Raw genomic sequence first — 60,948 nt, 5'->3', positions numbered from 1 at the left:
AGATGACCCCTTCCTTGGACGGCACGGGATTTTGTGCAACTTTATTTTGTGTGTTGAGAGGAGAGAGTAAAGTAAGAGAGAGAGAATAAAGTAGAGATAAAAGTGTTTCCATTTTAAGTAATGGGTCATCTTGGTTGAAACAAACTAAAAAGGAAAGTGGATCATCTTCAATGGGACGGAGGGAGTATATTATCCCAAGCCTAATGAATTAAAGCCCATATAAGAATGATTACTTAAGTGTATTATGTTACAGCCCAACTCACTCTAAGCCCATCAACTATAACCCAAAAAATACTAACCTTTTAAAGGAGAACACATAAAAAATTCATCTCCAATCCAATCGGCGTCAACACACCGCCGCCACATCTATCTTACTCCGTCTCCGATTCAACTTGTCTTGCTAGTACTCTCAATTCGGCCATCTCCAGTCTCGCCGACGATCCTCTGCCTCCCGACGCCACACTGTCAACGGTCCCATCACACCGTCCCGACTAAGATCTCGGCAGCACTCCGGCTTGCCGTCGTGTATATGGATTCGTGCCCGCTTCGAAAATTTTTCTTACTCAGGTTCGGTTCGGAATTATTACCTTTTGCATACTTGGCTTGTTCAATTCTATTTTGACTAAGAGTAATGCCAATATGTTACTTGTTCAATTTCTAAATCCAGTTTCATGTTGTAATCTTCAATTATTTGTAAATGGCAATGTCTGATACAATTTCCAGTTGAGCTTGAATTTGGGCTTTCATAAATTCAGTCTATACAACAAATTTCGTCCAAGACGAAGAATTTATTAAAGAAAATAAGATTATTTACCTCTTCACTTTATTCTCCATTTTTAGTTGTATTCAAAGTTGAATTTATGCTGGGTGAAACTGTATCTTTTTCTCTTCTACTCTTTCTACAAAAGATTTTTCATACTATATTCTTTTCAGCTTTTCGACATCAAGAATGAATTCTTCTCCTCCCTTGATGTCTGAAACGATTTTAACTTTACTCCTTTATGCTTTTTCACTGCAGTTCTTCAACTGGCTGAGAAGATGATGTAGCAAAGCCAAGTATATGCTGTAGCAAAGCCAAGTATATGCACACTGTTTTCTTTGAAAATTAGAAAAATACTAATGCCATTCTCCTTTTTTGCAGTCTAACAGATCTTAGGATTCATGAAGAATGAGTTTATCCAGTGAAGAAAAATGGATACGACACAAATAATTGTATTAAAAAATTAAATAATAAAGACAACACACAGACCAAAAAACAACTGAAAAAAATAGCCAAAATGACAAAATCAGATACAAACGCACGGGAGAAGAAGAAGTATGTAATTTTGGAGAAGAGAGTGAAATGGACATGGAAAACTAATTGATGATGATAGGTATTTATAGAAAAACTTAGTGCCTTTGGCTCTGTTTATACATTTTAATGAAATAATCACAGTTTTCTAAAATCGTAGCTTGTATGGCAGTATTATGTAATCTTTCACATTTTCCCAACATCTGCACACAAAAGCTCCCAAAATAAAAAGCTTTCACGATAACCCATGCCATACTCTGTCTTCTGGCGTGCAGAGTAAATATATACCGGTTATTGTTTTTAATTTGAATTTATACGACATTTTTTAGATACAACCCATATTTAAATATATACCGGTTATTGTTTTTAATTTGAATTTATACGACATTTTCTGTTGATTTTCACGAAACTGTGATAAGTGCAGAATACTCATGTGTCATGAATGTATTATACTTGCATGATAGATTATTAAAGCAGATTTCAAAGTATCAGTCTTGAAGTCTTGAACCACTAGCTCATTGTTTAAATTTGTTGTAATAAATGAGGCGGAACTTTCAAATTTCCGAGCTCACTCATTCAAACCGAGTTCGAAATTGGTTGTACATCCATAAGGGAGAACCACCGGCCAGAGTTCAATTTTGTGCCACAACAACTTTCTGCCAAAAAAGGAAAACTCCAACGTCCAAAACATTGCTACCTCACAAAATCTGTCCCCTTTTATTTTCATAAACCAAACCTATATTGGGACCCTTTTCCCACTGCTATTCAAGAAGGTGTTGACGTAAATTTCGAAGATCCTCTGCCTACAATTGGATCCTCTGAAGTGTCGACGTAAATTTCAAAGATCCTCCTAGTTTCATCAGGGAGTAGGTGACGCTAGTGTCTGTCATTGGAGAGTTGGATTTCATCCAACGACGGCGTGGGAAACATCCGACGTGTTGAACATATAACGAATGAGTACATTTTTGATGTGTGCTAGGTGGGAAGTCGCAAATCTTTGGGAAGTCGCATCATCACAGGAGACGTAGGGACAGTGGCGGACCTATCAAGAGCTTTGGGGGTCCCATGGAACCCCCAACTATTTCACAATTTATACTATATATATTCGTAGTATATTCATATTCACTCATCAATTCAAGTGGCTAGTCTCTGCACTTATCAATTTCCCGGTCCAAGTTCAACTCCCTTCAAGCTCCTTTGGCTTTTACATTTCAATTTGTCTTTTAACTATTTTTTTTATGTTTTTTGCTATTATGCACTATAAATTATTGAGAGCTATACTAATTTTTCTTAAGCTATTATGGAAAAAAAAAATTTATGTTTTGTACTCCTACTTCATGACTAACTTATTTAAAAAATTATTCATAATTAATAATGTTAAATGCATAAATATCTCTAAACTCTAGTTTCCATATTACTAGTATTAATTATTTTTATCTCACTACTCATCTCTTTCGCATCTTTAATTCTTTATGATGTCACAACTTTTGGCAACACCGACATTTTAAAAACATCCTAGAATTGGATCCCTAACATTAAAATCATGTATCCGCCACTGCGTGGGAACATCCGACATATTGGCATATCAATTTGGATATTGATCGTCGGCGTCTAATCTAGTGAGTGCAAAATGTCGAGAGGGTAGAGAGCTATTTTGAGTGTTGAAAAATATAAGTTGAATGGTGTATTGTAACTCCCCAACTTTTTCTACTTTTTTTAGTTGTTCTTGAAAGGACGACATTTGTGTACCTGGAAATTTTTCGCCTTTGTTTCTGTTGTCGAGAGAAGGATTTTACAAATTTGGACTTTAACTATTATTCTTTTACTAGCTTATTTGAAGCCATTTATTAAGAGCCCAAAACATATTTTTATTCTTTATTTTGAAGCCTAATTATTCCATGAGAATTTATTAACCAACGCCCAAATTTCTGTAGCACAAAATATGGGGATGAACTGCAGTTCTCCACAACTGAAAAAGAGGAAAATCGTTCCAAGTAATCTCAACAACAATCCGAGAATTTTCCTACATATACATATCCCCCATGATCCCACGTTCGACAGCTTTCATTCAAAATCACAAGCCACACTCAATTTCTCAACTTTTCCACAAATTTTCTCACCCTTTTCAATCCAAAATTTTGAAGATAACCGATGACAGTTGACAGCAGCCGCGTCGGCAGTGGCGGCGAGGGAGAAACTGACGAGAAGCAGGGGCTGACCGCGACGACGACGGCGGCTTCAGTCTGGCATCATGATTGACAACACATAAATCGCAAGGGGGAAGACGGAGAACAGTAGATCTACGAAAGAGAAGAAGATTTCGGCAGTTTGCGGTGGTGGCGTTTTGATCAGCAGCGGCTGACCGACCGATACATCGGCAACGACGGTGCGCAGAGCGATTAACGGCGGTGGCTAATGATGCAGAGGAGCAGTGAGAGACAAATTAGGATTTTCGATTTGTACGCGAAATCTGGTGGAGCGATGTGAGACCAGACTGGAGATGATAGTGCGGCGGCGGCTTGCACACGGACGAGTTGTGGAGGAACATGCAATGGCGGTGCTGGAGTTTCACGGCGATGACGATGGCAACAAGCCTGTTGGTCGAGAATAAGAAAGGAAGAAGATTGGCGGAGGTGGAGGTGAGCCGTCGAGCTCGCCGACGGAGTTCGGATTGGGGACAGTAGCCGGTGACAGAGAGATGAGATTATGCTCTGCTTTGGGGATCTTTCATTTTCGAGGAAGTAGATAGATGACAGATAGGATGAGAAATGGAAATTTAGAATAGAGGGAGAAGAGGGAGAACACAAGAGCAATGCGATGGTGGGCTTATGGCTCTGTTTAGGTTAGGGTTGGGAAAAAATACCGAAATACCGCCCTTATCGTACCGAAAAATACAGAAAATACCGAATTTTCGGTATACCGTGACTTTCGGTACGGTATGATATCTTACCGAAAGATTCCGGTAAGGTAACGATATTAATTTTCAAATACCGCGGTATACCGCTGCATACCGAAATTCGGTATATACCGCAAACTAAGGTATATACCACAAAAATATAAACACAATTATATATAAAATATATTTTATATATTTTTAAATTATAAAGTCTATTGTGAAATATAAATATAATTATGAATAAATTATATTTTTTTTAAATTATAAAATATAAATAATATTCTAAATACTCTAATTTTCTATTTTAATTGATGTTGAAAATCAGGTATACCACAAAAGTAAGGTATACCGAACTTCGGTACGGTATACCGAAAATGAGGTACGATATCGGTATGGAAATTCGTCATACTGAAAATAAGGTATACCGAAGTTAGGTATGCCGAAAACTTTGGTAAGGTAAAGGTATGACTTTTTCGCATACCGTATTTACGGTAAGGTATACGGTATGGCGGTTTCGGTAAGGTATACCGTACCTACCCACCCCTAGTTTAGGTAGCTGGAAGTTGCCAGTTGGATTATTAAGTGGGAAAGTTAAGGACGTTGGCCTCATGAGAAAAATTAGATGGGAATAGAACAATTAAAGTTGGGTTATGCTAATTGATTTCTTGGAAAAGATACAATGATGAGAAAAACGAAAGAGACCAGAGGAGTAACATTTTGGGAGCTCGAATGGCTGGCCAACGTCGCTGCGACGTCACTGGTGACCTCAAAATAAATGAAAGAGAAGGATGAATACGATGTGTTAGAGTCACATAAAATTTTATAATTTCCTAAGAGAGATTGAAGGGTAAGATTTATACATGCATGCTTTGTTTAAATTAAATTTATTTATCTTAAAGTCTAATTTTTAGCATATTATGTTCTTTCAAAAAGGGGATGATTTTGCATGCTATTTGAGAAAGGAATCGAATGACGAGTTGAGGATTTAAGCGAATGAGGCGGACTTTCTTTTTAAATAAGGGCTATGTCCTAAGCATGTTATTTTTGAAATGATGGGAGATATGTCTGTCATGCCATATTTTCTTTTTGAGATGCTGTGGGACCTATCTGAAGTGGCTTTTGTCATGTATGGTTAACGAATTCGGATCTGACTAGGGAGTGAGTCCCTACTCAGGCTGGTGTACACCCAGTAGATCGTGCGCTATCTCTTTGAGTTGGCCGGTCTAGTGACTTGGAATGTGGCCACATTCCTTGTCATGTAGTTCAGATATGGTATGGTGATGTTGATGATGTTGAGGTTGATGGTGATGATGATGTTGGTGAAATGTTTTAGTGACTCGGGACCTTTCAAAGTTAAAACCCCGACGTCACTCGTTAATGGCATGATATATAATTTTTATAAAAATGTTTTTGGCATGAGTCCACTGAGTGCATCAAGTACTCAGCCCTGCATTTGTTTTAAAAAAAATGTGCAGGTAGAGCTGTGACGAGCGTGGTGGGTGTTGAGCATAAAAGTGAAGAAGATGTTTGTCAAATATTCGGAATATGTTGTGTCTTCATACATGACATCATTCTACTCTTGAATGCTTCCGCTGAATGTTGTTTCTTTTGAGTTCTTGTATTGTGGATATAATATTCTTTTGAGTTGTTGATTATTGAGATACTCTGATTTTTATTCGAGTTTTTTTCTATTATATCGAGCTTTGGCCGAGTTTTGTTGTTTCCCCCTTTCTTCTCCGCTTCTTTAACCCTCCACTGGTGGCGATTCACCGTGTTTTCTATCATTAGAAAATGCGGGCGTGACAAAGTTATTGATAAGAATAGAAAGTATTGAAGTGTAAAATTTGGAAAAAAAAGAGTGAATTACATATTTAGGACCTATACTTATCACGACGAACGTTTGCGGTCCCTATATTTGCAAAATATCACTTGTGGTCCATATACTTGTACTTATGCACGTTTTAAGGTTCTTTTCACTTTTTGATCTTTTTTGGACGAAAATACCCCCAAAGGGCTAAAGGGAAAATTTGTACACTATTTTCTCTCTTTCCTCCTCCTTTCTTTTTCCTTTGTCTATAATAAAATTAGAACTAAAATTATGGGGTTTTTAATCTTATTTCCTTGTGTTCTGTTAAATTTTTGGAGAAATTTAATCATATGTTGATAAATTTTACATTTTCACATCATTTTCCTTCACCACACTAGAGTATTTGTGATTATGCTTCAAATGTGGAGTATTATAATTAATGTTCCCGTGAATAAAAGATTAAAAATTTGAATGACGAATTTCAACAAGTGAATATCTGAATCTAATCATTCGTAAAGTGAGAAATAATAAGTGGTAATGGCATGGATGGAAATTATGGTAATTTTGGTTGTGTATTTAGCAAGTGGTTGGCGCCCGCGACTTATATGGGTTCTCACATCATAAATTTCTCTTCGCAATTCTAACAAAATAATGTAAGATAAACTTCTTAGCTGAACATTTGATTTGTCTTATTTCCTTCTTCAAATATGTCTCATCTCAAATTTTCTTGTAATTATACAAGTCATTTACAGAAAAAAGAAAGAGAAAAAAATGAAGAAGATAGAAAAAGGAGAGAAAATAGTACTCCCTCCGTTCCATAGTAATGGAGGCAAAATTTTTCGGCACGGAGATTAAGAAAAATTGTGTTAGGTGAGTTAAGTAAAGAGAGAATAAAGTGAAAAATGAAAAAGGTAGAGAGATGAAGATAGAAAAAAGTAAGAGAGAGTAAAGTATGTGTGGAAAAATGTGTTGACTTTTACTAAAAAGGGAAATGACTCTATTACTATGGAACGGACGGAAATGGAAAAACGCCCCTATTACTATGGAACGGAGGGAGTACTTTTTTTTTTAGAACACCTTAGTGGTGGAGGGTTCGTGGGTCCCTCACCCCTTTATATCATCAACTGCAATTTTACATTCTGCCCAAAAGTGGCTTACAAAACAAGAACATGGAATACACAAACAACAAGGCTAGAGTAAGGAGGTGGCATGATCTAGATAGAAATTCTCGGCACCCCTATACTCTTGCCCGACCAAGTCAAGTTGGGTCTTCATTTTTCTCTGCTGACCGTCTGATATTTGGGATGTTGAGTCTATCCATACGGGCCATGGCCTTCACAAAAGGCGGGGTCGTTTCATGCTCGAACTCAAACCGTTGTTCTTGCCTTCCCCCTTGTTTAGCGAGATAATCCGCGATCCAGTTACCCTCCCTATGAATATGCGTGATTTTGTATTGGAAATCCCTAAGCCTATTCCTTATCTTCGTCAACACATGTCGATGGTCCGCAACCCCTCGTCTCCCTGTTTCGATCAGGCTGACCACTTCTTGTGCGTCAACCTCTATCCAAATATTTCCCCCAAAACCTCTAACCAGCTCAAGTCCTCGAAGCACACCTTTAAGTTCAGCTTCAACACCGGATTTCGCAAAGAAGTGATCTATAAATCCCTTTAGAATCATTCCTTGATCATTTCGAATGACTCCTCCTCCACCCGCCATAAAGGTCACTCCTGCGAAGGCCCCATCGGTGTTAATCTTTACGTAGCCCGATTGCGGAAGTTGCCACCAAACCACTCGTGATTGAGGCGCCCTATTCACCTTTTGCTGTGGGAGATTAAAGGTAACGTTAGGGGCCGATCCCTTCCATTGTGCCCCTTGTATCTTCCTTGCTAGGATCGCCCATTGTAGATGATTTTGAACTCGTTCAATTACATTGCCGCTGCTGAAAATAACACCTCAATGAATGACGTTATTTCTCTCGGTCCATATGAACCAGAGAATCAAACAAGGGATGAGGATATTGACATGCTCTTTTGTTGTTTGCATCGCATTTGATTTCCACCACCGGATTCTTAGTTCTATATTCGTCATATCCCTCGGGAATTCTGGAGCATCCGGGAACCAATTAGCAAAGTACCTCCATATTTTTGCCATTGTGGCTCCTTGAATAAACAGATGCTCTCTTGTCTCTTCACTTGAGTTCTTACAGCACTTGCATTTCGACGCAAGGTGAATGCTTCTCCACTGTAATTTTGCATCCATCGGGACCCTATTAGCCAAGAGTCTCCAAATGAAGATTGATATAGACGGCGATAAGGCAGGGCTCCATATAAGCCGAAAGATCTCCATCTTTTCCTGTTGATGTCTAATAATCTCCGATGCCGACTGATGCACTTTTTATTTGCACTATAAATACCTGCAAGTATACAGAGTAGGTATAGTATAGCAAAAGGTTAGTACCGGGTATCGAACACGGAGAAGATGTACACAAAGTGTCTATCTTCTACTAGAACTCAATTACTATCTGGAGAAACAAGAATTTTTGGAAACTTTTGAAAACAGTAAATATTAAAAACAGTAAACAACTAAATGCAAGCAAATCACGGAGAGAAAAGTATAGAGATAAGGGGAATTCCAGGGATGTGCTTTCACTTTTATGGTTATACAAATTCCAAACTACAATACCCTAGCACAGTTAATACTTTGAAAGGACGAGTCACCTAGCTTATGCTCATGCGATACAAACGTTGATTACTAACATTAGGGTTGTCAATCCTAACACGTAACTCCAAAAAGCTCCTAAGACCCTTGAAAAGTCCTCACTCTCAATTAACAGTGCCGTTTTAAAGGAAGCTAACTGTAGTGTCTACTAAGTGGATCTAACTCGCTAGAACTCTGTCACAGTTATGAAGCAAGTTGTATTGAATCATACATAATTGTGTCACTCAATTATGAAGCATCATGATTAACTTAGGGAAGAAACAAAGTAAAAACAAAACGGATATTAAATAGAAAACGGAATTGTATAACCAAAGTTGCTACTAACACATCCCTAGAATCCTATGAGTTTAGTTACACATGACTGAATAAACTAAAAACATAGATTGAAGGGAAAACAATTTGAACATAAAACTAAAGCAAATAAAACCCGTAGGTTGAATCCTTGTCGTTCTTGATGTTCTTGAAATCCTTCTCCAACTCCTTGCACAATTGAAGTACTCTAGCTTTTGATCTCTATGAATGTTGCAAGTAGTCACTCTCTTTCTCTATGAATGTGTCCTTGTTGTGTGAAACTCCCTTTTTGATGAAGCTTGAGGTCCTATTTATAGGGGAAGATTATTCCTCATCATAGAAGGAAAAGATCTTCAAAGTTTGGTAAATCTTGGAGCAAATCTAGGGCTGGTCGGATTCGCCGCCTTTCTCCGGCGGGCCGCCGCACCTTGGCCGGCGGTCGCCGCGTTGGAGTCCAGAGACTCTGACCCTTCGGTGGCGGACCGCCACATGTCCTCCGGCGGTCGCCGGGCGAGACTCTTCTCCTAGCGTAATTTTCCGAGGCGGGCCGCCACATAGCTCTGACCGCCGGGCGCCGGCGGTCGCCGTACAACTTCGCGGCGGTCGCTGGTCGCCGTCTGACTCCAGATTTCCAGACTATGCGTTTTTACTCCCCTTTTCGGCTCAAATATGCACATTTCTCACAAAACACGTCAAAATACCAAAATGTATAGAATATGCAAATAATGGACATGTAGAGTGATTTTGATAACAAAAACGGACCAAATAATGGCCTTAAAACAGTGCAAAATCCGGGCGTATCAACTCCCCCAAACTTACATTTTTGTTTGTCCTCGAACAAAACACTAAAGACACAAGAATAGACGCACGGAATGCACAAGGACTAGACGTCATAATTGCCTCAAAAGATGAAAGAATAGATTAAGCATGGATTAACACAATCAAATCAAGCAAGGTTTAATAGTGCACTTTCATTACTAACTCGTGGAACACCTTGAATTCAAGCACTCACATGTGGCAAACTTCCAAAGATGGGAAGTGTTCTTTCTCTCACTCTCAAAGTGTATAAAGGTAAAGTGTAAATCACTCAAATCATGCATCATGCAAAGTTTACCATAGGCTTGCTCAAAGTCTAATCCCTTCTCTACTCAATGTGATTAAGCATCAAAAGTCCGAAAGGTCTTTCTTTTCGGTTGTAACGTAGGCTCTTTGGTAGGTGAGGAATATTTGGCTAAAAAGTGACTCAAATATAAAAATATCCCAAGTAGAGTTAAGATGACTCCACTTTTTTAAAACTTAAGGCACTTCTAACGCTTTATTTTTCTCCTTCAATTTACTTTCAATCCTTTGATTTTATTTTCTTTTCACAACCTTTCACACATTTTTTTTTCTTTTTTCTTTTTTTTTTCTTCTTTTTTTACACAGCCTTTCCTTTTTTTTTCCTAAGATCAAGCACATATTTGGAATTTTTCTTAATTTCACAACTTGTACTTTCTTAATATTAAGCACACTACTTTTTATACTTTCCTCCTTATCTCTCCAATTCCTTTACAAAAGAAGATAACAAAAACTATACTAACCCAAGGAATTGTCCCCCCATTTATTTTGGCTTCCAAAGAAAAGGCTTAAAGGCTCAAAATTGGCTCCAAAGGAAAAATTTGAGAGGGTCGAAAATTTTGGATATAAAAGTAGCTAAGAAAAGACGGCCTAACATCCTCCTAAATCAACTTAAACACTATGTAAACTTAGGCAGACTAGAAGCAAGTTCTAGAAACATATACATGCATACAAATAAATCACACAAGAAAGAATTTAAGGCTCAAATCTCACAAGGTAAAAGCACGATTCAAGGCGAACAAGCAATTCACTAATTATGCACCTTTTCACCCAACCATCATATCAAAACGTTAAGCCACACTTAAACATAGATGGAATATAATATCATTGGCAACTCGGTCTAATGTGTCCCTAAGCATGCGTGTTTCTAAGTTCTTCATGTTATGTTCATGACATGGATTCAAGAAAACATTTTTAGAACACAAAAATCTCCTACGGGTTTTTGGAAAATTAAAGCAAAAACAAACTAACAACAAAAAGAAAACCCTAAACTCACGGTCCACCACTTCATCCCCCCAAACTTATTTACAACAAAGTGTAAAATAAGTTTGTAGAGTCGGTAGGGACGTGAGTATACTACTGAAAAAAAACGTACCCTGAAAAATTTCGCGTAGAGGTTGAGCGGGGCGAAAATTCGAAGAATTTCGAAAAATCGCGCTGAAAAATTGTGCCCAGGTGGCGGTCCGCCGCAGCTGTTCGGTGGTCGCCGCACGTCAAAGATGCTTTCCAGCGTTCAGGTGGCGGACCGCCGCAGAGCTTGCGGCGGTCGCCACGGAGAGGTCAGAACCTGCGAAAATTTTTGCAAAGCACAAAATTAAACCAAAACCAAAAATACTTAAAATTAAAGCAAAAATTGTTAAAACAAGGAAATAAATCGTCTCAAAAATATCCAAAAACATGGTACAAATGCTCATTTAAAGTCATCGAGCTTGACTTCTTCAATCTTGAGGAGGTGGAGGGAAATGGGCGCTAAGATCCTCGAAAGCTCCAACGAGGTACGTGATATCACTCCTCATTGTCTCTCGTTCCTCTCTAGCTTCGGCGGCCATCCTTCGGAGCTCTTCATATTGTTGCCGCCGATGAACGTCTCCCAAACGTTGTTGCTCCCAAAGTTCTTGCTCCGCCGTGCGCCAATCGCCTTGAGCCGTCCACCCTTGGCGGTTGTAGGCATTCTCCGCTTGTTGCTCCGCCCATCGATTGTCCCAAGCGTTGGACATGTTTTGCATATAGGAGAAAATTTCTCCTAATTGGGCGGAGGTGTTGACTTGAAACTCCTCTTCCGGATTTGGCCTCCCGCGGCGGCGGTTCGCTCTTGTCCGGCGGCGATGTCCTTCCACTTCCTCTTCTTCTTCTTCCTCTTCTCGTCGTGGTTGGGATTGCGGTGGTGGCGGTGCTTCACTCCTTTGAGCTTGTGAATGCTCCGCGCCTTCTTCATGGTTATCAATGGCATCAAATGCGGAATCCTCATCGGGCTCAAATTGAGGAATGCGAGAGGGAATGTTCCTCTTTCTAAATTCCCCATTGACGGGGTTAGCCTCGATAGCTCTCCGGTGGGCGGGTGTGTCGAGCTTCCAATTGGCTTGGTTTGCCCAAACATCGACTTTGGTCAATTGCGGGAGTGGAACGGGAAAGTGATCCCCCGCTACTTGCATAAAATACCCTTGACCCCAATGACCGGTCTTCAAAAGCCCCACCGAAAATAGCACCTCATAAGTGATAAACTTTTCTCCACCATCCTCCGTCATACCGGCAAAAGAGACCCCCAAATGTTCGCCAATTGCCGTAATCAATCCCCCACAACAAATGACGCCCCCGTCTTTCTTCGTGATCCTATCCACATAGTAAGTAAAGAGGGTCCCATAATCGATTCCCTTCTTGTTGAGTAGGCACCACATCACGTTGAGCTCCGTTTGGGAGACACTTCCCCCATCGATACGAGCAAACATAAGCTGAGTCATAGCACGATGGAGGTACCTCAAGACGGGGTTGCGAATTGATGAAGACTTGGCATAGCCCGCTACATGCTCTTGCTCATTTGTCATCGCCCCCCAAACCCCGGAAAATTCATATTCATTGTCCTCTTCGGGGTTGGGGTCGAAGCAATGGAAGATCCCACTAAGCTCTTCCATGGTGAGCGAGTGCCAACGGTTCCCTAGGCGGAAATCGATGCTAAGTGGAAAATTTTGGCGGCGATCCTTAGTAACCTTTAGCGAGCTGAGGAACTCGAGAGTATACTTTCGAAACGATGGCCACTTCCTTTGGAACATGTAGACGAGACCATTCCCATCACCCACGTCGCACAACTTCCAAAAATCCTCCATGATCCCCAAAGTTTGGAGAGGGAAATCGTGGGGATATCTAGAAGGTGCCGTTTCTCGGGCCGACACTTTCTTCCACATAGCCTTTTGCTCTTCCGTGGCAAGGCTAATGCCAAAGTTCTTTGCATTCTCCGGTTTCCCTTTTGATCCCATTATCATACAAAAGAAATTACACTCTTAAAAGAGCATCAACAAGTAGGAGATCAAAAGTTCCCCCAAACTTGCATTCAACCAAGTAAAAATCAAGAGATAAGAACTTATATGCAAGCTTGGGTAAAATAGCATCCCAATTTTTAGCATAATATCATTTTAAGCAAAAACAACCAAATTAGGACACAAAAAATCATCCTCCAACGTGAATTCATCCCCCATGCAGAGACGTATCAACCAAATATCCATAAAAACCAACAATCTCTACAAAATCACAAATATTGCAATTCATGGAAGTAATAATAGCCTCACAATGCTATGAACATGATTGCTACTTTTAAACTCTAAAAACCAAGAGAGAATCATCATTCACAACTTAATAATCACCAACCAAGCAAATTTTAAACCATAGAATTCAAAAATTCATACGCATAATCATCCCCCATCATGAATTAAGAGATTCTACCGAACAATTCACCCAAAATAAAGCACAATCCATGGAAGAAATAAAGAAAAACCCAGAAATTGAGTTAGGATTCATACCTTTTTGTGGAGAAAATTTATAGAAGAAGAGCTCTAGACTTTGAGAGAATTGAGAGAATGATAGTGTGGGTGTGTGAATTTGGTGATTTATATAGGTGGGGGTTATGTGGAAGGAAGGAATTTGAGACGGAATGTGAAAAGGAATGGAAAACATACCTTTTATGGTGGAAATCCCGTCTCTGGACTGCGTGTGGCGACCGCCGCGTCTCTCGTGGCGGGCCGCCACACGGGCCTTCGTAAACAGCAATCCTGGCGGGCTGCCGCGGCCCGTGCAGCGGTTACTCTGGCCCGCCCTAAGCCTGCCCTAGGCCCGATCCTTCCTGCACATGTTAACACACGTGTGGCGACCGCCGTGCTTTAAGTGCGGCGACCGCCACCAATTTTTTTTTTTTTTTTTTTTTTTTTTTTTTTTTAAAATTTTTTTAACAGAACATAAAAAAAACGAGAAAATAAAAAAAGTAAAAGAAAATTGGGTTGCCTCCCAATAAGCGCTTTTGTTAAAGTCGTTAGCTCGACTTGAAGTGGCCCACTAGTTGGGCGGATCAATAACTCGAGTGTTGAAAATTGGCATAGGGAGCAATTTGGTCCCTAGCTTCTTCCACCACTTGTACTTCCCCTCTTTCGTTTTGATGACGTATATCTCGGGGTCCTCTTTGGGTGTTTTCTTTCTCTTCTGTTTCTTCTTCTGTGGAGCAGATGTAGAAGAATTAGCATCACCCTTTTTAGAAGAGTGTCTTACCTCTTTGACAATGTAGATAGTGGAGGTAGAAGGATCCTCCGCTTCAAAGGGATCTTTGGACTTGGTCAAGTCGGTAGCCATGACTGCTCTGCACTGTTGTTCCATTTTTGCCCGCTTTGCCTCCTCAAACTTTAGCATCTCGCTCTCAATCTTATAGGTGGATTGACCATGATTATCACTGATTGTGATCTCGCCACGACCTACATCAATCAAAGCTTTGCAAGTGGCAAGAAAATCTCTCCCTAAGATTAGAGGGACGTTCTTGTCTACTTTCATGTCAAGCACAATAAAGTCGGCAGGAAAAATAAAATCATCAACTTTAACTAAGACATCCTCAATCATACCTACAGTCTTGATGGACGAGTTATCGGCCAACCTGAGTGTTACATCTGAAGATTTGAGTGGCCCGATGTTGAGCTTTTCGTAGTACTTCAGTGGCATGAGATTGATGGACGATCCTAAGTCGCACAGTGCTTTGTCAACCTTCCCTTCTCCAATTCGGCACCTAATGATGAACTGGCCCGGATCTCTTTGCTTCACTGCCCTTTCCTTTTGGATGATCTCGCTGCAATGATGCGGTAGCTTAAGGTCGGCTTTAGTCGGCTTTTTTTTCCTCATTACCGCCTCCCTTAGTAGCTTCGCATACTTTGGTATCTCCTGCAACGATTCAACAAGTGGAATGTTAGTATGGACTTTGCAAAACATGTTAAGAAATTGCTTGAACTGCTCTTTAAGCTTGAACTTCCTCTTTGGCTGAAAAGGGAGTACAATCCCGTTGTGCCGCACAAGCTCCTGCTTAGTGGACGATTCTGCCTTCTCAGTGGCGGGCCGCTGCGGGGTGTGCGGCGGTCCGCCGGCGACTGGGCAGTCCTGCGTGGTTGACTCTGCCGTCTCAGTGGCGGGCCGCTGCGGGGTGTTCGGCGGTCCGCCGGCGACTGGGCAGTCCCCAGATTTCTGCTTTGCCACCCACTTCTTGTTAATATCATCCACTCTTGCTGCTGCCTTTGCTCTATCCTCATCTAACTTCTTCTGAATTTACTCCATTTGAGTGGTAATATTGGCTACAGCTGCCGAGATTGTGTTCATTCCTTGCTCGAGGTTGTTTATCCTTGCTTCGACCACTCCGATCTTGGTGTCATTAATCTTCCTATCTTGCGTAATTACCTCCAAAATCTTCGTGATTCCTTGTTCATACTTGTCTTCCTTCTTCATCGGCTCAACCACTCCTCCTTTGCTAACATTAAATCCTGCAGGGGGTTGCAAGTAATTATTGTTAGAATAAGAAAGATTTGGGTGCGGACGGTTCCCATTATAATTATTGAAATTACCGCCCCCCTGATTAGGGCGATAATTGTTATTGTAGTTTCTGGGACCGCCTCCTTGCACGTAGTTGATTTCTTCCACAGTTGATATGGCAGTTTCGGGTGCCTTGACCGCCACTATGGAAGTTGCCGGAATTGGATCTTCCTTCCTCGAGATGTGCAGTTGATCAATCCTGACTCTAAGTTCTGCTAACTCCTTAGCAAAAGAATTTTCTTCGGCCTCTTCTATGGCTGCTACTCTTCTCGTGGCATGCCTTTCCTTCGACCACCCCCGACTGTTGGTGGCGAACTCCTCGATCACCGCCATGGCATCCTCTCCTGTCTTTCTTAGAAATCCTCCATTTGCCCCTGAATCAAGCATAGCACATATTTTCTCATTAAATCCATTATAGAGGATTCCTACCTGATGGTCTATGGAAAAACCATGGTTTGGGCACTTTCGAAGAAGAGCTTTGAAACGAGCAAATGCCTCATAGAGGGGCTCGTCATGGCCTTGTGTGAACTAAAAGATCTCACTTTTGAGCTTCAAAATAGTGCCTGGCGGGTAGTATTTGTCGAGGAAGGTAGCTACGATGTCCTTCCATGTGGAGACCTTTTCTGGTGGCATACACTCAAACCACTCCTTAGCAGAATCAATCAATGAGAATGGAAAAATTCTTACCCGTATGGCATCGTCGTCGACACCATTTAATTTCAGAGTGTTTGCGATTTCCACGAATTTGGAGAGATGGCGGTTAGCATCTTCAGTCGCCCTACCTGCAAAAGGAGTTTGCTCGACCCTTTGGATAAGGGGCATGCGTAACTCAAAATTGTTAGCATCAATACGAGGGCCGTTAGGAAAAGTGATCATATTCCCATGATTGAACATGTTCATCACAGGTAATGTTTCTCTGTTCTTCTTTTCCATGGCTTCTCGGGCTGCTCTCTCCGCATCTCTCTCATCCATCAGCAACTTCACCATCTCCTGCAGCTTCTCAATATCTGTTCGGTCACCCATTGTTCTTGATCCTTTTTCACTTCTTATTATTCTACGAGTTCTTTCAAGTTCTAAATCAAGCGGCTCTAAGATGTACTTCCCAGAACGCGTTCGCATACAAAACCTGCAAGACTCGAAAACAAAAAAAAAATTAAAACAAAAAGCAATAAAAATCCAAAGTAGTAAAATTATCGTTTGAAGATATCACTCCAAAGTGAATTGTCTTCCCCGGCAACGGCGCCAAAAACTTGATGCACTTTTTATTTGCACTATAAATACCTGCAAGTATACAGAGTAGGTATAGTATAGCAAAAGGTTAGTACCGGGTATCGAACACGGGGAAGATGTACACAAAGTGTCTATCTTCTACTAGAACTCAATTACTATCTGGAGAAACAAGAATTTTTGGAAACTTTTGAAAACAGTAAATATTAAAAACAGTAAACAACTAAAAGCAAGCAAATCACGGAGAGAAAAGTATAGAGATAAGGGGAATTCCAGGGATGTGCTTTCACTTTTATGGTTATACAAATTCCAAACTACAATACCCTAGCACAGTTAATACTTTGAAAGGACGAGTCACCTAGCTTATGCTCATGCGATACAAACGTTGATTACTAACATTAGGGTTGTCAATCCTAACACGTAACTCCAAAAAGCTCCTAAGACCCTTGAAAAGTCCTCACTCTCAATTAACAGTGCCGTTTTAAAGGAAGCTAACTGTAGTGTCTACTAAGTGGATCTAACTCGCTAGAACTCTGTCACAGTTATGAAGCAAGTTGTATTGAATCATACATAATTGTGTCACTCAATTATGAAGCATCATGATTAACTTAGGGAAGAAACAAAGTAAAAACAAAACGGATATTAAATAGAAAACGGAATTGTATAACCAAAGTTGCTACTAACACATCCCTAGAATCCTATGAGTTTAGTTACACATGACTGAATAAACTAAAAACATAGATTGAAGGGAAAACAATTTGAACATAAAACTAAAGCAAATAAAACCCGTAGGTTGAATCCTTGTCGTTCTTGATGTTCTTGAAATCCTTCTCCAACTCCTTGCACAATTGAAGTACTCTAGCTTTTGATCTCTATGAATGTTGCAAGTAGTCACTCTCTTTCTCTATGAATGTGTCCTTGTTGTGTGAAACTCCCTTTTTGATGAAGCTTGAGGTCCTATTTATAGGGGAAGATTATTCCTCATCATAGAAGGAAAAGATCTTCAAAGTTTGGTAAATCTTGGAGCAAATTTAGGGCTGGTCGGATTCGCCGCCTTTCTCCGGCGGGCCGCCGCACCTTGGCCGGCGGTCGCCGCGTTGGAGTCCAGAGACTCTGACCCTTCGGTGGCGGACCGCCACATGTCCTCCGGCGGTCGCCGGGCGAGACTCTTCTCCTAGCGTAATTTTCCGAGGCGGGCCGCCGCATAGCTCTGACCGCCGGGCGCCGGCGGTCGCCGTACAACTTCGCGGCGGTCGCTGGTCGCCGTCTGAGTCCAGATTTCCAGACTATGCATTTTTACTCCCCTTTTCGGCTCAAATATGCACATTTTTCACAAAACACGTCAAAATACCAAAATATATAGAATATGCAAATAATGGACATGTAGAGTGATTTTTTGATAACAAAAACGGACCAAATAATGGCCTTAAAACAGTGCAAAATCCGGGCGTATCATCGACGAGGTAGAGAAGTCTCCATGTGCTGTAGAATTCCATTTCGCAGTGTCTTTACCCTCTCCATCAATCGGTACTTCTATAATTTTCTCCACCAGATCGTTCGGCGCTCCAAGGGGCACTAGTGTTGCTTTGATTTTTGTCTCATCCCATTTGTTGTCAATCCACAGTTCGTGGACATGTTTACGCGGTAGACTCGCCTCCGGTTGGTCCATGCCTCTGATTGGCCGGTCATTCAACCAGATGTCATTCCAGAGTTCTGCGGCCCCATCTCCGATAGACCACCTCATGTGCAGGTGTGTCGTTGCTCTGGCCCGGATCATGCATCTCCAAGTGGGGCTGCTTCTTTTCAGGGGTTTCACCTCTGACGGGGGGCGGTATGACAATACTTTTTAAACATAAACTCTGCCCATAGCGACTGTCTTTCCCTGAATCTCCACCATAATTTCATGCTAAATGCCTCCGCCATATCTCTTAATCGTCTGATGCCTAATCCCCCCTCATCAATGGGGTGGAAAATTTGCTCCCATGCAATCCAATGTGTACTTCTGATGTCATTATTTGAACCCCAGAAAAATCTCGCAATTATGCTCTCCATCTGTTCCATCGCCTCGTTCGTGGGTTCGATCACCTGAAAGACGTGGAGAGGAATGGCTCCCAACATACTTTTGATGAGTGTTAGCCGCCCACCGAAGGAGAGGTATTTATGGGACCATGAATGAATTCTCTTCGAGATCTTGTCTCTTAAGAACATGAACATTGACGTCTTTTTGATGCCTCGGAAGATAGGAACTCCCAGATACTCAAACGGAAGGCTTTCTTGTTGAAATCCACTTGCTCTCGTTACTCTGCGTCCCCAACTTCTGTATTTGTCATCCAAGTAGAAGTTTCTCTTACCCATGTTGACTTCTTGTCCGGATGTAGACGCATAGTGGTCGATACATTGGCTGAGTTTGCGAAGGGATGTTCGGCTGGCCTTTGTGAACACAATGATATCATCCGCATATGCAAGATGCGAGATCCCTGGGGTGCGTCTAGCTGTACTGAATTCCATCTCCTTGTCTCCGATGATGGTCTCGTCCAACATTCTAGAGAAGTATTCCGCCGCAAGCACGAACAACGCTGGTGATAATGGATCCCCTTGACGTAGTCCTCTCGCAGATTTGAAGAAACCTCTCAGTGTTCCATTGATGAGAACGGAGAACCAATTTGAGTTGATGCTTCTCTCAATGAGTCCGATCCATTTTCTACTGAAGCCCATTCTTTCCACTATTTTGAGCAAGAAAGGCCATTGTACTCTGTCGTAAGCCTTCGCCATATCAAGCTTTATTGCAATATTCGGAGATGGGAAGCCCTTGCCCAGGTCTTGTATCATCTCTTGCGCCAGAAGGACATTATCGCTAAGGAGACGTCTCTGCACAAATCCGCTCTGATTAGGAGATGTTACTAATGGCATGATCGGGGCGAGTCTACTTGCCAGAATTTTGGAGATAATTTTGTTTGAGACGTTGCATAGATTAATCGGTCTGTATTCCGCCCAGGTAGTCGGCCTATCCTTCTTAGGCAGGAGGACGATCATTGTTGATGTGAAGCTACGGGGCATGTAGGCACCACCGAAGTAATCTTCCACAACTGCTGTGACATCCCCTCCAACAATGTCCCTGCAGGATTGGTAAAATAAGGCGTTAAACCCATCTGGTCCCGGAGCGCGGTCTGCCGAGATGTTAAAAACAGCTTTCTTCACTTCCATGTGTGTTGCAACATAATAACTCCATGTCAACCTCAGGGGGTAGAGGTTTGATCAAGTCAAGATTAGGTTCCTCAAGGTCCCCCTCATCTCCAGTAAGTAAGGAGTGAAAGAAGTTTGCTGCCGAAGATCTAATATTCTCTTCCTCGGTAATGATCGCACTACCGTCTTTGATTTCATGGATTCTTGCTTTGGTTCGCTTTTGGCGCACCCATCCTTGGAAATATTATGTATTTCTTTCCCCCTCGGCAACCCATTTAATGGATGCTTTTTGTCTCCAGAAATCCTATTCCATTTTTAGTGTGAGTAAGAGGTGTGCCGTTGCTTTATTGTTTAGACATCTGTTCTTCAGGGTGGGGTTGTCCTTATAGTTTTGTTGCGCCTCTGCCGCCTTCATCTCTGCAATTTCGATGTTGGCAAAAAGGTTTCCAAAGGTGTTTCTATTCCATTCTTTAAGCCGCTTCTTAACTCTTGCAAGTTTTAAGTGCAGTCTCCTCATACCCCTTAGCTTCGTTTCTTCTTCCCATACCCTCTTTACTTCTGTGACGAATGTAGGATGTCTCACCCACATAATCTGGAACCGAAAGGAGGATTTTGTGGTAGTTTTGTTGTCATTGCATCTGATTAACAGAGGACCATGATCAGATCCAATTCTAGGCAGGTTAGTGACCCTTGTGTTGGGGAAGATTGAGGCCCAACCCTCGCCCAGAAGCGCTCTGTCGAGTCTTTGAAATAATTCTCCTCTTGCCCAGGTGAATTGAGCTCCATCGCTCCCGAGATCCAAAAGTTGACAATCGCTGATTGCTTCAGCAAACTCGCTCATTTCTTTCCTCTTAGTCCTGCTGCAGGGAGTGTTACCTCGGCGCTCTTCTTCAGAAACGAAGATGTTAAAGTCTCCCCCTATCATCCATGGGATGCCGTCCAAATTCCCAGCAATATCCCTCATTGATCTCCACAGTTGTTATCTCCCTCCACCCGAGCATTTACCATAGACTGCTGATAAAATGAAGGGAGCCTTAAACTCCTTTGATTTGGTTTGTACGTGAAGAATTTGTTCTGTATCGATATAGCATTCCACTTGCCATTCCCTCTCCGCAAGAATCCAAATTTGGTTGTTGATGTTCGCAGCTTTAAACTCAAGCCTCAGTCGTTTGCAAATTTCAGGCCTAGGTGGGACCAAAGGCTCTATAATTGCAACAAGTGACAGTTTGTGTGACTTAATTAATCGGTTTAGGATACGTTGAGTGCTTGCGTTGGCTAGCCCTCTAGCATTCCAAAACATGAACTGGCTAATCATCATTGGGGAGTAAGGTTGTGTGAGGCGGACTGCCCCCTTCCTTCATCTGCTCATCATTTTTTCCATCCGATATGGGGAGCATGCTAAACGCACCTTCTGGTGGCCTTGTGTCATCCTCTTGATCTAGCAGCATGGTGTTAGGTTCTTCCTCCTCCTCATACCCTTCTTCCATGTCATTCATTTCAAACCTTCCGTCTTCGAGCTACTTATAGTAGCTTGGTTTCACAAATGTTTTCCATGCTTCATCAAGCCTCCCCCAATACGGAGTCATTTCCTGCTTTTGGTTGGATTTCTGTGGGTCACTGAGATGGAGAACTCCAGCTTGGTTGTCTTGTGGTTTGGCAGCAAATTGTTGATGTCCGATATCCCCAGTTGAGTTTGTCCTAGGCAACCCACTATTGTGAATTTTCGGGTGACTTTGCTTAGGTCCCCTCCTTCTCCTCTGTATCTGGAATCCGTCTTCATCCACCTCCCTCTGCCTCTCCGCTCCATGGCTCGGTTTATTGTGTTCCTTTCCTCTATCATTGCTCCAATGTTGCCTCTCATTACTAGCAGAAGCCTCATGATGATCTTGATTAGGTACCTCTGTTTGCACTTTCTGGTGTGTTGCTATCTTCCCCGAGTCATTTTCTCCTGCCACTGGTTGATAACGGCTTTGTTGCTGTGTCTCGGCTGAGTTGTTGTGTCTAGGTGTGTGGTAGTTCCTCTTCATCGGTCTTTCCCTTTGACCGTTGGCGTAACACGCCGAGCTAGAGCGTCCAACGTAGTGGCACTCCCGGCAAAACAGTGGTATCTTATCCCATATCACCTTTTGAACCACTTCCCTTCCCATAATGTCAATTATAAATTCCTCCGTAGGCGGATTTGAGATGTCTATTTCCACACATATCCTGACAAATGATAATCTTGTTTGGGAAGCCGTTGCATGGTCGACTTGGATAGGATTTCCTAGCATTCCACCTATCGTGAATAGAGCTGATTTTTCAAAAAGATGTATAGGCAGCCCCACCAGATTGCACCATACTGCTGCGATTGGAGTTTCGAAATAAGGGTTGAATTCCGGCGACCAACGGAACACTCTCATCAGATGTCTATCCACATACCAAACCGGCATACCATTCTGCCCCACTAACAACTTCGCGTAGTCCGTTGCATCCTCCACTTGAATCGCCACATGTTTTGCATTGATGTATTTCCATGAGAAACCTCCAATAAATTTCATATTACTCAGGCATTTTTGTATTTGGTGAGACGAAGGAATAGAATGTGAGAACTTACCAATAATTGTGTGCCCCATCCTTTCAGCTAGAAATTGTGTGTCTTCACCGGAGAAGTAGATCGATGGTTTCCCCTCAACGAGACTCATGTTGGGGATTGGTGCCCCTTGCACAGCGGAAGTCATGCATAAACAAATAAATCATGCATCTAGATCTATTTGACTGATTATGGGATCAATTAACCACATGTTAAACAATCAAAATTGCATACAAGAACGCACATAAATCATGCTTTAAGGAATTAAACCCTAATTCATGATATTCTACGGATTGGGGTTACCGATCTGATTCTCCAAAGAATCGACGATTGCTTGCTCCTTCTCCACATGAAGATCTTCGTACTTGACCACGAATCTTCTAATCTGTATCCCGAACTCAGATAATGACCTTTGGGTGGGCAAAGCTTGTCAGAATCGAAAAGGGCTTGAATAGAAAGAAGACAGAATATCAGTTTTTGAGAAAACTGACTTTTCGTCCACTCCCAGAGGGGAGCACGAAAATTTATGTATTAAATCACTTTAAATCTCCTTTCTAATCTCCTTTTATATTGAGTTATGATGGGCCAGATTAGGGATCCATGGAGGTTGGACTTGGGCCAAACCTGTTGGACTTTTACTAATTAAATTGAGCCCCAATTTAATACAAGTCCAAACAGAATATTATTATCATCCACTATAGTATAATAATATTGACTACCCGTCCAATCCCAAATTACGAGTAATACGGGCTTTTACCTCTTTAATTTATTATTTCCCGTGTTAAAGATATAAATATCCATTAATCAAATTAAGTCTGCTATTTGACTTTAATTAATTAATATCTTTTTCCAAGAGTTGTCTAGTTCAAAATCTTTATTTATTATTCTGGAATAAATTCCAACAGGCCGGGTTTCTGAATAATAAAACCTTTTTCGAACACCTCTTGAGGATATTATCAAACTGGACTCACCCAGCACACGATTCATTGCAATAACAATACTAGCACCTCTAGACATTGATCACCACTACCCAAGATATCAGGATTCTTGGATTGCGAAAAATCCGCACCATTTAATAAAAAAAAAGTAGTGCATAATCAATATCGTATGCTCAATGTTATGTCAACAATGATTAAGAAATAACAATCACCGAGACTTCGTCTTTCGGTAAATAGCAAGAAAGACTTATCTCAACCGTTAGATCCTTCAGTGCTATACCACACCAGTGTCGTTTATTTCCTAAGGTAAGGAAATATGCGGACTGACACTGCAACCTTTCACGATAGGTAGCCAAAGCCTATCTAGATTGTGAAATTCTATTTCTCTTCTACAAAGAACCGACTGCGTCACCTTCTGTGAACGTCGTTCACGACCAGTCTACTATGTAGAAAAGAATTAGACTTATTTGCTTCTTATACATTTAAATGTTTGAGAAACATATTATAAATGCACAAGCAAACATCAATGCGATAAAATTACTTCTTCTCGCTTTGGGTTAAAAGTGGATTGTAAAATTTATTGTATACAAGCAATTCTATCCGTGCAACATGCTCGAAATATGCTTTTCAGTATACCAATCCTAACAACTCACATGTCCAATCTTCTTGATTTTATCTGGTTGGAAGGTGACTGGCTCATTCATTTTAGGCACAGCTTCTCCCCGTTTGAGCACAACTGCCATAGAAGGTTTTATGCCGGGGGTCCCTGTACCATCCCTCTGTGGTTTTGGCCGGCCTTCCGTCTCGCCCAAGGTCCGGGGGTGCTCAATATTGTTCCCATTTAAGTTCCCCAACTCTCATTTCCGTGGGAGCCCCTCCCCTGTTCTTTCTTCTTGCCTTTTTCCTCCATGGGCGTTCTCAAAATTTCTCATAAGTTTCTTTGTTCTGCCGGCGATTAGAGGGGGGAATTGCTCATCGAAGAGGCTTTGAGAGACGCTATTATCACTCCTTTTCGCATCTTCATGAGGCCCCTCTTGTATCCTTTCTCCTTCTTCAATGAGAACTATATTATCAGCCTGCTGCCCCGTAATAGCTAAGAGCTCGTTTTGTTTCAGTGTATCCTCATTCCTTCTCTGCCCCGTAATAACTAAGAGCTCATTCTGTTTCATTGTATCCTCATTCCTTCTCAGGGGTTGGACATTCAGCTGGAGTGGTTGAGCAGCCATTTGGTCAAGTACCATGTCATTTACGGCTATGTTAGTAGTGGTCAATTCGGAGGCTGAGCATATTTTCCTCATTAGGAGTGTAGGGATAACATGTCATTTCAATATTCCCTCCACCATCTTTTTCAAAAGGGCTATTTGTATTTTTTCCCAAATGAGCTAAGTGTGCAGAATGTACCACTAGGGACAAACTTTGCTCCAGCTCTCCTACTCTATCGTTGGAAGGACTTTGTAGGTCAATGTACTTTTCAGCCTCCGTCAGTTCCTGTTCGTCCGGTAGAACTTCCGGTGACGGCTCTATCATTGTCTGCACCGGTGCCTGGGCCTCTTCACCGTGTTCTACTAAGTTCACCTCCGATTTCTGCAGCTCTTCCTTTGATGAGTTATTCCCCATCTTCGTCTCCTCCCCGGTAAGCTCTACCTGCTTGGTGTCCGGGGTCATATCAAAGTGACTCTTCTTTCTAGCAACCCTTTCCTCTGGAAGGGGTGACATTGGCACCAAATAAGAGTTTCTGCATCTTTTCTTGCCATCCTTGAACACCACCGGCGATATGGGCTTTGACGTCCGGAGCTTGACTCCCATCTTTTTCTTTTGTTGTTTCTTTGTTTCCGCCTTCGCCATGAAGGTAATGACTGTGCTTTCCTTTTCCCGTGAAGCTGTTACTTCATTTTCCATTGTGGGCGGTGTGACCGCCGTTACCGGAGTATCCGTTGGAGTATCGGCCGTGGCTGGCATAGTCATGGAGGAACCAAGATAACTGGACCTCGGACAGAACTGTGTTTGTGTACAGGTTTCCGACGGATTTGCAGGTGACCGTTGCCGGTGGTGAGGAATTCTCCCAAAACTCTACTGCAATCGGGGTTAAGAATGTGTAATGGTATAAGGAGAGAAAATAGTACTTAGTATATAAATTTGCCCTTCATTTATTTGGAGGTATTTTTGTCCTAAAAATGTCAAAAAAAGAAAAGAACCTTAAAACGTGCATAAATACAAGTATAGGGACCGCAAACGTGTCGTGATAAGTGCAGGTCCTAAATATGTAATTCACTCAAAAAAAAATCATTATACGATAAAATTAGAAAATAGGAAGGAATATCGGGGCTAAAGTGTAATTACACAGAATTAGAACCCAAACAAACCCTCTTCTCTCTCACTCTCCTTGTATTCCGCTCTGCAATCAGAAAATGTGTCATTTCATTACTAGATAAGAAACCACACCAAAAACCCTCCTTCCCCAATCACACCAACCAAAACCACCTCTTTTCCGGCAATGGCCAACTTACGCACAGCAATGGACGCTACGTTCTGGGACCTCAACGTCTCAACTCCGCAAGCCATTGACGGCGTAGGCAGAGCTATTCCAGGGGATCCCATACCCCTCGACGGTGCAAGGGCCAGCAGAGCCCTCCGATTTCAGCAAATTTCTCTCTTGGGAAACGGCTTCCCCTTGGGCATCATTCCGTCGTTCTCTCCTTCCATCAATCACAAGGAATTGGGCTCTTTCGCGCTGCAGTCCCTTATCGGCCGAGCTGCTATCGGCAACTGGTAACAATCGTGGTTATGTTTATGTCTATGTGACTAGAATGTTAGGTTAATTTTGAAATTGTTGTGATTGGGGATTGGGGATGTGTGAACGAATTGAGGATTAATTTTATGGAAAATGTGATTTCTCAAGTTTGAACAGAGGGCTTATGCTGGTGAATTGCGATCCTTATTGAATAGGTGGCTTGGATTAATCGGGCAGTTTCGTCCAAAGAAGCTGATTTCCTCTATCAAAGCTGAAGTTTCTGCTGCGGAAGAGTGGGAGCTACCGTTGCTAAAAGATGTTGGCAAGCATTTCCTTGATAAATCACTCTACGCATTAGGTCTAACCTCACAGATTGCCCTCACACCCTCGTCATCCGTATTGCTGAGCACTGAAAAGCATGGGGAAAGGAAGAATCGACGCACCAAGGCAATGCTCTTTCACAAGGTATGATTCTCCATGGAGCAGTTCACCTCCGCGAGTTTGTTGATTTTCATGGAGTATTATTAGTCGAATCTTCTTAGATTCCTTGTGTTGATGTTCTGATCACATAGGGTGGAGCCTTTATAGCTTCTGGATTCGTTAGTGTCCCGAATTGTTTATTAGATTGTCTATAGGTAGAACATATTGCTGCAGCTAGCCTAACTGCCAGACCATAATTGGCATCTTTAGTTAGTCTGTGAAGAATCGCAGCTGATATTAACAGGCAAGACGTGTTGCAATGGGAATAGAGATATGCAGTGTTATGTGTACTGCCATCTTCTTGATTGAGATGCTAGTATTAGGCCATTAAACATATTAAGCAGAAGTGTTTTGTTGATTTATGAAATATGGAGTATAAAACAGAAATAGAATGATATACTACAGGGAGGTTGGTACTGGTTGGATTCTTAATGTTTGTCTGGAAGAGTAGTTAACTTATCGATGCCTGCTTCAAAATGTCAGATATTTGAGACAGTGCATTTTTTTATATTAGTCAAGTTCTTATAATCCTACCTGGAGCTTGGTTTCTGATTTGAGTTATTGTGTTATGACAGGTTTGTAAACTAAATGATGCCTGCCTCAGTGTAAAAGTTTAATGTACTGGATATGCTATGTTTTGTATCCCAGTCAAGTTCTAAAAATTCCCTCAAAAATCAATTGTTGAGTCTGTCACTGTGGTCTTTTTGTTCTGTTTCAGCTAAATCTTTGTTTTAAACCTTTCTTCACCTGCAGCTGCCGGATCATGATATCACTTTGGAAGCCGCATGGCCAGAGCTTTTCATAGACCGTAAAGGGAAATATTGGGAAGTTCCTGAATCAATATCTTTGGACTGTTCATCTCTTGTCACAGAATCAGGATTGCGATACCGATTCGGATTACATAAAAATAGTGGCAGTCCACAAGCTGTTGATTCAACTAATACTGAAAGTCCCCTTGCCTTATTGCCCGGATTATGTGCAAAAGCTGCCTTTTCTTATGAGAAGTCAAAGGACTTGTGGAGGCAAAAGGAAACAAAAGATGATGTCGCGGTCGAGACAGAAAATGGTCAGGTTTGGCACCCCACGTATGATGTCCGTCTCAAGGACCCACACGCAGCAATATCTGGAATTATAGGTAATTTCTAGGTTTGGATGTGCTTGTGCTACTTTTGTTGACCCAATCTCGATTGAAACACCAATCTTTCTTATGATTACTTTTTGCTTCACTTGTCATGCCATACACCTTCAAGAACATAAATTCGCTCCCAAGATTAGTTAAATTTCTTTCTTTAGAAATCTCCTATATTCAAATGCTAATAGCGATATTACATGGTATATCATATATGTATCACCCCGTCTGAACTGGATGGATATTTAAATGCCAATTGAACTAATGAATGTCTACTTAGGAATTCCAAATTATTTCATGCTTATTCTCTTTTGCATTAAGGGGGTACTTGTGAGGCGTGGCTACGTGGTGACTTCAACCAAAGTTCTTCTGGAACCCAGAGGAGAGGCCGTTTTGGGGCTGATTTATTTGGCTCCCTATGCTACACTTTCCAACACGGGAGATTCAGAAATAACTTTGGAGACCTCTCCAGAATAGACACTCGCTTGGATATTGCCTCGGCTTCAGCTGTAGCCAGAAAGGTGGTTAACCTTTTCAGCAGTGCAGAAAGTAATCAATCCCTAAATGAATTGTCCTCCCCCAGACTCAGTTTCATTTTTCAGCAGCAGGTGAGCAACCCGATGCATGATTCGTTATCTAGTAATCTTAAATACAGTAGCTTAGCAAATAGATATTGTTGATACTTGTTTTGTTGATGCAGTTGGCCGGTCCCATTGTTTTCCGGGTGGATTCAAAGTTCTCGATTGGGTCGTTGTCTAGCAAGCAGGGCCCACAGCTGGAGGATCTAATATACAGCTTGAACTACAGCCTGAGACTCCTGGGGTCTGGGAAGGTGGTGGCCTGGTTCTCTCCGAAACGAAAAGAGGGGATGGTTGAGCTTCGACTGTTTGAGTTTTAAGCTTTGGTAACATTTTAAGTTTTGCACCAAGTAAAATTAGTTAGTTTTTGCCCTCGTCTGTGTCTTTATGCAGTGACAAATGTTGGCACACTAAAAGTTCATTACATATAATTTATTTTCATGCAAAAGAGTATTGAAGTTATTAAGAGGAATCACATCGGATGTTATTTCTGCTTTTTGTCGAAATTTCCCGAGTATTTTCTTTCCAAAACGTCTGGTTTTTTGGTTAAATTTGTTTCGCACATGATTTTATTTTGGGTGGACAGTTTTATATGCCATAATATTGACCTTAAAGCATCTCCAATAGCGGCTAGCCCACCGGCTAGCCGATTCGCGGCGCTAGCCGAACTACTGCGACCGGCGAGCGCTGAATCGGCTAGCCATTAGGCGAGCGCACGCCGATTTGAAGACGCTGGGCGATGCGCTGGCCGCCATTGCAGGCTTGCGATCGGCCAACGCAATTTATTATTATTATTATTATTTTTAATTTTTGAAACACTATATTTGCGATTTTCACGTCATTTTCATTTGCACCACTTGTTTTAACGAGTTCTCTCTCTATCTAAATTTCTGTACAAGAGCAACATCGAGAGATGGACAACAACAACCAGTCTACGCCGCCGACGAGTGGGTCTCAGACTCCCACGGTACCCGTGGGGTCTGGATGGGGGCAGATGGGCGGGCAGTACAACATGTACCGTTGGCAACAGTTGATGAGATTGATGGCGGGCGGGCAGGCGATGCCGGGCGGGGGCAGGCCAGCGGCGGGCAGGCAATGCCGGGGTGAGGAGGTACGCTGTGATGACGCCGCAGATGATACAACAAATGATGGAGATGATGCCGGTATGGCAGGGGGGTGCAGCTCGGGATGCAGGGGGGACACGGTCTATCGTCCCACTCTTGACTTTTTGACGGCTTTGTCTCACACATCGACCCCAGTGGAGACGCAGTTCACTAGGGATGACCGTTTCTCATTACAGGAGTTGGGGATCGATATCGATGAGGCGGACACTCCCGTTCCAACGGGGGGAGTAGAGCGGGGTCGGGCCGCGTCGAAGAAGAAGAAGAGCAAGGGGAAGAGCAAGGTGGTTGGCGAGTCGTTGCAGCCGGCTGTTGACGATACCCTGCACGGAGGAAGTGGACGGACGATGAGAACGTCGCCCTGTCCAAGGCGTGGGTGTCGGTTTGCGATGGAAAGGACTAAGATTAGAGCAGCCTACAAGAGGAACTGCCCACATGGAAAGGACTTCACCGGGGAGGAGTGCCGGAAGGCGTGGGAACGCATCAGGGCCGCGGTTGGCCGATTTTCGGGCTTGTACGCCAACGCCCTCTGCATGCAGACTAGAGGGCAGACTGAGGAGGACTGTCGGACGATAGCGGAGAGTCTGTTCCCCAAGCCGGGGGTTTTTAAGGAATTCACCTACTTGAACTGCTATCTGGTGCTGAAGGACTCCGAGAAGTTCCGGACAGGGGTCGAAGCTGGGTGGCCGAAGAAGCAGAAGCTGAACTATTTCGGCGATTACAGCGGCAGTAGCGGCGGTTCCCACGACCTCCCCCCGGATGCTGAGGAGTTTCCGTCCCCTCCATCGTTTGCTCGCCGCACTCGCCCAGTTGGCCAAAAGCGGGCGCAACGGGCAGCGAGGGGATCCTTCCCCCTATCGCCCCAGGAGATCCACTCTGCAACCCCCATCCGCGCTCACCTTCTTTTCGCGTCAAAAAAATGCGGGAGCAGATGTACACGGTCTTCCAAGATTGGAAGGTCGTAACTGACCCCATGGAGAAGAGGTTTTTTCACTCGATGCTCGAGAGCATGCGAGTCGATTTGGATGCCGCGAGGGCACAATTGGGGGGCTCAAACGCGGGCTCAGATGTGGAGGTCCCGGGTGGCGGCCGCAACGACCGCGACGAAGGCGGCGACGGCGACGAGGAGTAGAGAGAGGCGGGGCTCGTGTGTGGAAGCCCGATTTTTTTTTATTATGTAATTTTTTTTAATCAATGTACTTTTTTTTATTTAAATGAAATTAATGAATTTTCCGTATATATCTCGTAAATTTGTTTCCGTAATTTGTCATAAATTTAATTCCGTAAATTGAATTATTTTTATTGCGGCTAGCCTATTTGCTTAAAATGATGATGTGGCAGGTGGAATTTTAGTGCTGATGACGTGGCAGAGAGAGAGAGTGGCTTGCCTATCTCCATTAAAGATGCTCTTAATTTATAAGTGCAACAGGACTTTTAAAATACTCCATACAACACCATGTTTTACTTCCATACTTTTTCAAGGTAATGTTAGATGATAGAAATATTAGGGACAATTTCCTTATATTAGGGACAATTTCCTTTTCTATCTGTCCAATAAAAATAGCTCATTTTCATTTATGAAAAGTTCTCCTTGTACTTTAATTCTCGTGACGTATCAAATGTCTCATTTTTATGGGACAAAAGGATTATATAGTTCAAATATGTTAAAATAAAACTAAAATTTCTTATTGAATGCATTTTTATTTATTAAAAATAAAATATAAACATATGCAAAATTATAAAACATTATAAAAAAAAACTAATAAAGTCAACGATTAAGTTTATATAAATTGATGAAATAAATTTATTATTTGAAGCATCAATTTAAGTATCAAATTAAACATAAAGTAGTTTTCCAATGGATAAACATAAGTTAAGTTTGTTAGCATAGAATAAAGTCATTACATAGATACGAGAGAAACTTAGAAGATAAGAGAGTAATAGTTGACTTTGTTAACATAGAATAGAGTCGTTGAGCATCCGCAATGGTGCTTAGGCCAGCAATAGGCCAGCCATTCTTTCCCCTGCCACGTCAGCAACACTAAAAAATCCACCTGCCACATCAGCCATAGACCAGCCGCAATAAAAATAATTCAAAATATACTACATTTACGGAATTAAAATTACGATTAAATTACGGAATTAAATTTACGACACATATACGAGAAAATTCATTAATTGCATTTAAAAAAGTTATATAGATAAAAAAAAAATCCGGGCTTCCACACACGAGCCACCGCTCCCCTCTACTCCTCACTAATTTATTAAAAAAATACATAAAAAATGTTAGTATGCCTTGAATCTATGTTAGTTTGCCGCTAGCCGAACGGGGGTCTCGCTGACATGTTTCTGTTTTAGGTCTTAATTTTGTATTGGGCTAGTTGTTGTTGTCCATCGCTGGATGTTGCTCTTGTACAGAAATTTAGAGATAGAGAAAATCGCGTTTATATAGTTTTTCAAAAATTAAAAAAAAGAATTAATTTTTTTTTAAAAAAAGAATTAAAAAAAAATTTAAAAAAAGAATTTAAAAAAAAAAACAAAATTCGGCGATGGCCGATCGGGCCGCCACAATGACGGCCAGCGCATCGGCCAGCGCCGAGCGATCGGCCAGCCCACGCCGATCGGCTTGCCGATTTCGCTCTCGCCGACTGCAATAGTTTGGCTAGCCGATCGGCCAACGCGACGAATCGGCTAGCCGGTCGCTAGCCGACCATTGCGGATGCTCTGAGAGAGAAAATGAGAAGATAAGAGAATAGTAATAAGAGAACAGATAGAGATGAAAATGGTCAAATTTGCCTTTGAGACTAAAAAAGACAAAATGAAGAAGAAACATATAATAAATTTTAAAAATTACCACAAATATATATATGCATACCGCATTCATGAGAATGAGAGACTACCAAATTTGGAGTTGACTCTTTGTTTTTAACTATATATTTAATCTAGTTGGATGTATTACTAGGGCTGGGGAATTATACCGAAATACCGGAATACCGGACTTACCGTACTGAAAAAATATCAAAAATACCGTTTTTTCGGTATACCGTAGTTTTCGGTACGGTATGATACCTTACCGATAGAGATCGGTACGGTAACGGTATAAGATTTCCCATACCGCGGTATACCGAAGATTCGGTATATACCGATGCTTCGGTATACCGTGGTATACCGGTATACCGATTGATATAAATATATATTTATATATGTTATATTTAAACTAAATTTTTAAAAATAAGAATTTTTATTATACAAAAAATAAAAGAATCAAAATTGGGAACCCTATTTTTTGAAGTAGTTGAAAACTGGATTTTTTTTTAATATTTTGGATATAATAGATTTTTTCACGGTATAATGGTATAATGGTATGTCGTACCGCAAAATACGGTATAACGGTATATCGGAATGCCATATCGCAGTTTGGTATACCGCAAAAGTACGGTATACCGAAATGCGGTACGGTATACCGATAACACGGTATGGTAACGGTATGGAAAACTGTCATACCGAATTTCCGGTATACCGAACTCCAGTATACCGACACTTACGGTACGATATTGGTATGGTTTTTGTCATACCGTAACTTTCGGTAAGGTATACGGTATGGCACTCCCGGTACGGTATACCGTACCGAACCACCCCTATGTATTACCACAGTAAAATTAGTAGTATTATGCTAAATGCAATAGTCAATAGATGATCTGAGTATTTTGTTCGATTATATGATTGTGTACAAATAAGTTGGACCACAGAATGATTATTTTATTTTGCAGTTCACATAACTGTATAAAACTAGAGAAATCTAAGCTTTTTTTCTTATACTTTTGATTCCTAATTAATACTATGCCCCACAAGTTTCCTCCTGTCGCTCCGAGGATAGAGGTTTGATCCTTCCTTAGGCGTGACAGCATGCAGATATTGCTGATTTTTTTTTAATAATGAATAAATTTAATTGATAAATTAATATCCATAAAAATGCAAGAAACTACCGCTTCCTTCGTCCCGCTATAGGAGTCATATTTAGTTATGACACGAGTTTTAAAAAATGTAAAGAAAAGTGGATTGAATAAGTTAGTGGAATATAAGTTCCCCTTATTGTAGGATGGACCGAAATGATAAAACATGATTCTTATTGTGGGACGGGAGAATATATAACTACAAAGTCCTAGTACAAACTATGGCATGAACAACAAAACATGATGAACAGAAGAATACAAGAGCTAAATTTAACTCATAGTCCACTTAACATTTTTCGATGTAATTTTCTTTATTTTTGTTTTCTTGTTGCAGAACTATAAATTAGAGTTTTCAACTTTTTTACTTTGCTGAAATTGGAAACTTCAGTAGATGCATGAAATGAAACTAGTGTCAATTCATCAATTACCACAAATCAATTTCTCAAAATCAAAAATATTATACAATTAATTAAATTCCAGAAATCCACCTAAATATTTCACTTATTTCCTCTCCGGCGCGATTCGCCTCCAAATCCTCCGGCACCACGGCCGCCTCGCTGCGGCGGCTGCTCCCTCCGAAAAACCTCCCCGAGCTCCTAAACGACATTGATGCGAGCCTCTCCACGTATTCCGCCAGCCAGCTCCTCCTCCCGCCGGAAACCTCCTCTTCCGCCGACGAATCCTTGAAATCGGAATATTCTCTCCGATGAGTAGTCGTGCACCCTACCGCCACCTCGTATAGATAATCGTCGGCGGTGTAATCGTACAACCCTAGCGAGTACGTTCGCGGCGGCGGTAATTCCTCCGATGCTCCGTCGCGGCGGAGACTGATGCTGCCGAATTCAACGCGGAAGCTTCCGTTGCTCAAATTGCCGGTGGATAGGATTTTATCGAGTGCGTCGCAGGCGGAGGGGAACACGGTGGACCTGCAGAGCGGACACGTCTGATTGGATGCGATCCACTTGTCTATGCAGGCGGCGTGGAAGGCGTGACAGCAGAGCGGCAGGAGGCGGAGCTGATCGCGCGATTCGAATTTGGAGAGGCAGACGGCGCAATCGCCGCCGCCGCTGTTGAGGTTCCTCGCGACGGATCGGAAGGTGAAGAGCGGGAGGGAGTGGAGGAGATCGCTCGGCGCGACGCGGCGGTTGGAGGAGACGACGACGTCGTCGGCGGTGGAGAAGCGCTTCGAGATTAGTCGGAGAAGGAGGTAGATGGAGGCGGAGATGATGATGGCGGAAGCGATGATAATGATGATAATCATAATCGAGGCGGAGGCGGAGGAAGAAGATGGCGAGTGAGGTATCGCCGGCGGCGGCGGTGTGAATGGAGTGGACATAGTGGAAAAAAATTCAGTGTAGAGAGAGAAAGCGAAGAGATGTGATGAATTGTGAATTCAATTGCTAACTTTGTACATGTATTTGTTAGCCTACTCTTTATTTTTAATCTATATATAAAAAAAATTAATCAAATGTTGGTAATGTGTAATTCTCTTTGACTTATTTGTTAATTATTTTTATTTTCCTATTTTGATTTCTTCATCAAAATTAATTTATGATAAATTTCTCTTTTGTACAAGGTTTCCAAATTTGTTATACTTTAAATACTCCCTCCGTCCCAGATTAAGAGTCACTTTTTGCCATAAAAGTCCGTCCCAGTTTAAGAGTCACTTTTATAATTTTCCATATTTGGTCATACAATTTTACCTCATTCTTCATCAAAATTACATAGAAATGTCATTATCTATATTAAAATAAATCAAAACAAAAATCAAAAGTCAAAAGGGACCCACCTTCAACCAACTCTACCATCTCACTTCATTTATTACACACTCTACCATCTCACTTCATTTATTACACACTCCATCATCTCACTTCATTTATTACACACTTCAACTCTTTCTTAAAACCCGAGCCATAACAATAAGTGACTCCAAATATGGGACGGAGGGAGTAGTAAGTTAGTGTATAAATTTATGTACTACTACTAAAGCTAGTTGACCATCATAGTCATTAATTAGTCATCTATTTATATATTCATGTATGTATAGGTTTAGACTTTAGAGGATCAAATGTGTATTATGCATGTATGTACACATATTTATTGGATATTATTTTGAAAAGTATGTGTTCATGAGAATGTGAAATATTAGTACATATCACCGTGCCTATGGTAAAATTAATTATATTAAAATATTATATACAGTATAATTTCCATTCTTGATCAAATTCGAATTAATGCTACAAATACTAGTAGTGAAATGCATCAATCATTTACTTTTTGCGATCTAATGACTAAATATTACTAGTAAATATTATGACTTGTATATATATACTCCATGTACGTAGATTTATATATTGATTATCAAAATAACATATTTATAATTTATAAACAGTCTAATTCTAATAAGGAAAATAATACCCACCACATCATGAAAACATATAGTCCTAAAATCATAACCACTTTTTTATTCGTATTTTATTTTTGTTTCCTTAATATACTTTAAAGTTACTACTAGTATTTGAGGACAATAACCCTAACTTATGAAAACTTTTATGTAATAGTGTAAGTTATTCGAGCAGATTAAACATTAAATTTACAAAAGATATAAAGATGGTTGTATTGCTGAAAGGAGGATATAACTGAAATTAAAAAAAATAAAATATTAGAACTAAAGTGAAAATAATTAATATCGTAGTACAAACTTTAGAAGTCGCATTAAATGGTTTTGTATATTTTGTATGGACAGATATGGTATGTTTGTTCGATTGTAGCATGTGAGTATGAGTGGGCCATTATATGACAATATTAGATGTTGTTATCTTACTAAACCTTTTCGGAACATTTGAAAGTTTTGAGGTTATCTTTGGCCCCTAATTTATGTTTTTACTACTAACGAGGATTCCTGATTATATAATTAAAAAGGCATTATATTTATAATACCTTTTTCTTAATAAAATTATTTTATCAGACAAAAACCTGGATATTTGGAAATTAAGATATATTTCTACAATTAATTAAGTTATGATTTTGCTGATCATAATTTAGTTAAAGGGTGAATCCCTCTGGTTTGCTGCCTAATTTGTGAAGTAGGTGGTCTTCCTTGGATAGACCACACATTTCCCTCCATTTGTAATCATAATTGTTAATTATACATGTAAAAGAAGATGGATATGGTAGATAAACCGTAAACATATTTGAGCCAACTAAAAGAAGAAGTTGTTGGTTTGACTCAATTTCTATTATCTAGATTTGTCACACTTGGTGTATGATCATATGTACAAATTTTTCTTACTATGTAGTACTAGTTTGCATGCTAGATTGCTAGTAGTATTGCAAAAAAATTGTAGTTTATTTTGTACAGTTCATACTACAGTAAATAGAGATTGTGAAGTTTCATAAAAAAAATATAAGGAAAATAGCCTTAAAAATCATGAACTTTCTTCAAAATTTGGTATATTTCTCACAAACTTTAAATCTACTTTCCCAAAATAACATAATTATGAATCAAAAAATAATTTTACTGGTCAAAATTCATATAATCGAAATCTAAACTTTTTCTTAGTTAGATTTATTTTTATATTTGAAATATTCTATATCCATTGATCAATTAAATCTACTTCTAGCTCAATTTAATTAATTTTTTTCAATGATGTCAGAGTTCAAAAACCTTTAAACCTTTATGTAATGTACTTGAAATATATTCAATTGCACAAGTACATATTTTGATTTTCAAATTTATGGCAGAATTAAAGTCACTCACTATATACTCTATTGATTCTAGAAGCCAAATAGATTGGATTAAAACAGTAAAAAAAACAGAAATAAAATAAAAACATCGGATAAAGATGCATATTATGGTTAGAAGGTCATTTAAGTAATTGGAACACTTTATGTAGTGTGAAAATTGTGTTTATGAACTTTTGACTTTTGGTCTCTGAATATGCAAAATAGAAATTGCGATGTAATTATGACTCTCCCTTTATAGTAAGAAAGTGACTCTTCTTCACTAATTAATCATACAATACAACCATGCATCCATCTATCTAATCATAAAATGTCTCTTTTATTTTGCACGTATTCCCATTCAATTTCTCCTTTTATTTTTCCATATACTCCACACATTATAATTAATTGTTCTTTAAACTAGAGTATAACAATTGTGTTGGAGCAAATGGCATATTTTTAAATACTAAGTAATTGACTGCATTGAAATTTGACGGTACATAGTACTCCATTCATCTTAAATTAAATAAGATGTTATTTATGAGATTTAAAAAAATGATATTTAATAAATTAAACAAAGAGAGAACAAAATATACTAAGAGAGAATAAAAGTATATGTATAAATTAAAAGAAATTTAAAAGGTTGATTTTTGTGAGGAAATAATTATTTAACTCGAAACCTCTCAAAAAGAAATACAAATCGATAAATTTAGAACAAAGGAATTAAAATTTTCTTTTTTTAAATGTGATTTAGACAACTTGATAATTTTGACTTTCTTTCTTCGCCACATTAGGATTTCGTCCAAATTAATTAATGAACTGCAATTAATAATTACTACTATCACTATTTATTTGAGAAACGAGTTGTTTACTCAAGTAGTCAAGTGTATAGTGTATACACACTCTCATCGATGTGTGAGCATCACAATGCACAATGAATAATATATTGTGTGTGTTTTGTACGGAAGATTGTTTGTAGATATACATATGGTTACACTGAATTTGTGGAAAATTGACCCAGAATTTGCTCCTACCTAGATCTATACTCATTTTAATCTTAAACTATGAAGGAGCATTGGGCCGCAAAATAGAATAAGAACAAACATTTACCAAAAAGATCGAAATGATAAATTAATCAATGGAGATATTAAGATATAGAAGCAACGTCATAAGTAAAAGGTCAACATGGAAATTATATTGCCACAGTTTAATAGTGCTACTAGTAACCAGACAATCGATGAGATATAATGCGAAATCAATACATTCTCTTACTTTTAATTTTACTATTAGTGAAGATTTGTTAAAACATTGCATTTGCAATATCACATGTTAATTTTTGGGGCACAACATCCACAACCACATAGTTCTTGGATAAAATTTGTCCAGCCATGTAGTTTTTAAAATGGTTATTAGCACCTAAATACATTGATTTGGCACCAAAATCACAGCTTAATTAGTAGTAGTAGTAGTAGTAGTAAGATATTTCCCATCAAATCAATAAACTGGGAAAATTGACTCATCATGGCTAGAAGGATAAATAAGGAATCATCTTTTGTTTGATAGTTAAAAAAATGAAGTAATACAAATTCAAGGGTCCTACTCGGCTACAAGTAATGAAAATTTGCAAGTCCACCAATCTTATAACAAAATATAGTACTCCCTACTTATTAAGCTTCCTTGTATAGTTTTTATTTAATATCACAAAAGTGGTAACCGTTGACTCTCTAGAGTTGAAAATAGCAAACAACCTAAATCTAGACTATAGAGGTAACACTAATTTTCGCATATTATACGCTCATTGATAAAAACACACGCAATCTATATAATATTATATCGTGTGTGTTTTCCTTAAAACTTTAAGGACTTGTTCCATACGTGTTTCGGTATAAGCATTGGGCCCCAAAATACAACACTACCGAATCTCACTCATTTTCTTTGCCAGCACACACACACACACACACTAAGAGCCAGCAATAGTTTGAACCAAATATAGATGTATATATACATAGCAGCATGCCAGCATCTAAATTTTGATATTCTACAAATTTAAGTCATACAACTTATCGAGTTAGCCCCTGAAGGTATAAACCTAGCAACTTACTTGTTTTTGTATATTTGTAGTTGCATTTCTACTGTGAATGTACTTGTGGGTTTGAGACCGAGCATTCTCCACTGCCCTCACAGACATTGTGTCTGCAGACTGGACATACCCTGCTCAGCCAACACAAAATAGTGAGACATCGTCACACTCACAGACGTAGGCACGCACAAAATAAGGGAATGTAATAGTACCTATTTACTTCTTTCAGCCATTTATCGATGCACGGGGTGTGGAATTCATGATTGCATGGAAGGACTCTCAATTTGTCCCCTTCCTCGTAGTCGGCTAAGCAAATATAGCACCTGGAATTACAAAGACAATATATTATAGTTGCATAGGGAATTCAAAAAAGATCTGTACATTAACCGGCTATTAATCAACACAAGGTAGAGAAAATAAAATCTGAGATCATCCAATAAACTGCAAATTGAGCTGACCACCAAAATCCAGTTGTTGCACTGTGATGGCTTCTCTTGTCCTTTCAGGTAGGTATCCTAAATGATCGTGATCAATAGCCCATAAGGAACTATTCAAGGAAAAGAGGATATCACTTGTACTTCAAAGTCGGCCCTCTCAGCTTCTGCATGGCTATGCCATAATCTTCATTTAACTATGAGTAGCATTTTTTATTCTGCTTCTTTCTTATTCACAGTTACTTTTTTTTCTGTTTGTTTTGGTTTTATTATTAGAGCAGAGGATACTAGGTGCACACCATTATTTTAATCATATTATGGAAATAAGTGTGCAGGATTAAGAGAAGTTGAACTTTAGAAATCGAGCCTTCTTCACAAGATACGAAGACTTACTGTTGAACATCAGTCGAATCACTTTCCCCATTTATATATTTTCTGTAATACTTGAGAGGAAATCCATCCACAACAGATTCTGGAGCAGGAAGTGAGAGAGTAGATAGCGAAAGTGACAGAGACTGATGATGAATTTCATCCAAAACCTGAGGAACAGAAATCAAACAACTTTTCAGCTTGCCACAGAATCACGTGGGAATAAAAATTTCAAATGCACAGATAGGCAGAAAACAGAAAGATGAATTTCAATGGCACAGTCAGGTCAAATTTACAAATTGGGTAAAAGTTTGTTACTCCATTTAATTATCAACTCCACATACCCCAAAACAACAAAATTGTTGTCAAAAAAATTTCAAATCAATTTGAACTAATGAAACAACTTATCAAAGATTGACCAATAGGTGACATAAAGTAGGAATCCATAAGTCAAGGATCTACCTCAAATAATGCCTCAGCAAGCAGGATTATTCGTGAAATACTTGCAAGACTACTCGACTCTTCAGCTGTAAAGAACGAGTCACATGAACATGTACCATCCAGGTGAAGTCCAGATGCACATAATGCAGTTTGTTGGTCTTCCTCATCAGTATCACTTATTGTTTCTGAGGCCTAAACAAACAAATGAGGGTGTAAGTATTTGATAAACTTTACTAAGTAACACGATCTAAATCAGGAATAAGGCCAGAAAATCTTTCTTTAAATTTTTTTAATGGGTATTTCATGATTGCAGACAGAAGATGCATATCTTCTTTTCCAGGTAGGCTGAAGACAAGCATTATCCACTTTCAGATGAAGATTAACTACCTTTTTACACCTAAAAAGCATACATTAAAAATTTCAATCATGGTGATCCAGGTTGAAATTGGATAGAACGATAATTCACAGGCATTATAGATCTAGAGAATAAGACATCAGTTGATATGAGAAAAAAAAGGAAAACGTAATTAGAAAAATACCGTCCAAGAATTAATTAAACGAGAAAGCTCAATAAATTTAGTAACCAAGGGAAAAAACTAACCTCAGATCTCAAAAGCCATCTCCTTTCATGTCTGCGGTGATGTCCTAAACTGAATGAATCAAGATCACGACTGGATCCATAGTAATGGAGATCACCACTGAAATCAAGAAGCCATCTGTCATGTGAGCCTAAGTCATCAGCCAGACCAGTTGCAAAAACAATTGTCGGCGAATCAATGTTCCTTCTTAAGCTGCGTCTTGCTAAAGCATCCCAAAATAGCCTCATACTGTTTCGTCTAGTTTCATGGCTACTTATTTCAGCAATGCTACTGGATAAGGAGTTGGAAGAGATACTAACCAAATCAAGGCGAAGCAGATCTCCATTTATTAAATTCTGGTCTCTGTCAGACACAAGAAACACTGAACTAGAAGTTGTTGACACGTGGGCATGGTCATTTCCGGGATATTCAGATCGTGGCAGATCAGAAATAATAGCAAGAGAGCTTGGATCAGAACTATTGTAGCCCACAGCAGCATCATGACTATATTCCACAATATCATTTGAATACGCATGTTGAACACTGAGACCCTGTGACTGATCATCACCTGGATAAACTGAATCCGGGTCTTCAGTTAATGTATCGGTGGAATCAATAACTTCGGCAATGTAATTGGTTGTATTACCAGAAACCAATTCTTGAGCAGGCTGTCAGACAAAGCCACACTCTCATGATTAATGTTCCACCATATGTATATACATTCAATCACACATATATACCTGTTGTGGAAGAGTTTGGATATCTCTGCTTGACTGAACATTGGATGGACCAGATTCAGGAAAAGCTTCCTCAGTGATACTGGTACTTTCAGATGAGTCCCCATTTTCACATACGGATACTGTATCCCAAGCTTCTGACGTGAAAACAGAAGAGGATTCTACGGTTGAGTTTTGAGCATCAACTGGTGCTAAGCTTTTAGCGTAGCTAACTGAAGTTATGATTGGGCCATCTCCCAGCTCCTAGGAACAAAATGATTAACTGCCATACTAAAATCCAGCAGTAGCAATTAAACAACAAACTCATTGCAAATACCACCATTACATGAAAAAATCTTGAAGCCAGTTGTATACCTAAAAACTGGAAAGCAATAATTTCCTATTCTTTCATCACCAGCTCCAAATTCGGTTCAGTTCTAAAATCCTTACATGCAAATTGCAACAACTGATTTTTCACCAATAGCTTCAACTCTCTCATATATAACAAAAGTATATTCACAATTTCAAAAGTTGTTTGTTAGTCTATTTAGCTTCCAAACCCCTAAATTATCCCTTAACCTCTTGATCAACAAAATTAACCTCTGCGGAACAGAATCGAAGCTAATCAATCATGGAGCAAAAACTTTCCGATCACAAAAAAAAAATCAGTTGATAGTAATACATGGTATTTCAATAATCTATTCAGCACAAATCACACAACTGAACAAATAAAAAAGGTCAAAGCACCTCACTCTAAGCAGTTCGCTCAATCAGAAAAACAGCATAGATAGAAGAGAATAGCAATTAGAAGGCTATTCATTTATACTTTCTTAAAGAAATTTTCAAAAAAAAAAAAAAAAAAAAAGCAGACCTGAAGGGTTGACTTGTAACGGAAAGCGCCACAAAAGATATAGGAGAGCTTGCGCTTTGTGCGGCGGAGCCTAGACTCACGAGAGGCGGATAGTTTTGAGGATTTAGGGGCAAGGCGATGCTTGGTGGTCCAAGCCATGAATGATTTTTGAAGGAAATGAGTGAATTAGTGGATTGGAAGGAGAAGATGATGATGCAGGAAACACAAGCCAAGTTTGTGAGCGGTCAGATTAACGTGTGGGACCCATATCAACCAACACTACAACTCTTTTCTATTTTCCCACTTCATTTTCCTCTTTTATAAATAATTGCTTTTAAATTACTGTATTTAATTCCATATATTGGGACTCTAATTATGTGGATTGCTGACTGTAATTTACCTAAATACATTTATTTTAAATCATAAAATAGATATAAATATATATATATACACACATTAACAAATTATTTATGTTGAAACTAATAAAAGATCGAAGTAAAGATCGCATGTGATTGCAACTAATAAAAGGAAAAACGTGTGAACTCTTGTAGATGGGAATAGCATTCTACAATTATCTAATTGTATCACAACGTTACAATAATTCAATAATTTATAATTGGATACGATTCTGGTGCATTAATTGATTGTGGACCAGAAATCACATCTCGAATTATAGAGTCTGAAAATTAATGCATTAGACATTTTATATATGCCTCTAAGAAAATATACACTCTCCTCCCTCCTCCCTCCTCCATATGTCCATATGGGAGTGATCAATTGTTAACTCATTATTTAATTGCTAATTATGGGGAGTGATCAATTGCTAACTCATCATTTAATTGCTAACTACAACTAATTTAAGGTCATAGGATTTTAGAAAACGTATGGTTTACAATTTACCACGTGTAATTTTCGTTTTTATTAATAAAATAAAAAAAGATTAAAAAAATGTCAAATTAGGGTTTTAGATGTAAATGTCAATATAGTGATTTGGAAATATCAACACAATGCTTTGAGAATGTCAACACGATGCTTTAAGAATATTAACCCATTGCTTATATTGACATTCTACATGTATTATATTGACATATTTTATATAGTATGTTGACATTTCTGCTTTACGAAAAAATTAAAAAAAAAATTATTTTTTTTTCAAATTTTGACGTCGGAACATATGCATATATGATATCGTTGGAACCCTTATAAAATTATCTTTAATTTGATATATGTTATATGAATTTAAAGCTTTGGGATTTCTTTTAAAAGTTAGTTATAACTAAACATGTAGTTAATTGGCATTAATACCCCTATTGATATTTTATGGAATTAATCCTATGGCTTTATTGACGTTTTTTTTATCGTATTGATATTTCTTGGTTGATGATCTAGGCCCTTAATTTGAATATCTAATGGCTATTATTTAGTTGTAGTTAGCAATTAGGTATTGAGTTAGCAATATAACACTCCCCTTATAACTAATTTAAGGTCATAAGATTTTAGAAAACGCGTGGTCTACAATTTACCACGTGTAATTTTTTGTTTTTATTAATTAAATCGAAAAGGATAAAAAAAAAACTCCAAATTAGAGTTTTGGATGAAAATGTCAATATAGTGTTTCGAAAATATCAACACAATGCTTTAAGAATGTTAACACATTGCTTATATTGACATTCTACATGTATTATATTGACATATTTTATATAGTATGTTGATATTTATGCTGTACGAAAAAATTAAAAAATTTTGAATTTTTTTTCAAATTTTAACGGCGGAACATATGCATGTAGGATATCGTTGGAATCCTTATAAAATTATCTTTAATTTGATATATGTTATATGAATTTAAAGGTTTAGGATTTCTTTTAAAAGTTAGTTATAACTTATTTTGTAGTTAATTGATATTAATACCCCTATTGATATTTAATACTCAAGGGTTGAATGATCTCACCTCTAATTTAAAAATCTAATGCCTATTATTTAGTTGTAATTAGCAACTTAGGAAAGAGTTACCAATATAACAATTAACACACCCCCTCCTCCATAATTAAATGTTCCCACTTTAAAAAATTGTTGTGTACATGTTTGAAAAGCACAAGACTAGCCATCAATTTTCAAATGCATCAAGATTCAACAAAAGATCTATTTAAACTTAAACTTAGTTATAGATTCAACAAAATGTATAGGTGAGATAAAGATCCCAACAACCCAACTAATAAAAGAAAGAACATAAACAAAGCCCAAATGAAAGACTTTTTATTAAGTACAGGGGTTAGAGTTTAGTAAGAAAGGATTCCAACTACCCAACTAGTAATATAAAAAGGAACATAAAGAAAGCCCATTAAAGAAAGAAATGGGCTGTAGAAAGATAGGTGTGTATAACTGATAAAATTTCCATATAATACTAATGTCGGGACAAGTGAAAACAATGGGTGCGCAACCGACTCCCAAATCCCAATGGATTAATATGATGAGAAACAGATTAAGGTCGTTGGTATGATTAAATGGAATAGAATGTTGATATAAATGAAATGATTTTTTAATATATTTTTTTTGCATTTTTATTCTAGTACTTTATTGTACCAATTAAATGAACATAATTCAATTCTAGTATCACGGTACCATTAAGATTTAAGAATGAGCTTTGAAAAGATTGACCACAAACATGGAGTCAACTCAAGCCATAAGCAAAATGCATGCATAAATTGTTTTGCTAAAAAAAATCTATAAAACTCACCAAAATCATATTTACTTTAACAAATTTATGCATTTTACATTAGTAAATGGTGGAGTACACTTCAAGCAATCAACTTTTTTATATCTTCAACTTGGTAAATCACTAATTAAAAAAAGAAAAGAAAAAGTGATTGCTTAGGCTATGAAACCGTGACTTTTAACTTTGGTCCAATAAGTTTGTATTAGAGCATCCGCAATGGTCGGCTAGCGACTAGCTAGCCGATTCGTCGCGCTGGCCGATCGGCTAGCCGAACCATTGCAGTCGGCGAGAGCGAAATCGGCGAGCCGATCGGCGTGGGCTGGCCGATCGCTCGGCGCTGGCCGCCATTGTGGCGGCCCGATCGGCCAGCGCCGAATTTTGTTTTTTTTTAATTCTTTTTTTAATTTTTTTTTAATTCTTTTTTTTAAAAAAATTTAATTCTTTTTTTTAATTTTTGAAAAACTATATAAACGCGATTTTCTCTATCTCTAAATTTCTGTACAAGAGCAACATCCAGCGATGGACAACAACAACTAGCCCAATACAAAATTAAGACCTAAAACAGAAACATGTCAGCGAGACCCCCGTTCGGCTAGCGGCAAACTAACACAAATTCAAGGCATACTAACATTTTTTATGTATTTTTTTAATAAATTAGTGAGGAGTAGAGTGGGGCGGTGGCTCGTGTGTGGAAGCCCGGATTTTTTTTTATCTATGTAACTTTTTTAAATGCAATTAATGAATTTTCCCGTATATGTGTCGAAAATTTAATTCCGTAATTTAATCGTAATTTTAATTCCGTAAATGTAGTATATTTTGAATTATTTTTATTGCGGCTGGCCTATGGCTGATGTGGCAGGTGGATTTTTTAGTGTTGCTGACGTGGCAGGGGAGAGAATGGCTGGCCTATTGCTGGCCTATTGCTGGCCTAAGTACCATTGCGGGTGCTCTTAGCTGACATTATCCGTGTTTGTACCTGGTCGACCAATGACCTTGCTTTCTTTCATTTAAAAACAACAGTACAAAATAAAGCACAATTTGTACCACAAAATCGTAGCAAAGTCGAGATATTTTCCGTTCAGATTCTCTTATTTTCTAATGTTAATAGTATTAAGAAAATATTACTAAGGCAATTGTTGATATAAGATAACAAAACCTTAGTTTTTTGAGTGAATTATAAGAATGGTTCGTGGACTATGTGTTTATATCGTCCATAGTCCCTGGATTTTAAAAATATCGCTAGACGTTCTGAATTAAGGATTTATCTTAAAGACGGAAAGGATGCTACTAGTTCCTAAAATTAGGTTTCGTCAAAGACTGTCACAGAAATGAAACAATAATTCATATAATTTGTTAGTTTAATTTCAAAACGAGTAAAAATATCTAAAATACTTGGATATCAACAATCAGTATCACCAATAAAATCGAATTTTCTGCGTATCTATTTAGATTTGGGTCGCGCTCGTGGGAGTGCTGGTCAAATAATCTCGTTCATTTAATAAAAGAAAATCATTTGTATATTTAAACAGTCACATTTGGAACAATATCATTTTTGCAACAGTAGTTTTAAATTATTATTATTTATTAGAACATGCTTTAATTTTTATTTCATAATAGCAGTCATTTTCAACATAATTATTTTTAATTATAAGAATAGTCACTTTTATAGTAATAGGAACAATAATTTTTTTTCTCAAAACCATGATGAATTAGAGGTCACATATAGTTTCTTCTTTTAGAAAATCAATAATAGTTTTTAATTTATTCATATGATATGATCATGGTCACTCAAATGTATAACTTATTGGATGGAAGAAAAATATTCTACTCCATTAACTAAAGTTCACTTTATTATTTACCCGCATTGGTATTTCGTCTATAGTAAATGCTAAATCTATAAAACACTATTATAAATCTAACCAAATGGACTAGTACTCCAAATGGCATGATCAAATTTAAAGTTCAGGGATATTAAATTTATTAAATGTTCATACTTTTTAAGTAACTTTTATAGGAGTAGTACTTATTCTATTTTCAATCTAATGTACCCTACACTTTGTATCTGAATTGAAAAATTTGCCTCGAATCTATTTATTACACATGGTCTATTATTAAGGCAGAATTTTCACCCATTCTTACTAAGAAACTAAATGAAACCTCCCATCATTGAAGAGATGTAGAAATAGAATTAATTTGCGAAATGGAGGGGACTAAACAGGAACAAGAGGAATCTAATTCACGAAGATCCTTCTCCTTCCCAATGAATTTGGTAACTGAGTATATATTATCATTTGCCTTTCGAGGTTAATGGACTATAGAAACATGTATCCCATTTCTGATTTTCTAGAGACTAATAGGTCATATGGTTTATTAACTTTATTTTGATTATATCAAAATTTCAATGCTAAAAAAACTCATCGATCGCCCGAAAAATTGGAAACCATTCTAGCCGTGGACATAACTACAACGGTTTCCGATTTATTTATGGCTAATGATTTTTTGTGCTTGTTTGGGTTCTAATTTTTTAAATTTATTTCTAATTAAATTATATGATCGATCTTTGATCTATATAGACATATTTGGCAGTGTTGATGGACAGATTATTAGAGGAGCTCAAAATAAAATATACGTTTGATTTCATGGTAGATCCAAAATAAAAACATTATTCATTTTAGAGAGGTAATTGAATTTATAAATATTTTAATATTTTTTTGTTGGTAGTTATCAAGGGTATCCACCGGCGGGCCCAGTGATGGTTCTCCGCGCTGATTTGTAGGCACCTCCTGCCGAGTGACTATTCCTCACGCTAATTTATAGGCACCTAAATAAATGGGACAACTGGCTCAAGGATTTAAATTTGCTCCATACCCAAAAGCAGGGATCGATCCCCTGACCAGTGATGAAGCCATGATTTTTAGAATGGGAGGCCCAAGTCATGATTAATAGTTATAGGGTTATTCAATGTAGGTGACGTTGGAAGCTCGAGATAATAATATTTTAAATTTTTACGTAAGTATGATGAATGAAAAAGAATTTTTGATAATGTTTAAATGTCCACCATAGAAAAATATAGTCAATTTTAACAAATAGAATAGCACCATTTTTTTAATATTTATTATAAGCATAATGATGGATTATGAAGTGCCAAATATTTTAAATCGTGTAAACTAAAATAAATAGAAATTATGTTCCAAAAAATAGAAATCAAAGAGAAACACAATATAGACATTATAATGCATAAACCCACAATCAACTGCACCACTGAAATCACATGTAAGTTGTAGTTGAAAAAATGATGGGGTGCCATGCCACATCCCCCCTCCAACATGGCTTAGCCACTACTCTAATCATTTAATTAAGAATGGATGAGTCATATGTCAATCGACTACACCCCTTTTAAATATTTTAATATTTACATTGAAACGTATAACTTCTTCTTAAACAAGTGTAGTATACATTTTTTTACGCAATTGTATTAGTGTAAAAAATGTAAGAATATTTACTAAACGTAAACGCCTCGACTTTCTACAACAATTATGAATATTTTTATGGAATATTATCAAATTTAATTACCGGTCCACAACTCACATGATTCACGTACACAAATTAATCACGTGTACCTTTCAAAATATAATAAAATCAATCATTTGACATTTACTGATTTACAATGAGGAAAAAAAAATTGGTTGCAATCGCCATCAGAATTAACAAATTGGGGGAAAAAAAGAGAAAAGGAAATGACATGATTTCGCATTAATCAATACATCGTGATCTAATCTTAAATAGTCCATAATACTTACTTAATTACTATTTCCACCTAGTTATCAACTGATAAAAAATTAAAGATGCTTAGATATTTTCCAATAATATTGAAGAGAAACGTAAAAAATATTTAAAAAAATGCAGCAAGTTGAAGATATATCAACAACTCTCATTTAATATAAATCAACTTGTTTAGAACTGAGTCAATCAAAGTTAAAGTTAGATTCAAACTTCCCTTTTCCATCTATTTTGTTGACATTTTAAAGGTTTTTGTTGTTTTTCTTAGAAGTTGATACACATACACATTTACAACATTTCATACTAATTAAATTGCGTTTTGCCATTTTGTATACAGTACTTTATTTGGAAGTAGGATTTTCCACTTTTAGATGGTTTAAACAGATTTTTTTTTTCATGTGGGTCTTTTAGAAATGTGAGAAACCTTAGCTTTACATGCAAAACATTATTAGATTTTTTTGTGAGTAGACAACTTGGTGGCCAAACCTTGCTTATAAAAGTTAATCGTAATTTGGAAGATTCCGCAATAGATTACAAAGATCTTACTATTTGTTTGATTTTCATTATCCAAAAATAATACTCCATCTAGGTAGATAATTTATTTTACAAATTGGGACAATTAGACAATGCACATGTTATTTTACAATTATAATTGTCCAAATAAGTTTGTTTTTCCCAACACACACATATATGCCTAATTCCACAGTTGTGTACAAATTTATCATATTTTCATATTTTACATGTGCATATATATTTTGTTTATTGTCGTATTGTGTTTGTTTCGCTAGTTTTTGGATTTAAGAAAACACTAATTAAACTTTAATTAACGATTTTATGACTGTATAATTGAATGTTTTGAATTTAATTAAATGCATTTATTAATATCACTATTTAAGCATATATCCCCTCTTTATTAAATATTAGGCAGTGCAAAAGAAAGGCAGGTGTTGATTCTGAATATGACTGGGGCAGTGGGCACAATAATTACAAATAAAACAACTGTTGAAAATGAAATTGTTGAACTGTTGATTTTGATATTTTTATATACCAAATTAGATTAGTTATCAATATATATCACATTATAAGAAATATATAATTTAATAAATTCGAGAGTCTTAAATATCTCTATACCATTCCCACTGTATTTTCATTTTCACCTTTTTTGCCTTTTTCTTTCCACTATTTGCCTCTCAAAAATGTATGACTTGTGGAATATAGGTTTCCACATGTTTTAATATGGAAACTCGTACTGCAATAATATAATCCAGTGATGACGACCTTCTTTTTGTTTCTTATAAAAATGACTTGAAAATTCGAATTTTAAATTTTGATAATCTTGCAAAATAACCATCACTCATGTTCTTCTCAATATATGAATATATATTCCTTTTCTAATCGAACCGTCAAATTGCTAGTGTATGTGATTGTCTTTATTTATTAAGTAGTTTGATACGTCAAATCTCAACCAATAGCTTTTCAAATGATTTCTAAATTTCTACACAATAATTATCTATAAATTGTTTAATATGATGAATTTTGATATGGTCACCTTAAAGTGAGATTTGAATAAATATCCACCGCATTCTCTTCTTGGAATTACAAATAAAATGAGATATATGATGGTATGGTGAAAGAGATTTATTGTTTAGTTCTCCCTCTAAATCCTCAAACTAATTGAAATTTTTAAAAATTATTAAGATATTAATATAGAGGAGTGATCAATTGCTAACTCACTTTTTAATTGTTAACTACAACCAATTTAAGATCACGGGAGTTTAGAAATCTAGTGGTCTAAAATTTGCCACATGTAATTTTCATTTTTATTAATTAAATCGAAAAAGATAAAAAAAAACTTACTCCGTCCGTTTCACTATAGTTGAGTCATTTTTCCATATATGGTAACTTTTTTCTCTTTCTTACTTTACTCTCTCTTACTTTATTCTCCATATTTATTTACTTTATACTTTATTCTCTCTACCTTTACCTCTCTCTTACTTTTTTTATCTATTTATTTAACACACCCAACATCTCATTCTTAGACTCCGTGCCCAAAAGTTCTGCCTCAACTATAGTGAAATGGAGGGAGTACAAAATTAGGGTTTTGAATGAAAATGTCAATATAGTGTTTTGAAAATATCACCACAATGCTTTGAGAATTTAACAAATTGCTTATGTCAACACATTGTTTTAAGAATGACATTTTACATGTGTTATATTCACATATTTTATATAATATGCTAACATTTGTTGCTATACGAAAAAATTGAAAATTTTTGAATTTTTTTTCAAATTTTCACATCGGAGCCTATGCAAGTGATATCTCGTTAGAATTCTTATGAAATTATCTTTAATTTGATATACATTGTGCGAAAAAATAATTTAAATCGAGAAAGTTATATGCGCTTTAAAGTTATGTGATATTTTTCAAAAGTTAGTTACAACTAATTTATTGTAAATTGACATTAATACCCTTATTGAAGTTTTTTGTTGATCGTATTGACATTCCGGGACTGATGATCTAAGCCCTAAATTTAAATATCTAAGGGCTATTATTTAACTGTAGTTCGCAATTAAATATTGAGTTAGTAATATAACGCTCTTTTTTTTGTTGTAAACACAGATGTACCGAACTCGTCTTTTTGGCGGAATCCGACTAATCCTGCTCGACCGGACTTGTGGATTAAGGCCGAAAGTCTCCCAGTGGTGGCGGGGGTTGAACTCGTGACCTCATGGTCACCACAGCTCTGCGCTGCTAACTGCGCTGCGACCCGTTGGTAGCAATATAAAGTGCAATTTCACGTTTTTCCTAGTCCAAGGGAAAACAATTTATAATAAAGAAACAAATAATAGATATATTGCGTAGATTTCTATCAATTACGAACCAGAGAATTGAAATTGTTAACTAGATAGATATCAATATAACCAGCAGTAGTCATTGAAACATTAAGTCAAGAATAAAAATAGTACTATAGCTTATGTAATGGAATCTAATTGATTGGGCGATTTTGCAATTGTGTGATTGTCTCCTCACACACACACAGCCATATTTCGTGAAGCTAAACCTTCCCAGTTAAGGTACAATAATAGCTTATGTAGAGTTTGTGTTTGCATGTGAATTATGATCCATGACACTAGAAAAATGACAGAATTATTTTATCAATTTCTTCATGCCCAATTAATGATAAAATTAACACTTTATTATTGTTATATTGAAGAGTGGAGCATAAGAAAAGCATTGGCGTAGGAGGTGCGATCTCTGCACCAATCATAGAGGATCTTGCAATCAATCAGCAGAAGATCGGGACCGTTGATTTCATTGACCTACGAGATCATGACACCTCATGCTACGTAGATCGAGAAATACCATGACCGCAGCGCTTCGACATCCACGCGGCAGTTCAAAAATGATCCCCTGCTTCGCTGGTTGCATCTCGAGGACTCACGTGTAACAAAAAATTTTAAAAAATAATGGTGTGGAATATTTACTAGGTGACCGCGGGCAGTGGGCAGGGGAGACAATGGCCTTGAAACTAGAGCCCGCATGTACAGCATGGTCCCCCCAACTGTGCTTATTAAATATTAAAAGAGGTGGGACCCGCTTCGGTGGAGGATGTGGGTCCCCTCCGACGTAGCTCCGAAGTGGGCGGATGGCTAAACGACAAATACTGTGGGGACTCTGATGCAATTATGAAATTGAGAGTCTTGTAATCATCTAAAGTGGGGTCACCCCAGTTTTCACTTTTCCTTAATCGATGAGCTTTCTTCTGTTCGCCCCCCCAACTCTTTTGATATTAGTCTTTTTGCCCCAACAAAACTTTGTATTCCTAACTTGACTAATTTGCACGCATTTTTAGTGTGCGTGCACTTTAATAAAATTGCAATCTAAATACTATACTGGATTTAAATATTTTATTTATGTTTTTTTATCAAGTTTGTCACAATTTTTGTTATATTTCGTTATATGTAAGCTCTGTTTAACAAAACTATAATTTTTAAAATATAGTACGTGCTAAAATAACAATGTGTGTATGTATTTTTTATAACACTAAATACATCTTTTTAATAACAATAATAACTTACACAAAGCCAATGCTCAAATTGAATTCTACTCTTTCCATTCCACTCCACTGAAGATCCATTTTTTTTTTTAAATTATTAATCAAGATGACTCATCACTAAAAATAAAAATAATTTTATTTCTATTTTAATTTTATTTTTTATTTTATTCTTTTAATTTAATACACAAAATAAAGTCGTATATAATTATGTTTCCCTTAAAAAATGGATCTATCGTCCTTAAGACGGAGGGAGTAAGTTAAAATTATATGAGAAAAGTGACCTATTCAAATAAAAAGAAAGCACCTTTTTCCCAAAACAGTGATAAAAGAAGGAAAAGAAAAGCTATATACCCATGATTCACAACAATTTTTACTTTTTACATGAAAATGACTTTTTTCATGATGTTTAAGCTCACGTCATCGACCCGTCTGGCCGTCTTTCCTGTAAACATCATAACTAAAACTTTAACATATTAAAACAACAAAGACTAAAAAGTTGGAGATATTTTTCAAGCTCCTTTTTTCAGTATCAAATTAGTAGTAATAAACAATGCATAATAACTTTAAGAGCATTCACAGTGCCGGCTAGTCGATTCGCGGCGTTGGCCGATCGGCTAGCCGAACCATTGCAATCGGCCAGCGGCGAATCGGCTAGAAAATCAGCGTGGGCTAGCCGGTCGAGGGGCGCTGGCCGCCATTGTGGCGTGCCGATCGGCCAGCGCCTATTTTTTTTTTTTTTTTTTTTTTTGAAAACCTATATATACGCGATTTTAGTTTCATTTTCATTTGCACCACTTGTTTTAACGAGTTTTTTCTCTCTCTAACTTTCTGCACAAGAGCATTATCGAGGGATGAGTCACGCGGATGGTAGTGGTGGTAGTGGTGGGGATGCTGAGAAGTACGAACGACAGATGAATGAGGCTATGGAGGCCTACATGAACCGCGAGATGGAGCGGTACATGCGAAGGGTGGAACAGCAGGCGGTCCCTCGCCCTCCACCGATTGTCCACCGCCGAGCAGTGATTGATCGGGATCACGTAACTGCACATCAGCGGCTATATGACGACTACTTCGCTCCGGACCCGTGGTTTCCAGCAACCATGTTCAGGCGGCGTTTTAGAATGCGCAGGGAGTTGTTTATGCTTATCGTTGACGCTTTGGAGCGTCGATATCTTTATTTCCGCTTCAGGCACGATGCGGCTGGCAGACCCGGCCACACCCCTATCCAAAAGTGCACGGCGGCAATCATACAGTTGGCCTATGGAGGCGCGGCAGACATGTGGGACGAGTACCTCCACATCGGTGAGACGACTTCTCTGCAATGTCTGAAGTATTTCTGTCTGGGCGTGATAAATATTTTCGGTGAGCAGTACCTTCGAAGCCCTACTCCCCAAGATTGTCAGAATTTGATGCAGATGCACGGGGAGCAACATAGGTTCCCCGGGATGTTAGGAAGCATAGATTGTATGCATTGGGAGTGGAAGAACTGTCCGACTGCCTGGAAGGGGGCCTACACGACCGGCTACAAGGGAAAGAATCCCACGATGATCCTCGAGGCCGTAGCTGATTACCGGTTGTGGATCTGGCATGCGTATTTTGGGGTAGCCGGGTCGAACAACGACCTCAACGTCCTCAACTCGTCGCCCCTCTTCAACGAGAAGTGTCAGGGCATCGGTCCAGCCGTCTCATTTGTGGCCATCGACAACCGGCATAATATGGGCTACTACTTGGCGGATGGGATATACCCTAGGTGGCCTGTCTTTGTGAAGACGATCAGGCACGCAAGTGATGAAAGGAAGGCCTACTTTGCGGAACGACAGGAGTCGGCGCGCAAGGATGTGGAGCGCGCATTTGGTGTGCTCCAGTCTCGATGGGCGGCAATTAAGGGTCCTACGCGTTTGTGGGATGTCAAATGCGTTTCCCAAATAATGTACACCTGCATTATCATGCACAACATGATCGTCGAAGACGAAGGCGTACAACTGACTAGTTGGGCCAATGACGATGAAGCCGGCCCAAGCCACGGAACGGCCACCCCTAGCGTACGGCGTGGGGTACCTCTCGATGAAGTCGGCCGCCTCAAGGAATTTGCCGACATGCGCCAAGTGGATGTTCATATTCAACTCCAAAAGGATATAATTGAAGAGTTGTGGGCACGGAAGACATTGCAGAGACGATAGTTTTTTTCCTTTATTATGTAATCTATTTTTTTAAAAGAAGGTATTTTTATTAATGCAGTTAATGAATTTTCCCGTATATGTCTCGTACATTTAATTCCGCAATTTAATCGTAAATTTAATTCTGTAAATGTAGTTGTTTTTTAATTATTTTTATTGCGGCTGACCTAAATCTGATGTGACAGGTGAATTTTTAGTGTTGCTGACGTGGCAGAGAGAGAGAGTGACTGACCGGCCAATTTCTATCGTGGATGGTCTAATAAAATATGCATTCGGTTTGTGCTTGACAGATAATCAAACTAATGTTTGAAACTTTACCATTTTTTCCAAAAAGCTGTACAAAAATTAGATTCCAACTCCTGTACTTCAAAATCTGGCTATTGTACACCGACTCTCGATTACTAGATTAATCGTTTTTACATGTAACTTTAATCCTTCGCCACATATATGTATAAGTCCAAAAATAAAATAAAATTAAATTTTGATAAAAAAAAAGGAAAAATCTTAAAGATACAATCCTAACAAAATGATAGGATTTAGGGTAGTGATAAAATGTAAACTCTATATACTGTATAAATTCTAAATTTTTCAACACAATATCAACATAGTGTAAAATTTCAAAATTTTGATGTCAACACAAAGTCAATACAATGTCAACACGGTGTCAACCGTTGACACTGTATTGATATTTTTCTGTTGCTGTTATTTTGTCATCTATTGACATTTTTAATGGTCCATATCATAATTTGAGTTTGTACAATATTTAGAGTTTGCATTTGATTACATCCATATGATTGTATATTTATGTTTTTTACTTTTAGATTATAAATATAACAAGAAATACTCTATGAATTGTAAATTCCTAATTATTGCATAAAATGGAATATTGTTGAAAAATGCAACCGTTACAAGCTGTAAACTAAAAAGAAAAAGAAATGCATGCATTTGTGATGATGCACAATATTAAAACCTGAGAATTCTTAATTGAATTGCCATCTACCAAGAAAGTTAAAACCAACGTAAATCATATCAAAACATGAAATGAAATACTAATAAAGTTGATGAACCTATAAAAGATCCGTCCAAAAAAGAAGGGACCAAAGTGATATAAAGTAAAATGTACAAGTTGTTATTTTATTTACCAGAAAACCTTGGTTGTCCAACAGATGCAGTGTACTACTTCTTCTGCCACAGGATTCAACCCCTTGGATTTGGGGAAACTGCCACTGGTTTTAAATATATTAATTTTTAAATTAATAATCATATTCCAGTGGTCCAACCTCCATTAAATCTTGGTGGGCTCAACCAATAATACCTGTCAATTCGAACTTGTTGTAACAATTTATGTTACATATGCTTCATCCCAAGAACTACACACTGAGGTCTATGATTCATTAATTCAACTAACCGCAACTAATTCGTTTGTTCGCACAAAATAAAGAGTTCGTCATTACTTCAAAATCACATATGATCAAGCAAATCATGATAGAAATTCTAATCCATTTGAAAAATTGAAAAAAATCCTAAACACGCGAAAGATTATGATTACGTTAACTTACTTTGTTAGACAGATACATGTGTATCTCGTGGGTGTCGTATTTAAAATCGGGTATCATGTCATCTTATATTTCACCAGAAAAGAAGCAGGTGAGCTAATTGCAAATTTTAACATTATGTCATTATATGACTAACCAGAATTTATCCTTATGAGACAATTTATCATTTTTGTAATAGGAGTACCAATAATATGAACTTCTATTTTCTTGTAGTTGAATTTTGTTGTCATATAGAAAGAGAGAATGAATAGAGATGATATTTGAAATTCAATAATTTAAAATTTATTTTGTAAAAGTAAATTAAGAAAAATGATTAGTTGTAGTAAGTGGTGCATGTGGTCCCTCCAGCACTCAAGTTTTGCCCCTTCCCACTCGTTTGCCCTCTCATTTCACTATATAAAACCAGTAGCTTCTCCATACCATCTCTCCTCCCACATTTCACACCAACAAGCAACGCCACCGCCAATTCCGCCGCCGAGCAGCTGACAAAGATGAGGCCGTCCGCTTCTCACTACAACCAGCCCCATTTTCTCGATTCCTGCACTCTCTGCCAGAAACATCTCAGCCACAACAGCGACATCTACATGTACAGGTTCGTTCAACTGCAAAATCAGATCTCGTTTTGGCTCAATTTCTAGGTCAATTTATTAATTAACTCATTCCAATTCCGCAGAGGAAACGCACCGTTTTGTAGCCAGGAATGCCGGCAAGAGCAGATTGAGATGGACGAGGCGAAGGAGAAGAGATGGAAAATCTCATCTTCGAAGAGATCTAGCAGTGTTAGGCAAAGCAAGGATTCAACTACGGAGGAATCCGATACCAACAAAGCCGTTAGAACTGGAACAGTCGCTGTAGCCTAAACCCAAGATTTATAAATACATTCAAATCTCCCAACGCAAAAACGAGTATAATAAAGGGGAAATCAAAAAAAAAAAGGGAAACGTATTGATATTTCTCTCGAAATTCATGATGATGAAAGGTGTTTTGAGAATTAAGAGATGGAGTTTGATCTGTAAAGGAAAGAAGGTGGGGCAGAGGATGAAGAAGGAGAAGATCCTGCTATACAATTTTGATTTATTTTTTTTTTCCTTTTCTTTTCGTTTCTGTAACGTTTTCTTGCTTTTTTTTTTTTTTTTTTTTTTTTTTCTTGAATCAAATACATTTTGATGTCTATATGATGAAGTCATGAAGGTCCTTTCATTATGATTCTATGAAATATTATAAATCTTCGTTAATTCAACTATTCTCTCTCGGCAATTTTGCTAAAGAAGTAGTAATTGATTAATTAATCTGCACAAATATAGGTATAACAAACTCACAAAGATCAAGGATTTCTTTTATTAGTATTTTCTTGAATTTTGAGCAAGTAAAGTACTGGAGATTGGTGTCCATTGCTTTGGGACGAAGTAATCTTTTTTGTGTGTGGGCGTGGGGAAAAAGGTAATCTTCATTTGTGAAAAAAGGAAAAGGCTTTTTGTATTTTTATTATTATATTTAAAGCGTAGCTTCAAAAATTCCATATATAGGTATGGGCACTGAAACAGAAAAATGTTACCGAAAACTGACTTTGGAGATATTATTATTATTGTTATTATATTAGTACAATGCTTGTTGGATGAGATATATACGTTAGTCGGAAATTATTTAGTTGAGTAAATTTCAAAAATATTAAACACCATTTTCCATAACCCAATTATAACTATTAGTACTAAAATTGTGGCTAATTGGAATTACGTAATAACACACGCAATTGTTGGATTCTACTACATCAATGGATATGTGACAGTTTACTAATTTTGGAATCTTGGAAATTCAAAATTCAAATGTTAGATATATTTACTTCACCTACGAACTTCTTACTCAAATCGTTACAATTGATAAATTATTTCAATGTTTTATTTTCATATATATACGAAAATATGTGTGCATCTAACATGAAATTTATTTTCCAAAAAACAAAAGAAAATTTGAATTTTTGGGACCGATGTAATAGATTAGAAATACATGGTCCACACTTTGCAAATTACTTTTATGAAAGGGGAAAAAAAGTGAAAAGGCTTCTGTGAAACAAACACATGACCAAATAAATCTTTACAAAGTGAGCTCCATTTGCTCTAGATATTAGATTCTTTTTACGTAATGATTTTGAGTATTCTGCCTAAAGTTGTACGAATACTTCTCCTTAAAAGTTGTACTGCCTTTGTAATATACTATTTGAATAAAGAAATTGAGATTCTTGTAGAGCCCAGTCAGAAGATACCAATAATTTGGGCAACATAAATTATTTATTAGTGAAAGTGATTAAAGGTGGGACACGTAGTAGACTTTTGTAAACAGCGACATTAAGTTTAAAGATTTGGGGCAGACCCATATTATTTAATTGAGTTAGGCAAATCAAGAATGATGAAAGTGATTCGTTGAAAAATTACAATACTAGATTAGTATAAGCTGCTAATAATAGTGACGTAACAAAGTAAATTGCTTCCTCAAATCTTCATATACACTAATTATTTCCTCTATTTCAATGAATATGACTTGTTTTTTTTTGTCTATTCCAATAAAACTGATTCATTTTTTAAAATAAAAATAACATGATATTGAATTTTGCATCATTCAAGAAATAGGTCATTTTTGTTAAAGAAGGATGAAGTGTATATTAGAGTATAATAGAAAAACAATAAAACTCGATACAGTATAAAATTAATTACTCCGATCAAAGCCATCCACAGCCTAACTATGACAAAAATGATAAATCCCATCAAAGGGAGACCCAAAGACACTACAAGTTGTGAGTCAACATGTATTAATTAAATCATATTTCAGCGTGTATTTTAATTATTGGATTCTGTCCTTTATAAGAAAAAATGTAGTATATTGTTTTGTAAAAATTTAATGTTTTAGGTGGAGGAGAAGCTGAAAACTTGGGCGGAAGAAAAAGAGGTGTTGAAAAGGTCAAGGTTTTAAATGCTCGGATTGTCAAACACTTCATAATTTATTCTAGAATTTACAATATTTGTCAAAGATTATTAAAAGCTAATAAATCTGTTACTTCTTCAAGGCTCTCAATTTCTTTTAATATATTCTCAATTATGTAAAATCCTTCTTATAAAAACAAAATACAATACATGTGTAAATAGTGTAACAACTCTAACAAATGATGATACTATTATTTTTGTTATTTTCCCCATTCTAGTGCAACCCATGGACCACATATCTTGGAGCGGGCAAGCAGGGCGGGTCAGGAACTCTACCCGGTTTTGACCGGGTAACCGCCTTCAAATTGCTACTTGAACCCGACTCCGTTTTCCAATCTGGGTGACCCTAATATCAGGTTCTGGTGCTTGATATGGATGGCCAGGCATTCGAATATCGGAATTTTAATTATTCTTTTTTTGCAATGTGTGCTTCATTGTATTTATAAAAGACATTGTTCGGCAAATGCAAACTTAATTCATCTATCTTTCATAAAAACAAGTAGATGCTCACACTCAAATCGAACCTTTGATAATCCTGTAATCGATGACCTGATCTTGTCAAAATAAACAAAAAGAGGACAGTTCCTCCACAACAGCCTGCAGTTATATATATATAGATATAGTATAATGTATATCTGAAAATGTAAAACTTGTACTAACTACCTAAGAAGAAGAAGAAAGACATGAATTCCTCTACCCGATTCGACCAACATTGTTGTCTTCTACATAAACTTATCTATCCTGCACGGCCTGTTAGAGCCTGGAGGTCTGAAGTTCTGTAGCTGCAGATTCGAGCTTGAACGAATCTCATTCAGCACAGAATCACCTTTCTCTGATTTGATTGTGTCCAAGATGGTTCCCACCACATCAGCTGCAATCCCTGCTTCTACAAGGCTCCCTTGCTCTTCTCCACCTTCGTATA

The 60,948-nt window shown here is 38.0% G+C and overlaps 6 protein-coding genes, 1 long non-coding RNA gene and 1 other non-coding gene across 11 annotated transcripts in view; 4 read left to right on the top strand and 4 right to left on the bottom strand.

The window, feature by feature from the left end:
- The first annotated feature begins 278 nt into the window (after window positions 1-278).
- On the top strand, window positions 279-1,133 carry LOC148933605 (uncharacterized). The gene is made up of 2 exons (XR_016134728.1): window positions 279-567; window positions 1,019-1,133. It is a non-coding gene; the product is annotated as an uncharacterized LOC148933605 (long non-coding RNA).
- A 14,979-nt stretch (window positions 1,134-16,112) lies between these two features.
- LOC148933604 (small nucleolar RNA R71) lies at window positions 16,113-16,219 on the top strand. Its single transcript, XR_016134791.1, has one exon. It is a non-coding gene; the product is annotated as a small nucleolar RNA R71 (small nucleolar RNA).
- A 4,162-nt stretch (window positions 16,220-20,381) lies between these two features.
- LOC148933603 (uncharacterized) lies at window positions 20,382-21,041 on the bottom strand. The gene has a single exon (XM_089060729.1). It carries the CDS (start codon window positions 21,039-21,041, stop codon window positions 20,382-20,384), a length of 660 nt encoding a protein of 219 aa, XP_088916855.1.
- A 4,930-nt stretch (window positions 21,042-25,971) lies between these two features.
- LOC125223458 (TRIGALACTOSYLDIACYLGLYCEROL-like protein) lies at window positions 25,972-31,207 on the top strand. 3 transcript variants are annotated; one of them, XM_089062915.1, is made up of 6 exons: window positions 25,972-26,353; window positions 26,531-26,780; window positions 27,549-27,930; window positions 28,246-28,532; window positions 28,625-28,828; window positions 30,965-31,207. In XM_089062915.1, the coding sequence occupies exons 1-5, from the start codon at window positions 26,079-26,081 to the stop codon at window positions 28,820-28,822; spliced, it is 1,392 nt and encodes a 463-aa protein (XP_088919041.1). In that variant the 5' UTR covers window positions 25,972-26,078; the 3' UTR covers window positions 28,823-28,828; window positions 30,965-31,207. The 3 variants fall into 3 exon arrangements, with proteins under 3 accessions (XP_088919041.1, XP_088919040.1, XP_047982577.1); XM_089062914.1 differs by lacking the exon at window positions 30,965-31,207 and adding an exon at window positions 29,402-30,860; XM_048126620.2 differs by lacking the exon at window positions 30,965-31,207 and having other exon boundaries at window positions 28,625-29,000.
- Window positions 31,208-33,992: 2,785 nt separating this feature from the next.
- On the bottom strand, window positions 33,993-34,980 carry LOC125223993 (E3 ubiquitin-protein ligase ATL4-like). Its single transcript, XM_048127318.2, has one exon. It carries the CDS (start codon window positions 34,910-34,912, stop codon window positions 34,046-34,048), a length of 867 nt encoding a protein of 288 aa, XP_047983275.1. The 5' UTR covers window positions 34,913-34,980; the 3' UTR covers window positions 33,993-34,045.
- Window positions 34,981-39,273: 4,293 nt separating this feature from the next.
- On the bottom strand, window positions 39,274-43,018 carry LOC125223579 (uncharacterized). Its single transcript, XM_048126782.2, has 7 exons — window positions 42,789-43,018; window positions 41,942-42,181; window positions 41,225-41,869; window positions 40,645-40,815; window positions 40,207-40,352; window positions 39,592-39,702; window positions 39,274-39,510 (listed from the first exon to the last, which is right to left on the bottom strand). The coding sequence occupies exons 1-7, from the start codon at window positions 42,924-42,926 to the stop codon at window positions 39,429-39,431; spliced, it is 1,533 nt and encodes a 510-aa protein (XP_047982739.1). The 5' UTR covers window positions 42,927-43,018; the 3' UTR covers window positions 39,274-39,428.
- Window positions 43,019-57,475: 14,457 nt separating this feature from the next.
- On the top strand, window positions 57,476-58,291 carry LOC125223446 (FCS-Like Zinc finger 3-like). The gene is made up of 2 exons (XM_048126599.2): window positions 57,476-57,643; window positions 57,725-58,291. The coding sequence occupies exons 1-2, from the start codon at window positions 57,543-57,545 to the stop codon at window positions 57,909-57,911; spliced, it is 288 nt and encodes a 95-aa protein (XP_047982556.1). The 5' UTR covers window positions 57,476-57,542; the 3' UTR covers window positions 57,912-58,291.
- A 2,239-nt stretch (window positions 58,292-60,530) lies between these two features.
- LOC125223727 (eukaryotic translation initiation factor 4G-like) overlaps window positions 60,531-60,948 on the bottom strand; it is an 8,471-nt gene continuing 8,053 nt past the window's right edge. For both annotated transcript variants that reach the window (XM_048126999.2, XM_048127000.2), the window contains exon 11: window positions 60,531-60,948. This exon is cut by the window's right edge and continues 131 nt beyond it. In XM_048126999.2, the coding sequence (XP_047982956.1) occupies window positions 60,749-60,948 (200 nt within the window). In that variant the 3' untranslated portion in view covers window positions 60,531-60,748.

Source organism: Salvia hispanica, chromosome 1, assembly GCF_029641045.1.
Source record: "Salvia hispanica isolate PSC_SH4W2 chromosome 1, Shi_PSC_v1, whole genome shotgun sequence".
NCBI classification, from domain to species: domain Eukaryota; kingdom Viridiplantae; phylum Streptophyta; class Magnoliopsida; order Lamiales; family Lamiaceae; genus Salvia; species Salvia hispanica.
This window is presented reverse-complemented; position numbering and strand designations above follow the sequence as displayed.

Excerpts from the sequence above, each read along its gene's own strand:
- LOC148933603 (XM_089060729.1), bottom strand. The coding sequence starts at position 21,041 with ATGAGGGATATTGCTGGGAATTTGGACGGCATCCCATGGATGATAGGG.
- LOC125223458 (XM_089062915.1), top strand. The coding sequence starts at position 26,079 with ATGGCCAACTTACGCACAGCAATGGACGCTACGTTCTGGGACCTCAAC. Across the intron at positions 26,354-26,530 it reads CGAGCTGCTATCGGCAACTG|GTGGCTTGGATTAATCGGGC; the intron begins GTAACAATCGTG and ends CTTATTGAATAG. Across the intron at positions 26,781-27,548 it reads AGGCAATGCTCTTTCACAAG|CTGCCGGATCATGATATCAC; the intron begins GTATGATTCTCC and ends CTTCACCTGCAG.
- LOC125223993 (XM_048127318.2), bottom strand. The coding sequence starts at position 34,912 with ATGTCCACTCCATTCACACCGCCGCCGCCGGCGATACCTCACTCGCCA.
- LOC125223579 (XM_048126782.2), bottom strand. The coding sequence starts at position 42,926 with ATGGCTTGGACCACCAAGCATCGCCTTGCCCCTAAATCCTCAAAACTA. Across the intron at positions 42,182-42,788 it reads GTTACAAGTCAACCCTTCAG|GAGCTGGGAGATGGCCCAAT; the intron begins GTCTGCTTTTTT and ends TTTTGTTCCTAG. Across the intron at positions 41,870-41,941 it reads TCCAAACTCTTCCACAACAG|CCTGCTCAAGAATTGGTTTC; the intron begins GTATATATGTGT and ends TTTGTCTGACAG.
- LOC125223446 (XM_048126599.2), top strand. The coding sequence starts at position 57,543 with ATGAGGCCGTCCGCTTCTCACTACAACCAGCCCCATTTTCTCGATTCC. Across the intron at positions 57,644-57,724 it reads AGCGACATCTACATGTACAG|AGGAAACGCACCGTTTTGTA; the intron begins GTTCGTTCAACT and ends CCAATTCCGCAG.